Below are 69,209 nucleotides of genomic sequence, written 5' to 3'. Positions count from 1 at the left end.
AAAGAGTGTTTCCCCCTAGCTATGTTTGTCTTTCAGCTATTGGGAACGAAAGGCTTTTAAATCATACTTTAAATCATACTTACTGTTGTTGGTGCTATTGCTGTTCACTACAGAAAGAAGACACTGATCTGTGCAGAAAAAAAACTATTATTATTTTCAGTGTTAACCATGGGAGATTCATCTTTGAAAGAAAGTAACATCCCAAACTAGCATATTAGCAGCTCACCATATTCCGGACTGCATGGCTCGGAGATGGTCTGGCACAGGAGTCACTTCCCCATCACGAACCAGCGCAGGCTGCAGATACAGCATGGTAATGATTCATCCCACACGAATTCTCCCAGCTAAGTGGCTGCATGCTTGGTCTGACTGGTTTACAGCCTGCTGAGAAAATCTCATCAACAGGATGACGTAAATCTTAAATATCCAGAAAAGATAAGCACGTAATAAATCTATTCTGACACAAGCCACCAGCACATGCAAAGATGAATCCACTTGAAGTAAGCTAAAGCCAGGCTTCTTTCATGAAAAGAAGCATGCAAAGTGAAGGAAATGTTTATTATGGTCGAGGTACAGATGGAGGAAATAGCACTGAACTGTTTTTAAGATTGCCAGATATCTCACTGACTCCTTTCAGTTTTATTTAACATTGACAAGCTTTAACACTTTCAGTTATCTTTAAAAATTTGATTTTCGTATCCCATACGGGATATTTTCCAAAAACTCTAAGCACAACACTTTGACAGTGTCTGAGAACAAGACTGAATAAAAGATATTGTTTCTTTCTAATGAAAAACTTCTCTAGCCATTTATTTATGACGCTCAGGTGTTTATGTGTTTATATGATATGCTTTTTAGCAGGGACTTAAGAGCTGTTGGTTTCCTGTTTATATACTTCTACCATACCAGATAACTAAATCTGCAGGTCATTGACAGCATCCGCCATCTCCAAACAATAAGAGTTTTAGTATTGCTGTGGAACTCAAGCAGGTGCATCCTTCCAGAGAAAAAATAATACCAGAGAGAACTGACACAGTTTGGGTCAGTTTGTGTGAGTCAGTTTGTGGGTTGCATTGGTGGAGAGCCAGTGCTTTCAGCTCCTGGTCCCCAGAGGTTTCTCTGAGCCTGTCATGGGACCTGTGAAGCTCAGGGTGCAACTTCTCCCTGGGTATGTGGGTTTGGGATGAGCTTGGGAGTTAGGAAAGTATGGCACTGGCAAGGTGGAAGAAGGGGACATATGGCTGAACAAGAAGGAGAACTCCTGGTGAAATGGAAGTCTTGAAATGTCACATTCTGGTCTGGAAGTGGGACTAGTCAACTGGAAGCCACTGAAACATAAAATTCTTAATAAAGACTTATATGTCAAAAAGCAGCATCCTGTAGCTTCCATTCTCATTATCTGTTCTCTGTTGCCTTTTACAAATGCTGGATTTGACTACAATAGACACATGCTATTTTCCCAGAAATATTGAGTCTGATTGTTTCTAATAGTCCATTTGCAAGCCCAACAGGCTGCATATGCCACTCCTACTGCAGTGTGGGCCATTTTTAAGGGAGCAACCTGACAGTGCCATCTTTTGCTTCCACAGCTGTTTCTTGCTGCAGGACGCAGCAATGCTGTGCATGAACATCAGTGGTGTTGTGGCACTGCAGAAACAGCAACACAACTGGTGCAGACATTACCAGTGTCAGAGGCTGTGCCCTTTCTTGCCAGCCCTCTGCTGTCAGTCTCAGGAAGGCATGACTGGGCAGCCCATTTTTTCGCTAGAAAAGCTTCATTTATTTTCTCAGCAGGTGCTGTATATCAATTGAATATTACGTCATGGAAGAAGAGGTTAGGGTGCTCTGAAGTTGATTTGAATTTGATTTATTAATTGTTATCAAATTCTCACTAGCTGTCTAGCTCCTGTCCGATACCCATGACACTGAAAGGGAACATATGGCAACAACAGGAGGTTTAGCTGTTTAAATGTGCCTTTACCAGGTTGCATAACTATTCCTTCATGTGAAGAGAAAACAAGTATCTCTTTCTTCTTGCCCCCAGTCCCCCTTTTTTTCACTCCCTGTAATCCATTTTGTTCTTATCTGCAATTGTTACCACTTCTCCCTTCCACTTGCAAATATTTGTAAGTCATCAAGGTCTAATGATGAGCCTTGGCAAATCATGGAGGAATATAGGTCACATCCTTGGTGACCAAAGGAACAATGATCTGTAAGAAAAGGCTCAGCAGAAAACAACTGACATTGTAAGATTCCCTTGGCAAAACACAGGAGTGGTTACATTAAGTGTTACACAACACTCAAGTACAAGAGGTTTCTGGTTTTGATTAGTCTAATGCTGAATTTGGAAGAACTCCTGCAAGCAGAGGTTAATGTTAACAGGAATAAACAACTAAAAGGCCTGGTGTAACAAAGATAGTCTCAGAAACTCTTCAACAAAATAAATGTTTAAGCCTGTTGCTAGGTAATGATAATTGATCAAACTTAAGCTTTTATATATACACGGTCCTTTTACATACAGCCATCTGATACTCTTGAAGTACAGCTCATTGACATCAGTTATGAAAAGACCACACTTCTTTTTTTACCCACACCTGCCAAAAGCTTTCTGTCTTTCAGCTTAGCTACCAGGAAGCACCTCATTATCCATTAATGGCCATGTTTTCACAGTTTGCTCTTCCCTCCTGTATTTCAGTGTCAGATATATTTGATTTCTTCTTAAGGAAGAATAATTCTCTTTTAAAACATGTTCCCATGAATGAATTACAATGTGTTTTCACCATTTGTTTATGGTAGCTATTGCAGACAACTTGGCATAAGAACATCTCAGAGAAAACTGGAGAAGACAACTACTAACCAAGAAGTTGATGGGAAGAAACTAAAGGTTTGTGCATTTTTTGATCCATTTTTGTACACTTCGTCAGCTGGGTGATAAACTCAGGTACTGAGAATTTTACAGGATCAGTGCACCTAAATTTTTCCAGGGTGCAAGCTGTATCAGTCACTGTCTCTGAACTCTTCTGGACGGAGTTGATAACTTCCAGCTACAACCAAACCCAGCCAAGTGGTGTGAGACCCTCCATGCAGGGCAACTGAAAAAATCCCACAGATTATGACTGTTTGAGTTCACAGCTAAATGCAGAACAGCTCTGTCTCTGCAGATGCACAATCAGTAGATGCAAACTGATGCAACCACCACTGATTTTAGTGATAGTATAGCAAATTCGCTGCCCTTGTTTGACTTCATTAGACCTCAACGAAAAGAGAATTTGGTCAAGATTTCTAGCTCCTAGTAGAGACAAAATGAAGGAAAGGGAGATGGTTTTGGTATTATATAGCAGCACCTAGCCAGAACAAGAATAAATGCTATACGGAAAACTTAGAAAGATCTCTAAAAGTATGGGAGAGGGAACCCTAAAGAGTCTGTAAGTAACACAGCAATGGCACAGGCCTAGAGTTCGCAGTACTCTGCTCAACTCAATGGAAAGTGCTTGTCAGTAATACATTTTGTCTAAGAATTTCATAAATGTTGCCAAATAAAGTTTAGATTTTTCCAAACTCATCCATAAGTTTGATAAGAAAGTCTTGCCTGAACCACAACCCCCTCCCCCACAAATGCATTTTCCTTGGAGAACCCCAAAGCTAGAACTGAATAGTCCTTTTTCAGTGTACAAAACTCAATCTCAGATGGCTGGAAAACACAGCAGGATGAATTGCAGAATAGAAAAATAACCATCTTATAAAAACTGACCTTAATGTTTTCATGTTTTTGACTTTGAGAAATCCAAATGTGTCTCATACTCCTAACACTCTTTTAGAAGTAAATGTTAAAAATTGCTGTTACAAAAGTCATCACTTGATCTCAAAGACTATCTTGAAGGTATTTAATTTTTTTAATGTTATAGTGTTTTACAGTACATAAACTGGGCAGCCAACTGTATGCAAATATTTATTCCCCCTTTTTCTGGAAAGGGATTTCCTGAAAATTGACTATATGTTTGACATTAAAATCTATCCCTGCTTTGTATATTCCTCGCTGCTCTTGCATCCTGACACTATCGCAACTCCCAGGCTATGAGTTCTTCAAATATACTTAAACACTTGAAGCAGCAAGTGAAGATGGATAGACAAAGTTAAAACCACGCAGTTACAATGTATTTCTTATATTGTAGATATTTGTAGTAAAAATTCTCTGCTGCCCTGAGAATATCTGAACAGACAATGGAGTACTTCTCCCTTACAGCAATGAGTGGCTACAAGAAATATTTTAATACTGTCACAGCTGGAGGCTACAAGCATTTCTGATAATTCTTAATTTTTTTCCAGACTGAAAGAGAAAATAACATAGTGTTTTCAGTATGCAAGGTTTCTGTTTCACCAATCAGCTGTGTCTGACTCACAGATAGATTTGGTAAGGTTGTCATGCTCATCTGTGGCTTCAGTAGGAGGTGGTGTTTGTCTACATGTAAAAAGGTTAATTTTTAGAAGGTATGCTAGAATTACTTCCCTGTTGGGCTCCATGACATCTCATGGTCCATAACAAGCCACTGAGAAGCAGTGGCAAGCCTTATAACAACTGCTGCTGTCTTTATTGACCTATGCAAGTTATTTCTCTTTTTCAACTCTGCTGCCCTGATAGTGGACAGTGACATTGAAAATACTGTCTGGATGAAGTGGGGTTATAATTCAATTGTTGGTTAATTAGAAATTCTGTAATTCAAACTCAGGTCATTGACATTCTGTCTGTCACTCACCATACCTGCACTGATTCAGTGTACCTAGGAATGATGTCTCATATTCTCAGTAATTCACCCACACTGACACGAGTTGTTCATAAACATTTAGCTTTGAATTACTTGGTCTAAAAGTCACACAATCTCTGATTGTACCTCACTGTACCACATTATTTAATGCGTAACTTGAGGTCATGATGACTTAAATATATGTGCAAAGACACAGCTGAAGAGCCCTTCTCTCTTTAAAAATCCCAGATTATTAAGATTTTTTTCTCAAGGCCTCCTTCCTTTAATTCAATATATAAAATAAAGTACATTAGATTTTAGTCAAAGTTTCCCTAAAATTGCTACCAGTTTTACTTAAGGTAGCTGCAAGTTTTGGATCATATTTGTTTAAATGAAGTATTTTCCTACCTTCATCTGAAGTCTTGCATCAGTAAAATCTATGAAGGACTTGTTTTTCTTTCTATGTGGTCAGAAACACTGTGGACAGGTGGATCTTGTTTGCTTTGGACAGCATCCATGTATAAGGAAGAAATATTGATGAATGAAAAGCAGGCTTTTCCAGCTCAGAGAAGGATGGGGCTCATTAAGATACCATCTGTAGTAGCTTTTGGTGTGGGGTCATTGACATGAACTACTTATAAATGCATTTGACTTTTTTACTCTGGCACAACTGTCCCAGAGTCAGTAAATACTGCTGTTACAGATAAATGCAATTTGTTGCATCAGTCATTCATTATCTCTCTGCTTTTGTATTCTGAATGTTTCTGTAATTTGTATCATTTGAAATTTGCCTTTACTACAAAACCTTGCATTTCCAAAAACTGAATTTCATCTAGTCACTTGTGACCATGAGTCACTGAGGTGAAGATCTGGTTGGTTTTTGCAATCCCTTCAGGGAATCCTCCCCCAAAAGCAGGGTTCGTGGTTCTTGTGAATTAAAATGATGGAGCTATTCTGAGGCTGCTGCTACAGTCCATGCAGCTTCATCCTCTGCTTGTCTAAATTCTTGCTTTGCCATCAGAAATGGGAAAGGGTTTAATAAACTCCTCAGCAGTCCATTGTATGGCACTCTTGGAACCCTTTCAGGGAGAGGAAAGCTGCGCAGCACATCTGAAAACTGCAGGTCAGACATTCTTCAGATTTGGTTTTAGGGCAATTTTCAAAGAATCCTGGACTTCTGCACCCCTAATGCATGAGACGTGAGAGTCCTTTCCTGATATCCTTTAAGCTATTTAACTAGTAATATTAATTTTATCCCACATGTGTCCAGCTTTGACAAACCAAGACTGTCAGCTCTGAGCATAGCTGGGAAGTAACCAGAACTTCAGAAATGCCAGCAAGCAATATGTTCAGTTGTGAGGTGCTGAACAAGGCACCAGCAAGCATGACTTAGAACCCCTGCCTTTTGAGTTTTGAGTTTGAGTGACTGCTCCCAGCTGGTACAGTTCCTCCCCTAAGTGCAAGATCAGCCGTTTCATTTCCAGGATTAAACAATTCCCAGAAAGAGCCCCCAAAGCTGTGTGCTGAGAAGCTGCAGAACAGGGGAAAACAGAAATCATGTGATTTCAACAGCTTCTGGATAACATATGTAGGTGTGCATGGAGTGGGAAGCCAGAGAGTATTCCTCAAATGCTGCATTTAGCACAGCTCAGTGCTAAGCATGGTGCAGGCTATAAGCCAGCAATAGGAGTGGCAGTAGATGCAAAATGCTATGGGATAAGAATGGAGGCAGGGACCACTGCAAGGAATATTTGATGCAAACAAGACTCGTTTACTCCATAACATGATAGACAGAAATCAGGCCCAGGGCTGCCAAGTTCCACACATTATTGCTAGAAATCCAAAATAATGCCTCTTTCTCACATTACAGGGTAAAATGTGCATCCGGTACTAAAAGATTGCCTATTTCATATATCTTAACAGTTTTGAAGAAATTATCCAAATACCCAGGAGAAGATATTGGAGTACTGTGTTTATATGGTAAGTCTGATCAGAAGTGCATTGTATCCAACACCCATCTGCCACACACAAAGAGGTGCAAGATCAGAGGGACTGCAGAACTCGACATGCTTTATGACCTTAGCCAGACCCAGCACTTGTGTGGGTTGTGGAGGACCACTTTCTCTCTCTACGACTGCACCTAAGATAATTTCAAATCTATTTTTGTTGCACAGTGCCTTGGTCAGAATGGGGTCAAGGCTCATTGAGTACTAGGGAGGCCCTGTTGATTGGGGTGTAAGGCTGAAAAATGCAGACACTTAGTGATTATAAAGTCAGAAAAACAGGAGGGGGCAAAAGGGACAGACAGGCTTCCTTGGAGAGAATTTATTCTGCAATAAAATGACAAGCCATATTTCATAAATTTTGGTATCAGTTTCTTTTTATTGCTATCCTTGCAATCTATATGATATCTTGGGGGAAACAAAATTTCTAGATAAAAGCTTCATGTGACAGAGCATGCATACTAAAAAATAATTGCACTGGCTCAAGCACTGTTAAAAAGGCATGCACAAAAGAGTGAACACACCACTTTCTCCCAAATAAGCCCAACTGCCACGGCTGCTGAGCAGAACGGGAATCATACAGGGAAGTTGCTACAGCTCAAGAAGAAATTCCCCTCCTGTCTGTGATGACTATGTAACTCCTAAGCAGTTACATTATGGGAAGTTCGCAGAGGATGTGGCAGGTCCTTCTCATAAAGCCTCCCAAAAAGTGTTGCTGTTATGAGTGGTTTTGATGTTCTATGCTTGCTTTTCAAACACCCATCACGTAACACCTGGTGGAAAAGAGAAAGAATGACACAAACATTCCACTATCAGAGTAACAATATGGCAGAGTACAGAAAGAATAGACCTTAGATGCTGAATATTTTGATGCAACACTCCTAAAAACAGTCATGAGAGTGAAAGAAAACAGATCTATCTCAGGCTCTGCCATAGCCTCCCCATTATAGCCTTCCCACATTTCCTTGGACCCTGAAGTCTTTAAACCTTCCTCCATCTTTGGAAAAAAAGATTATTTTCTCCACCTCACAAGAAGGTGAGAGTGGGAATAACTAATTTGTTAGGTTCTCATTAGTTACTCACACAAGGCAATGAAGGTTATATACACATCTAGGAAATATTTGAAATATTTTTTGATTTGTAGACCCCAAAACGATTTTCAGATGGGAGTAGAGAATTTCAAGCTACTGGCCATATGCAGCTTTTTTTAGATACTTTTTACATATCAATTTGAAATCACTGTTGTTCATTGATTGTGAACAACTGTAACAACTTTTTTTGCCTCTGTAACAAAAGATAAGCATGTATTTGTTGAGAAAAATACAACATGTATTTTTTAAATTTGACCATGATCATATTTTTAGCATACCAATAAATTCTTTGACGTGCATATTTTTACAGAAGGCCCATTCAAAAGCAAGTATGCAGGGTGAACGATGCTTTTCAATTTCCTACTTTGTAAAAAAATTCACCCTTGTTTACCCTAAAAGTTTTCAGGCCCTTTTCACTGTCTTCATTGTCACTTGTAAGCTATTGAACACTTCCAAATTAATTAGGATTTCACCTAGAGTACTACATAAATATAATCTAAAGTTTATGAATAAAAGCATGTTTTGGCAAAAATAAAAGATGAAGCTGAAAATCAAAAAAAAAAAAAAAACCCTACAAACTCCTCAAAAATCACTTTTAACATTCTTAACTGCATAGAATCTCTGTTCTTACTCCTAAGTAATTTTTCTCATTTGGACAATTTCTCAGAGTATTTGATTTCTTTTTCTCCTAAAATGCCCCTCATCAGAAACCTGTAGAAAATAGCTCCTTGAACACTGTGGTTTATTGATTTGTGACCTGACGTGGGAAGGCAGATTGCTAAAGAATGCACTGAAGAGATTTTCAGCTCTGGGTCTGCCGTGTTCTTATCAGTAAGGACTGATTCAACCTGTCCCCTTGGGTTACAGTTTGCAGAACCAAAGAAAGCGATTCTTGGGTGGGACTTTGATGCCAGATCATTTTCAGCCCCCCAGCCTGGAAAACCTTACCACAAACAGCTCCAGGATGTCCCATTACCTCGAACTCCCCAGGGGCCAGCTGCACCCCGCTGTACAACACTTCTGGGAAGACATAGCTGGTGCCAAACGTGCCACTGAGGGAGAACATCTCAAACTTGGTCTGAGCCATCTCCACAGGCTGCCCACATGTGCTCAGGTTGGTGCTCAGGCATTTGAGCAGCGTGCAGATCTGTGGGGAGCAGGAGACAGAAAGGCAGAACACCACTAAGCTGTCAGCAACCAAGAGCTGGATTTGACAGCAAGAAAAGTTCTCAGGATGCAGTAATGGACAAATGTTTTGGGGTGGTTGGGATGTAGCCACACTCACCCTTGAAAAAGCAATTACCTGCCAATGGTATTTTATGAGAGAACCGTGAAGCCCATCAAATGCACCCAGGACATAAACTTCATCTTCCCTCTTGTCTGACATCTGATAGACCAGGTGACAGCAAAGGTCTCCTTGGCAAACAGTGTAATTTCCAGCCTTGTGCCTGAGTTCACTGAAAGTGAATATATCCTTCCGGACAGCTCCCGAGAAAGTGTCGTTTTCTCCTGGAAATTTCTCGATGCTTGTGGCATACAGACTCCAGTTGATGGCAGGAGGGTAGGTGGGGGAAAGACGAGGGCGTGCACTCAACTCTGCCAGCAGGAGCTGTCCCTCCTCAGTGCCACTGTCGTAGTGGTAGGCGGCAGGTCCCTCTGGTGTGAACAGCCCACTGCCTGCCAAGCACAGCACCAGCCCTCTGTCAGCCAGTATCACAGAGCACAGCTTGGCAGGGGCAACAATGCCCCCTGTGCCACACTGATATTGTTTGCCAGTGATAGTCTTTTCATTCAATACCTTACAGAGAGTTTTGAAAGAATTTTAAAGCACAGAACTGCTAAGATACCCACCCTAGTGATAAAACTTAGGTTCATTTAAAAATAAATCAGAGCCCTCAGAGTGGCATATTTGACAAAGAAGGAAATTATGGGGGTAGTTATGTTTCACTGAAGGAAACACAGGGCTGAGCCTAAACTCATCTCAATCTATTGGGGGCAAGCAAAAATGTTCCTTTGTGGTTTTCACTTTACCTTCAGGGGAGAGTAATATATGCAGCTACGACATTTTCTCAGTTAAGAGAGAAAAGAAAAAAAGTAAATATCTATTCAGAGTAAAGAAAAACATAATATCTCTAATTCTTCAGCAGCCACAAAGAAAAGAAAATGTTTTATTCAGTATACAAGAGGAATCCTCCTTTTGGTTTTACATTAGTAGGCTCTGATTAAAACATTTCTTCTCCATTTAACTGTTGGTTGAATTTTAAACAGAAAATGATTCCTCTAAATGAGAGACTGAAAATTTAAGTGAAACCTTTTGCTCTTTTTGAAATAAAAATTCACTTTTAAGTTATCAAACTTTAATGTCATGGGCTTTCTAATTTTACCTTTTTCAGAACATTCAACATTTTCTTGCCTGAATTTGTTTGTTACGTTCAGCACCACATCACAAAGATCTTTAGTCCAATTGAAACACTGTTTTCCAGAGACCTCAGTATGTCTAAAACATTTCTACCTGCTTCTGAATCTGGGAATGATTTCCCTGTTCCTGAATGTAACTCACCTGTCATTGCCATGGTGGTATTGTGAGTATTTGCTGAAAGTAAATTAACACCCATGCCCATAGCCCAGGCAGAGTGAAACTCAACTGCAGTCAGAAAGGGCAGGACATTCATCCAAGCTGTTGGGAAGAGCACGGTGTCCACCTGCATCTTGCTCACTAGGACCACAGCAGGCTCATAGAAAAGGATGTCGAAGCAAGTGATAATGCCAAACTTCCCAAAAGGAGTCTCAAAGGTGACAACTTCTGGCTCTTTTGGGTAATTAAACTGAGTTTCACCTCTAAAGAGATTGTACTGCAGGTGAAGAAAATGGCTTATTAGAAACTGAAAATAAGGCAAGATTATAAACATCTCTTATGTCTGAGATAGGCTTTCATGCAAAACTGGGAGTTGAGGTACCTGAGCTGGCTGGCACAGTTGGTTTGTGTCCATCCACTGACCCTTCCCCCCCAATAATGGGGTGCCTTTGCCCCATCTACCTCCTGGAAGCAATGCTCAGCCAATATTAGCTGCTAAAGCCCAAGACCAAGGGCCAAGATGTCCCCTGCACAAGCACAGTCTAACTTGGCTAAGAATGTATCAAGGAAAAGCTGACATTTGCTGAGTATGAAAAACTCTGTCTCCGCTTCTTTACCATTTACTTTCATAAATGTAGCCCTCATGTGTTTGGCTGCTGGCCTGCACTCTGCACCTTCGGTGTTCCTGGGAATAACTGGTCTGACTGGTCAAGAAATTGCTTGGTTTTCCTTCTGGCCATAAGATTTTTGCATCAAATCATCCTGGATTGGTTGTCACTTTAAAATAATGTAAAATTATTGTATAAACCATCTGAAACTCATGCCAGAAATCTGAAAAATATATTGATAATAAATTAGAGGTCGATTCTTACCTTGTGGTAACGAGCCACCAGTTTCCCCTCTGGGTCAAAGACGACATCTGTATTGTACTGGTAGCGACCGTCACTGGGGCAGTCGGGGTCACTGGAGTCACACAGCTTCTTGTCCCCAATATTTGCAACCACATAGATGGAGTTATTTTTGGCCATGCAGCTGAGTCGTTCCTGCACTGGTGCTGGACCAAATCTAATGCATTTTTAGTGAAAGAAGAAAAAAACTTTAGGAAGTTTAAGTACACATGTAGAAGAAGTGAATTCAAAATTATTATTCCATTAACTGCACATCTGCACTTGCAGAAGAAGTAATAGATCAAATCATAGTTTCTGTTCATTTTCTTCTCTGTTCATAGCAGCATTTTATATTGGTGGTTTCTTTTATTTGAAAAAGGTGGTTTCCCTGTGTTCTTCTTTCCTGTACCACTTACAATGTTATTTTCTGTGTGGATGGAATTCTCAGCTAACATGCATACAAAAATGTGGAGAGCTTCATAAAACAAAGAGGAGAATAAATCAGTACAGAGACATAAATCTAAAAAAACTTAAATTATCAAGCAGCTCTAAGCCCTGATTCAGAAGACAATTTTAGCTTATTTTAATAATCTTTGCTGTGTTTTAGGCAGCTGCCTGTAAGTCTTTAGTAAAAAGTGGCCACAGAGCTGAGGGCTCATGAAATCTAGCTTCATAAGGCCTTAGAAGAGAACATAAAAGCTTTACTAAGACATAAACTCAGTCTTTTTGGTATCCTCAGCTGACACACACTGGGAGCACCTCTGTGTGTAACACAGCAGACAGTGCAAGTGGCCGGATTTCCAAAAGACATTTCTTTCAGATCTAGATAAATGTTTGGCACAATTTGGTTTAGAAATCACTCAGCCACATGAACTGAGAACTCAACCAGCTTGAATGATCTATGCATCTAACATGACAATAAATTAGCTTATACCTACAGAAGATTTTCAGAAATGATCTAAATTGATAGAGTTGTGCATGTTTATAAAGTAATTATTTTTCTTAAAACGTCTTCATTTCTGTCCTTTTACAAGTAAGGCTGTCTCAATGCTTTATACCTGACATATTCCCATTGCCATTTAATTAAAAGCTCTTTTTGATGCATCTCATTTCTACAGTAGTTGTGATTTTTAGCAAATTAAAGAACTAGCAGTTCTTAATCATTTAGTGTGAGCTGCTCATGACTCCATGAGACAATAGGCTGAAATCACATAAACCATTGCAGAAGGAATCACCTTGAGGGGTCTGTGCAGGGAATCCAATTCACTGCTGGATCAGGGATATCCTCCAGGTAGGGGTAGATGGATTCTCTTGTGAATCTCCAGCCATAGATGCCATCTTCAGGAGTCACAATGATGTGGGCACCCTGTCACAACAGGCTCTGGTTAAAGGTCACCCATCAACATACAACCACGAGGGTCAGCAGGAGCAGAAAACACTGATGGACAACTATAACAATGCCTCTCATACCTGCTGGGCAGCTTCCTTGATGGCTCCTTCCAAGACATCCATGTTTTTGTTCATCAGGGCCAAAGCATCTCTGGGAGAAGGAGGCTCCTCAGTGGGAGGTGGCAGGATGACAGAATGCTCGTAGACAGCTGCGATGAAGGTGTCAGAGGCTTGAAGGGCCTGAAGGGCTGTGAGTACAAACACTGCAGCAGGCAGGAGAGCCTGGGAAGGAAGCATGGCTGGAGCCTCCCAGCTCCTGGATCAGCATGGGGAGTATAAACCAGATAGAAAGAGGAGAAGCAAAGATTAAAAAGTTTGCTTTGGAAATAACCTTCTGTTGAGTAATCTGAGAAAGTACAGTGTATTTCTGCCAAAAATCAAATAAACTTTTCTAGGAATTTGATCTTGATTCCAGTGTGAAATGCTTTAAATGAAAGGAGAACAAAAGGCTAAGAGAGCTTGTCTGAAGCCATGCCAGTCTACAGGGGGCTCCACTGGAGGAAGCACTTCCACACTCCATTTGCATGTCCCTCTCCAGGCTTTTAAACCCACCTCTGGGCAAGCCCAGACTCCCCTGGTTAGGACACATGACTCAATATCACCTTACTGCACATGGCTACCATCAGTGAAAACTTCAGCCAGTGCTGAAGGCATATCACCTATGTGAGGTGCAGCCCTCATGCTTCAGAGTGTAGATAATTCAGCAATGTTTATGAGACATGTGGTCCTGCCACACCTCTTGCTTTTGGCCAATAGCTTATAGTTGGAGCAGGTGCCTTGAGAGTGTCCTCCCCACTGGGCTCACACTGCAATATAAACTATCCCTTGAACTGTGCCGACCTCTCTGCCTAGAGCTAACATACTTGCTTGTTTTGTGAGAAAGAATTTGAGAACACAGATTTTTTTTTTTACAGTAGTCCTTTCAAAAGGACGTTTTTGTACAATAAACAACTTGAAATTACTCAGAGAAAGCAGTTTTTTCCTCCTGGAAAGGAATTTTTAGCATAGTACTTTGTAAATAGAATATTATTACTATCATTTCAGACAATCCTTAGAAAAACCTTAGTTAGAACCAGTGGTATATCTGTGGGAGTAAAGGAACATAACTGGACTCATCATTTACCACTTAGCAAGGAATAAAAAAAACCCATTCCTCATCCTGGCAAAATCTTCCTCTTCTCTATGTAGCATCACCTAAAACACTGATTTTTCTCCATCAGCACCAAGGCCTCCTCAGGAGAAGCCAACATTTCATCAATTCTATGATTTTAAAATTTCAGTGTGCTCAAAGATGGCTGCAGAGTAAGTGTCCAGGGCACAGGCCCCCCGAGCAGACAGCACCAAAAGCAGAGCAGAGGCACAAGCTTTAGGAAGCCCCATCTCTGGAGCCTGGAAGTCACCCAAGAGGAGGCAGCAGGCAGGCAAAGGCAGGGGGCTTTAAAAAGAGGAAGTCTTACACAAAACCTGGGAATTTCCGAGGGTGGCTGAAAGCTGACATGCATGTAATCAGCCTTTCCGGAAAGACTCAATATCAAAGGCAAGAGAGCAGCCAGCGTTGAGCAATTCTGCCTTACAGCACCAGCAAGGAAGTCACTGAGAAGTCACTGCTGTGCTGTAGCTGAAGAAACATGTTGCTTACCAGATAGACAAAAAAATCAGGCAAATAGCATTGCTGTCGTAACACTCAAGGCAACCCTGGGTCCCAGCAGGAAAACAACTTTGGGAAATCTCAGCAGAGACCAGCACAGACACATTCCTGCCCAAACTAAAGAGCATGAGGTGCAGGCATGGCTGGGGAAGGCAAGTGGCCAGCACGTATAATACCTGTGCCATCCCAGCTCAGCACAGCACAACTCAGAGTTGCAGGGACTTTGGTGGCTGCTGCACAACCTGGAGGAGCTGCTGGGCAGGCCGGTTATCTGATCAAGACCATCAGCACACCCACCACTCAAAAAATAAGCTCTGAAGATCACTGGTCCCCAGAGGTCTCTCTTAGAAGACCATCATGAACAGGAGCCACAATTTCTAGATTTTGCCTATTGCAATGTGCTTTCTTATGTCCACAGATCACTCCAGTAGAAATCCTGAAGCTAAAGCTGCACGTGCACAAAAGTCACTTGTATCTGGTTGCCCAAGTTTCTTACCTTCTGTGGTTCTGACTCAGCTGTCAGGTAACAAGAGGGCTTTTGCTGCACTGCCCTCAAAGAAGTGCTTATTGTTATCTGTGGTTACATGCAGCTTTGTCTTTATACAGAGTGAGTTGGTATGTGGGCAATGGGTGGACAGGCACAGGATTACTTTCTGTATGCTTCATTCACTACTCACAATAACACATTTCACAATGAGCAGTGTTATGCAATCTCTGTAGCAAAAAGAGTTTAGTGTCATTATGGCTTCTGCCAGTCTTCTGTAGGAAAATACTCAACATACAAACATACCATAACCAAACCACAGTGGCCTTGAACCAAATCCCAGATTCAAGATACTCACCAGATTCAGGATTGGGATCCTACACTACTTGCACACACATTCACTTTTCCAGAGGACCAGAATCAGCAGTGAACAATCCTGAAGAAGCCACATCTCAGCTCTGAGACTGGACACACACTCCTGCTGAATTGTTCCTCCAAGATGAGACCTTCTTAGGTGCCATAACTTCCCTCATATCCAGATCCTTTCCCTGGGAGAGAGTTGTGGTATCACCCACCAGGTTCCCTGGGGACAAGTACAGTGTCTGTACTGAGGTTGTACCCATGGGAAGAGGACCACACTGGATAATCTGTTGCTGGACTGAGACCAGTCTGTGGTCAGACAGTAACTGACTCCAACAGTGAACAAGGTTTTAAGACAGTGTGGCTTTAGCAGCAACAATGCTGAGCTTCCATGAGTCAGAGCACATCATCTGGGGCTTTTGATAAACATGTCATTATGTGAGACACGACACTATTATGTCACATGTGAGTATCTATTTACATTTGTAAAAAAATGGTCATATGGCACACAGCAGTGGTAATCAGTGCTGGAGTTTGGAGAGTATTTTCACTCCCAGTGTTTCACTGGCTCCAGAACAGAAGTACATGGGATTGGAGACCTTGAGAGCATCACGGTAAAAAACTTTGATGGGCAAACAAATGGCTAGATGACACTAAGTTAAGTGGGAGTGTTGATCTGCTTGTGGGTAGCAAGGCTCTACAGAGAGACCTGGACTGACTTGACCAATGGTCTAAGGACAACTGCAGAATGTTCAAGAAGGTGAAATTCTGGGTCCTGCACTTGGGTCACAGCAACCCCAGGCAGTGCAACAGGCTGGGGGAGGAGTGGCTGGAGAGCTGTTTGGCAGAAAGGGACTTGGCAGTGCTGGCTGACAGCTGGCTCAGTATGAGCCAGCAGTGTGCCCAAGTGGCCAAGAAGGCCAATGGTACCTGGGCTTGTAGCAAGAACAGTAGTCAGCAGGACCACGGAGGTGATTATCCACTCTACTCAGCACTGGTGAGGCTGCACCTTGAGTACTGGGTTCAGTTCTGGGACCCTCACTTTAAAAAGGGCATCAAGGTGCTTGAGCCTGTCCAGAGAAGGGCAACATGGCTCGTGAAAGGTCTAGAAAATATGTATTATGAGGATCAGCTGAGGGAGCTGGGCTTGTTTAGTCTGAAGAAGAGGAAGCTCAGGGGAGACCTCATCACTCTCTACAATTTGCTGAAAGGAGGTTGCAGTGAGGTGGGGGCTGGTCTCCTGCTGTGCCTGCAGTGCAGAGGGAATGGCCTTAATCTGAGACAGGGGAGATTTAGAATAGATATTAAAAAAAAAAATCACTGTTCAGGTGGTCAGGCATTGGAGTAAGTTGTGCAGGGAGGTGGTGGAACCCCAGAGATGTTTAAGAGGGGTCTGGCTCTGGCACTGCATGATGGTTTAGAGGTTACAGTGGTGATGCCAAGTTTACAGTCATTACACGGATTACAAGACAATCCAATGACTGGATGATCTCAAAGGCCTCTTCCAACCCTGATAATTCTATGATTCTATGGTGAGACCAGGAATAGGACCAGTGTGGGAAAAAGGAAGGAGAAATTAGACTAACAGAGATCTCTGACCACTCTTAAGCACACAGCCACAGAACATGTGCATCTTTATACACTGATGTGCTGAAAGAAAGTCACTATGGTCCAGCAGCAGCAAAAAACCACAGGTCAATGAGAAGATGAAGCAAAAACATGAACAGTGCCATCTCACTAGGACTAGCCCATCTGAAATAGAATTCTAAATCCCCTAATCCCTACAGCAAATTCACCTGCAGGGTAGCACTACCCGGCACTAACAGGAAGGAGCAAAGGGCAAGGCTTATTTCACATATATTGGTGTTACATGACTAGAAAGAAACAGAGAAGATGGGAGGGAGGAGCTGCTATGAGACACCAGGTCACTCAGTGTCTTGTTTACTGCTTGCAGTTACAGCTCCATCACTGAATAGCATCCAGCGTAGTCAGGAGGTGTCATCAGGCTGTTTTTCAGAACTGACAACCACAATAATTTGAGGTTGCAATCCGAATTTTTTTTTCAACAGAGGTTTCAAATGAATAGTGATTCAAATAATGTTCTGAGCAGAAAGTGGTGGCAGGTTTTGTTACAGGAAGGGTTTTTTGACTGGAGTCCTTGTTCAGCTTCCATATTGCACTGTGTTGCCACTTCCTACATGGCATACACCAGTGACATAAAGGATATAAAACCAAAGCAACACAAATAGGGAGAAAAGGGTCTAACTGGGGTAAAAGAGCAGACTGGCAGAGGTCAGCATAAGTTGTATTCCAGAGACAAAGAAATATTGAGCATGTGTATAGAGCTGCCACAAATCACATCTTTCACTGTTTTATTGACTGGTCCCATAATAGTCCGCAATGAAAAAACATGCAATGCTCTTTTAATAAGAATGTACACTCTGGACTACAATTCAGGTTTTCTGAGGGTTAGAAGAATAAAAATCCAGCAAACAGAGACAAACAACTGCTGTTTTGCACTAATAAAATATTAGTAATCTTATGATATAGAAATAGATTCTTCTCAATTAACAGTAGTAACAATATTGCTGCAGTATTACTAAACCAAACACGTTGATGAGAAGTTTGTGCAACTGGAAATAAGACATATAATTGAGATTGTTATAGTAGACGGTGCTGTATCTCATTTGGACATCAGATTAACAGTGCAGAGCTTCAGTTATGGAAATATGGGGAGGCATGTTGGTTGTGGGTCTTGTTTCAGATGATCCCTTTCATACCACCGTCCAAAAAGTGTCACAGTAATGATTGGTTTTGTTGGTTTTGTCTTACTTATCAAGCGCCCATCATTCAGGACCTGATTGAAAAAGGTGAAACAAAGAGTTCGTTAGAGGAGTACCCATATGAACACACTAAGAGCTCAGAAAAATATGACCAAACAGGAAGAAGGTACGTCAGACCACATCTCTTATTGAAACTAGTGATTTCATTGAAAGGTATTTAATAGGTCTGATTAATCACTATGAGCAAATTCACTTTGGCTGCTTTAAGACAGTTCATTACGTTGTTATCCTGCAGAGGAGCTAGCATGACACAGCTCCAGGGTGTCCCATTACCTCAAACTCCCCAGGGGCCAGCTGCACCCCGCTGTACAACACTTCTGGGAAGACATAGCTGGTGCCAAACGTGCCACTGAGGGAGAACATCTCAAACTTGGTCTGAGCCATCTCCACAGGCTGCCCACATGTGCTCAGGTTGGTGCTCAGGCATTTGAGCAGCGTGCAGATCTGTGGGGAGCAGGAGACAACAATGTATTTAGAAAGACAGAAGCACTGGTAGGAAACCCTTGTGTCATCAAAGCTAACGTGTATCAGAGCAGGTGAGAGTCACAAGATCTTTTTCATAATCCTTGGGCAACTCCTTTTTAGTTGTAGCTTATTTTTTCACCCCGTGATCTGATTTGTAGTATTCCAGACTTGCATTGCCTGTGATCTCCAGATGCTCTTTTCAACCCTAACTATTCTGTGATTCTGTGACACAGAGGAGATTCAGAACACTAACTGCAGATATTCACAGAACAGAGCAAAAATTTAGCCAATATTGCACACACAAAAAAATAGTGAGTGCACTCCGGACATTTAGAACAGGTTTAGAGACCTCTCCACTGCTTTTGTTGGATTTGAAGGTGGATAGGCTTGGAAGTTTTAGCAACTCCTTTCCATTGCTAACAAGTAGGACACGAGGACTCCAGCACAGAATAGTCATTGTCTTCTCTTTTTCCACCAAAGACCTGAAGATTTCTCCCTGTAAACAAGCTTCCTAAGGCAAGCAACCTCCTTCAAAGAATTACCTGCAGATAGTACTGTCCTTCAATAACATGAAGGTCATCAAAAACACCCAGCACATAAACTTCATCATCTCTTTTCTCTGCCATCTCATAGCTCAAGTGACAGCAGAGGCCTTTTTGGCAGAGAGTGAGATTCCCTGCCGGCTCAGTGAGCTCAGTGAAAGTAAAGTTGTCTTGAAAGATGATTCCCGTGAATTCATGGTCATTCTGTGAGAATCTTTCAACACTCAAAGCATATGAGTTCCAGCTGACAGCACGTGGGGAGGCAGGAGAAAGACGAGGGTGTGCATCTAGTTCAGCAATGAGGAGGTGACCATCTTCAGTTTTCATGTTGTAGGAGTATGTTCTGGCTCCAGCTGGTGCATAAATGCCGCTCCCTGAGGAGAGCACAATAGTCAGTCCAAGAAAAATTTAAAAAATCATATTGTCCTTCTAAGTGTCTCTACTGATAGCTTATCCACTCTTCTTATCCACTATTCTACACAGCTTACAATATTAGTCTCACCAAAGGCAACCATTAGCAACTCAGTACACAGAGCTCATGCTTTGGCAAAGAATAGCATTTATTCCCTTAGATGAGGTCTGCTCAGTGTAGCCAAAGGCAGAGGATGTTTGTTATGTTATGACTGTATTTATGGACTCTTCAGCTGTCTTTTCTCCTGTAGGCAATAGAGCTGGTAATTCCTTTATTCTCGGCTGACTGATGTGAAAGGACCATCTACTGATCGAGACAATCCAAAACACAACACAGGCAAGTTTCACAGGCCTGTCCTAGTGAACAGAAGGAGAGAGCAGCTGCCCAGCCCCATTTACACTGTCTGAGAACTCCTCCCATGTGGGGAATTTACATCTGACCAGTATCAAGCAACAGAGGGAAGTCAAAGGCTTGTCATACCCATCACTGCAGAAGCCTGTCATTTCAAATGAGAAGTCCCAAGACAATACTGTGGTTTCACAGATCAGTGAAGATACTGGTCTAACTGAAATATACTATTCCATAAGCTGAGCTCTTAAAAATCAGTGTTACATTCTAAAATGAAGATGTAGACTTCTTAGCAGCATTACTTCAACAGGTCCGAAAGTTTGTTTTCAATGGTTTTCTATAACAGTGTTAAATACAGCTACAATAAGTTTTTCTTTTGGCCAGAAGCAATGTAGCCATGTATATGGTTTACGAGTATATTTACAGTTTGGCATTCAACCACAGAAGTGTAGAGAAAAAGAGCCTAAAAGCCTCAAAAATTTCTATTCAGGTATAAGAGCAGTAACCTACTACTTGTTTTATGCCATTAAAAGAAAGAAAGAAAGGATAATCCTTAGAAGTTAGGGCAAAGAAAACACTAAAAGTTTTGCTGTGTCTTGCATGAAACCAATAGGAACAAGATCCATTAAGGTTTAGCATTTGGTGACTAGACTCTTCACCTTCCAGATAAATACATTATATCCCTCTGCAAAATCACCTTGTAGAACAGGGAATAAGAGATTCATGGCTATAAAGATTTTCAGACAGAGTGAGAATTAAATTACCTGTCATTGCCATGCTGGTGTTGTGTGTATTGGCAGCTAAGACATTGACACGCATGCCCATAGCCCAGGCAGAGTGAAACTCAACTGCAGTCAGAAAGGGCAGGACATTCATCCAAGCTGTTGGGAAGAGCACGGTGTCCACCTGCATCTTGCTCACTAGGACCACAGCAGGCTCATAGAAAAGGATGTCGAAGCAAGTGATAATGCCAAACTTCCCAAAAGGAGTCTCAAAGGTGACAGCTTCTGGCTCTTTTGGGTAATTAAACTGACTTTCTGTTAAAAAGAGATTATACTGTATGGGAAGGAAAACAGAGAAACCAGTTACAGGCTTTAATGCAATACCCTGGAGTCATTCCCTAAAGCTGTTCAGAATGACTAGAGAAAATTTTTTACCTGTGTTGGAAGGCCCTCCCAGGTAGGAAATCAGGCTAAATTTGTATGATCATAGTACCCAAAAGGTGGAACACGTACTACATATTTCCCTGGCATCTAGCTAGGAAAGTAGCCAGCTGTCTTCAGGTCTGTTGGTGTCATCTGCATAAGAATAATCTCTACACTCCCTCCACCTAGTTTTTATTTCTGGTGACCCAAATGCAACGAGAAGAGAATTAGTAAAGCAAGAGAAGCATGGAGGATCTTGTGCCAAGAGACAGAGCTGGTGGCCTTGGTGTAGAGATGCCCAGAAGCACTGGAAGTACAGAGCACCAGCATGAAACACAAGACAGTATTGGCAACACTGTGGAGTAGAGAAGAAAACAACGGCTGTGCTGATGGGGGAAAGGCAGATGATCTCAGCCAACAGAAAAACAGAAGATTGTGACATTCTCATCTTTCCAACATTTTCGTTCTTCCTTCACATACATGCTTATTAAGAGTCCTTTATTAATGCCCAGGTGGTCTGGAAGCAAACGCGGACACCAAGCCAGAAAAGAGGTTCAAGTTCATTTAACTTGTAATTCAGCACCTGGGCCATGCCTGGCTGGCACGTGGGGGACAAATTTGCTTTATCAGTGTTTCACTCACCCAGTTTGCTCACAAATAGATATCCTGGCTTTGTCTCTGAACAACCAGATGAAATATTGGGTCCAAAGTGCATTAAATAAAATGACTTCACTCTAGCCATATTGGCATGATATCTGGCACATGATTCATAAACAGCTTTGATGGAACTTGCAGGTAGGCACATGATACTGAAAGAAGAACTTTCATTGGGTGCAAATGTTTCAATGTCCTTATCTCCTTCTATACCCATTTTTTGTCCAAATAATTCCCATTGTGCAAAAACTGTGACAAAACAGCATAAGAAAAAAGTCCTGCCTCTCAGAAATCAGATTACTCATCCATGATGAAATACAGATGAACATTTTCAAATCCTAGAACATGAAGGGGTAGTCTGGTGAAAAGTTGGCACTGAAAGCTGAAACTGCTCAAGCAGGAGAATTTCCAGTAGTAGTGAGTTAATGAACTGAGGAAGTAAACCACTACCATATGCCACTAAATTGCACCACAGCAATCATTTTTCATTTCAGTCTGTTTTGAGAAACATGACAGCAAACACAAATTTGATATCAATGCTTCATAGCAAGAGAGACATTACTTTAAATTATGAAGAGAAGCAAAACTCCGCCAGGGGACAAGGACTGACATCTAATTCTTTTCCCAAACTGAGGCATTTTGGAAGGGTGGAAAATTAGTTCCTGCCTCTCCAAGGCCACTTTACCTTGTGGTAACGAGCCACCAGTTTCCCCTCTGGGTCAAAGACGACATCTGTATTGTACTGGTAGCGACCGTCACTGGGGCAGTCGGGGTCACTGGAGTCACACAGCTTCTTGTCCCCAATATTTGCAACCACATAGATGGAGTTATTTTTGGCCATGCAGCTGAGTCGTTCCTGCACTGGTGCTGGACCAAATCTAATGTATTTCAGGGAAGGAGAAAAGAAAATTAACAAAAGCTGTGCTGTCAGTGGTGTCCATCTCCACAGTGCTTGAGGTCACACCAGCAGCACCTCCAAACCTGCAGCCATGGCAGGGTAGGCAGAGAGCTGCACAGAGCTGCTGCAGTGCTTCCTCAGATTGCTTCCCGCACCTTGGGGTAGGTCCTGGAGACCTTGCATTGCTCTCTGCAGGCACATGCCTGCCAGTCCCCTTCAGCACCTGGAACTTGCTCTGCTGTAAACAGATAATCCTCGGACTGGGAAAGAGCAGGAGAGCAATCTCTGGGCAGAGGAAGATGCTAGTTTGGTGTCACGAGAGCAAGTATTTTAGCATCAGGCATACTGACACCTGAGGATGCAGCTCTAGGTCTTAATAAGCAGAGTTGAGCTACGGAATAGTGCAGATGATTTGATCAATGAAAGACTGTATATTTCAGCTACTTATATCTCAGCAAATATTGCACATACTGCACTAGTCCCCTTTATGACTCTTCTTGGAAACATTGAGTTATTATATCCTCACAGATATAATAACATACTCTAAGCTCCTTCTTGTCCAGCAGGTGCAGAAATCTGTGGTGAAAATGGCAGACCATGGTTGTAATTCCATGGATGAACACTTTATTGCCTGCTGTAAGAGTCTAAAGTCCAGTGCTCAGCTATAGGTTATTTTGTCAGTGCTGAGATACGCTGCTTGAATGATAGATCATGTTCTACAGCACACAGACTCTAGCAATTCTGACTTTATCTTACCTTAACTGTGGAAAACCAAGATTAAAAGTTTCTGGGTTTTTATAATTTAGAAGTTTGGACTTTAACTACTGACCTCATCACCTCTTGGTAGCTGTTGAGAAACTAGCTCTTGGCTCTCCACAAAAATAGTATGTGTGCTTGTGTTTCAACGGCATTTGTAAAAGACAAACATCCCAAAACAACAAAGAAATACTAGTGTTAATAATTTACAGTCATTTCTATCCAAAATAGTGTGAGAAATTGAAAGCAGAAATAGAATCAGGATATTCTGGCCTTGCAATTTTTCTAAGTGGAAAAATAGACATTTCCTCAACTTTCAGTTACCCAAATTCTGTATGTTGTTTGAATTTGTCCTTAAAGTGTCTAATAAAAAAAATTTCTTTATGTCTCCCTCATCGATTAGTCATGGACATATTATATATTTAACCATGTAATTACCTTCATACTCAATTTTAATTAAAACTTATGTCAGAGGCATTAGCAGATCTTAGTCATTTAGTGTGAGCTGCTCATGACTCCATGAGACAATAGGCTGAAATCACATAAACCACTGCAGAAGCAATCACCTTGAGGGGTCTGTGCAGGGAATCCAATTCACTGCTGGATCAGGGATATCCTCCAGGTAGGGGTAGATGGATTCTCTTGTGAATCTCCAGCCATAGATGCCATCTTCAGGAGTCACAATGATGTGGGCACCCTGTCACAACAGGCTCTGGTTAAAGGTCACCCATCAACATACAACCACGAGGGTCAGCAGGAGCAGAAAACACTGATGGACAACTATAACAATGCCTCTCATACCTGCTGGGCAGCTTCCTTGATGGCTCCTTCCAAGACATCCATGTTTTTGTTCATCAGGGCCAAAGCATCTCTGGGAGAAGCAGGCTCCTCAGTGGGAGGTGGCAGGATGACAGAATGCTCGTAGACAGCTGCGATGAAGGTGTCAGAGGCTTGAAGGGCCTGAAGGGCTGTGAGTACAAACACTGCAGCAGGCAGGAGAGCCTGGGAAGGGAGCATGGCTGGAGCCTCCCAGCTCCTGGATCAGCATGGGGAGTATAAACCAGATAGAAAGAGGAGAAGCAAAGATTAATAAGTTTGCTTTAGAAATAACCTTCTGTTGAGTAATCTGAGAAAGTACAGAAAAGAGAAATGGGACAAAGTTTAACTTTGAAAGAGGGAGGAATGAACTGCAGGTCTGTTAAAACATTATCTTGGAACCAAGTGTGACATGTGGGAAAGTGTAACAGTACGCAGTTAGGATGTCACAACTGAACAAAAATAAAAGGCTGGGCAATGCCAAGAATAATTGTGCCAATTAAAAAAAAAAGCCATTAAAAACATGTCTAAAAAGAACAATCCAATTTTTGCTTTTATACTTTTCTCTGTCACTGATTACAACAGACTTTTTGTATTTCTGTGGGCTCAACTCTGATACCCAGGTGCATATGTCACCTGTGGAGCTAGTCTTCTATGAATTTTGAGTGGCAAAACTCAGCATCTGAAAAACTTCTTTATTCTAGTATCTTCATATTCCTCAGTTTCTGTGCTATGTGTCAGTATGTGCAGCTTGCTTCTGAGTCTCTTTAGACCAAGGAAATTGCATTAGCATCTCACAGTACTTAGATGTCATAAACTTAACATGCCAGCAACAGAAGTTGAGTTAATCCCAGTGTCTCTCCCAGCCACTTCTCTTGTGCTGTGCATGACTTTCCAACAGCCTTCTGCCAGAAAATGTGAATCTGGACAGAATTTTTCCTCTGAAATCAGGCATGTAAGCACTTCATTGCCTGGCTCTCACTAGCCTGAAGCAGGCTATTTCACCAGGTGCAGTAGCAAGCCTGCTCCTCTGCACACCCTTCCTGTCCCCAGCAACATGCTGTGTATTGAGAGGCCTTCAGTTTTAATCAACAACTCATTTCAAATCCAGTTGTTCCTATGACATTTTCTTTTTTTTTTTTATTTTTTAGTATTTGCAGCATTCTCATTTGAGAAAGGCTATCTGAACATTGGGAAGAAGAACAGGTTGTCTGCTTTCATCTACAGCAGACTGTCACCATAGAGCAGGTTCAGAAAAGACAGACCTATGGATGAATGCAGACACCACAGAGTTCTCTGCAAGAGTAGCGCTGACTGAGGGTTTCAACCATTAGGAACATTGATTTTTATCTGGGGATGTGCATCCCTAAGTCCTTCTGTACACACATTACTAGATAGAGCATGCTCATTCAATGGCCTTAAATACAAGCCTTTTAAAGGCTGCAGTAGAGATTTCAGTGGTACATGAACTACTGTGGCTTGGAAGCCTTCCTCCCTCTCCACCCCAATTTTTTTACCGAATGAAATATAGGTTGAGTCACATTAACCACAATCAGGTATCAGTTTGAAGGTGGAAGCAGCAAATACTCCCTTGTTTAGCAATAACGAGGACATTAGCCAGAAAGGTGACTGACCGGGCAGAGCTGAACAGAAAAATTTACAAGTGCAGTGCTAGAGGAATGCCCCGCAAAGTTCGAGTCCCACTGCAGGGACCAGCCGGGGTGGAGTTATTCCTGTTTGCCTCTATACCAGCAGGCAGCGCTGCCTACTTCCTGCAGAGCTGGGAGCTCGCCCAGGAACAAGGAACTAACACCAGTTACACAAACTAGTCCACTGAATAAACAACAAAATTGCAGTGGTCCTGGCTACCCGTGGCTGCGGACAATGTCAGGGGAAACGTATCTAGAGGTCCGCCTACTTTCAACACTTCTCCCAATCCACCCTTTCCAGCCCTGTGCTGCACCCGCCCCCATCTCTGCTACTGCCTGACAGTGAGGGTTACCTGAGAACTTACTTTGTGAAACAAGATGCAATTTGGTGCTAAATCAGCTTCGCTGTAGAGGGAGTCTGGGAGACTGTGGTCCTGCTTCTCCTCTTGTGCTTAGGGAGAGCGTGTGGAAGATTAGTGTGCATTCCAAGGGTTAACCTTGCCCTGGAGAAGGCTGTGTGAAAGGTCGCTCGGCAGCCACGCAATCCCTGCCGAGCACTGAGTCCATGTGAGCACGAGTGAGGAAGTCAGAAGCCGCTCACTTCTGGCAACAGCACATAGTTCTGTTGCTTATGCCGTAACAGGACACCTTTTCCTAGGGTGCAGATATAAATTTAAAGATACAATGCTTTTCCTCCACAAACAGTAGAATGTTTCCCATTATGCATACTGTGTGAATTGTAGAGGGTTTCTGTTTGATACTTTCACTGACTACAATCTTGTTTTTAAAACATTCCCTTTTTTAAAAAAAAACCACCAATATATTTTGCCTCCTACAAGTCTATTTTTTCATTATGTTGGTCAGATTAAATATAAACAACATTTTTTATTCAAAACAAACCTGCAGAACAAACAAGAGAATTAGCCACACATAGAAATCTTAGCTGTGACACACAAAGTAATCCAGTCCACTTGCCTAAGAAATACAGTCTGCAGGGCCCACATCCACACATGTGCCAGTGTGTCCCTCCTGTTCCAGCTGTTCACTTGCTTTACCCAACACCTCCTGGCACACTCTCGACTCTCCCTCACACTGCTGTGAGCAACCATTCCATGGGAAGACAGACGTGCTCCTGAAAAATTGCTTGTTTTGAGCATTTTTGATACAAACAGTAATCAACAGCTCCATAGTAGGGAAATTTTCCGCACCCTAAAAATGTGTCCAGAAAGATTAAAGTAGCTTCCTCCAACCGCGAGTTAGGGCATGGCATGATAACACATTACAGTGTGCTGAGCTGAATAACTGTTTTTTTAAGGAACAGAGTTTTGAGGCTTCTTTTCTTTTTCAAAGGAAATAAGAATCTTCAAAGGTTCTGTTAATCTCTAGTTTAGAAAAGTATGTGTACTTTTAGAAAAGTATGTGTTAGAAAAGTATGGGGTGGGAACACTGCTGTGGAAATGGTTTCTAATACTCCACCAAAAATTTCAAATAATTAAAAACTGTTTTTTATTGGGGTACAACCCACTGCTATTTTCCTGAATCCTACACCAATAAAGACAGAGGAATTCATTTTCTATTGTTCCCAGTGTTCAGGCCAAGCCTATGCCAACCAAAGCTATCATATAAAAACACATATACAACAGTCCAGCAGAGTATTTATTTTTGCTGCAAAATCAAGTCAATAAATCAATGTGCAGTGACCATGCTGTTAGATATGGCAACTTGAGAAACAGAATGCCATTATAATTATGAATATTAGTATTAATTACCATTATTAACATTACAATTATTTGTGATTAATTAGTATTACAGAAACAAGTAGATGAAATCTTAAAGGATCTGCAGTGAAATCATGGTGAAGTTTGATTTGTGTGTGGAGGGTCCTTTTCATACCACCGTCCAAAGAGTGTTACACTCAAAACTGGTTTTGATGTAGTAGTCCGACTTATCAGACGTCCATCAGTTAGCACCTGGTTATGAAAAAGTAAAATAAGCAGGAGCATCATCAAAGCAGTACTATTGTATGGAAAAGACAAAATAATATATTCATTACTGTTGATCTAGTTGATTCATTACTAGTTGAGAGAGCTGTTGATTCATTACTAGTTGAGAGAGCTCCACTCTCAACTGGAGCTACCAGGAAGTCTGAGAAAAACTACATTTCTGTCTGGAAAGGAAATCTTGTTCCAGAGGATTTGGGGGAACAGAGAAGAAGAGCATGGGCAAGATGGACTTGCTGTGTGAATACAACCAGGAGAATCAGGCAGAAATAAAGCTCAAGGCGGAGGACAGAGGAGACTGATAACAGCTAAGTTGCTCCTGTGTCTTGTAGTAGCTTTTTGACCATTTAGGTCTGACAAATCACGAGGGTGTCTCATTACCTCGAACTCCCCAGGGGCCAGCTGCACCCCGCTGTACAACACTTCCGGGAAGACGTAGCTGGTGCCAAACGTGCCACTGAGGGAGAACATCTGAAACTTGGTCTGAGCCATCTCCACAGGCTGCCCACATGTGCTCAGGTTTGTGCTCAGGCATTTGAGCAGAGTGCAGATCTGTGGGGAGCAGGAGACAGAAAGGCAAAACACCACTAAGCTGTCAGCAACCAAGAGCTGGATTTGATAGTAAGAAAAACTGCCATGATGAAAAAATGCTCCAACACATCTATGCACTTATTTATTTATTTATGCATTTATTTATAATACACTTTATATAGTTCTCTATCTATTTCAATGTGTATAGAAAAGATTTATAGCATGCTAAAAAAAAGCTTAGCAGCTACAGTTTGAAGAATCAATACACTGAAAAGACAAGTGAATACAAATGGTATTTCCATATTTGCGTTCTTAATTTTGTTAAATAACCACATGGTCAATAATCACATCAGCACAATGGTACAAACCACTGAGCTGAAAACAGCTCTCTTGTGACAAGGGCATACCTATGAAGACAGGGAGAGCCATATGTTCTTCTCTCTTTTTTGTACACATATACAGTAACCTCCTTAGAATGATAAAATCATTTAGGTTAGAAAAGACCTTTGAGATCATCAAGTCAAACCATTGCCCAGCACTGCCAAACCAACAACTAAACCACGTCCCTAAGCACCACATCCACACATTCTTTAAATACTTCAGGGATGGTAACTCAACCACTTCCCTGGGCAGTCTGTTCCAATGCTTGACAATCCTTTCAGTGAAGATATTTTTACCAGTAACCAATCTAAATCTCCCCTGCCACAACTTGAGGCCGCTTCCTCATGTCCTGTCACTTGGGAGAAGGGACCGGCCCGACCTCCACCTCAGCACTACCTCCTTTCAGGTAGTTACAGGGAGCGATAAGGTCTCCCCTCAGCAATAAATCCTGCCAAATCTACAACCTGCCAAACCTGAAGAGCAGCTTCTGTGTTGCAGAAATTACAATCAGCACAGAGAAGCATACATACCTATCTTGTCCTTGCCAAAACTGCTGGGTGACCTTGATGCCTTAAATTGCTAGAAAAAATTTTTAGACGCAGACACACAGTATGGGATAGGGGTTTTACCTTGGTTTAATAGGATCCCAGATGCGCACCGACGAACAAGCAAGCCCCAAAGGCCAGCTCAAAAGCCCCAAAAGCCAAAAAGCCAAAAAGCCCAAAAAGCCCCGACGATATCTCCCGTATACAATTTATAGACAGCCTAGATTAGAATACCTATCTAAAAGTCTCCAATAAGAAGTTTAACAAATGAAGTAACTGCCCCCTTATTAAAATTGCCCCCCCCAAAAAAAGATTGCTACTTAGTTTACAAAAAACATGTCTCAGTGATGGGGGCTCTGTTCAAGGTTGTGCGTCATGCTTTTGAGATTGTGGGTATGTTTCGTCTTCCCAAAGGATTCTGAGCAGGGCAAGGGGTACTAGGGTGATAGAATGTAGGGTTAAGATACAGGGAAAAGTACAGGAACGGGGAAGGGTAAAAGGTTATATATATAAAGGATTTAAAGAGAGTATAAAAGTAAAATAAAAAATACAAAAAACCCATCAGCCATCAACCTCACCTTCAAGAGCGTTACATCATAGGGTCAACCCAGGGTGTACACTTCCATTATTTATATCACAGAAAAGCAGATTAACACCCCAAATGAAATCAACATCCATCATGAAGAAAACAAATTTTTTTTTGGGGGGGGGGGCTAAAAAATGCCTTGCCTTAAATGCCCCCAACAAAAAAATTAAGCAAATGCAAACAGACTGCAAAGAGAATATTGCAGCCTTCCCACTGTTCAAGTAAGAGCAAAAACCTCTTACCTGCAAATAGTACTCCCCTTCAACAACATGTAGCCCATCAAAGGCACCCAGGACGTAAATTTCATCTTGCCTTTTCTCTACCATCTTATAACTCAGATGGCAGCAGAGGTTCTGCTGGCAAATGGCACAATTTCCTTCGGATTCAATGAGTTCCGTGAAGGAGAAGAGATCATGGTAAACGACCCCACTGAAAGAGTGTTTGTTTGATGGAAGCTGTTTGATCTGGCTGGCATACAACGTCCAGTTAACAGCAGCAGGATAGTCAGGAGAGAGACGTGGGTGTGAACTCAGTTCTGTCACCAGAAGGTGACCATTGTCCATTTCTGTATTGTAGTAATATGCTCTTGGACCATCCGGGGCATAAATACCACTCCCTGCAAACACATAATACCAGAAAGTTTCTAATCTGAAAGCAAATAAATTGGACAGGTAAGCAGTAGTCATTAATTATATATGTGGAAAATTTAATTCTAACAGTTACCAAAATGTGTAGAAACTGAGCCTTCATAGACTACAATCTTAATAACCCAATAATTTTTCCATCAATGGAAAGTAGGCCAAAGTCTGATGTTTCCTATATTGCAAGTGAGAAGATTAGTGTCTTGATTATATATGATTTAAGTGGCTGAAGTTTTGCATTCTTCCTTGAGTTTAATGGCATTAGAAATATGATTAATCATAGAAATATGATTAAAATGGCTGGTAACACTGTCAAACCAAGAAGCTCTGTAAGGGAAAGATATTACCAAAATTCACATCTTTATGCCAATGCGTTACAGAAACAGAGGAATCTTTAAGACCCAGGGTAAAGCCTATTCATAAAGAATATGAGTTGTATGAGAACTAAAGGAACGGCTGTATCTGCTTTTGTTTGGACAGCAAAGTTCAGAGCTACATTTCAGCAGTAAGCTTTTCTCAATTCTGCAAACACATGCACACAAAATTTGTGCTTGACTTCTAGCATCTGCTCAGGAAAAATATACAGTGAAAGCAAAGCCTGCAAAGGAAACGTGACACGAGGTCTGCAGCCCAGAAGTACTATTTGCAGACCTCACAGGAACATTTCTCAGCGTTAGGGCTCCATCTAGTGGAAAAAACGAAGTTTGGGTCTTCACATGGCCAAAACATCAATAAAGACCACGGTCAGAAGATGATGAATAGCACTCATAAACTCCCAGAACTGATTTTTAACAAATGACTAGAGGTAGCATAGTCAGCTTAAGCATTTCCAAGTACTTACATAGCACATTTTTATTTCCTTTATATCAAGAACTTTACAAGTTCTCTTGTCCTAATCCTGTTGATGTGAGTATGCATGCTTAAAGCTGATGGGAATTTCTGCTCAGGTCAACTGCTCTACACTGATACATATGTTGCCCATGAGAACCAGAATCAGTTAGAACACTGTCATGTTACCTGTCATATTTGAAGTGGAGTTGTGTGTATTTGCTGAAAGGAAGTTGACGCCCATTCCCATGGCCCAGGCTGAGTGAAACTGGACTGCTGACAACAGCGGAAGGGTGTTCACCCAAGCAGTTGGGAACAGAATGGTGTCAACCTGAAATCTTCTTGCCAAGACCACAGCTGGATCATGGTAGAGTATGTCTGCGCAAGTGCAAATGCCAAAGTAGCCAAAGGATGTATTGAAAGTCGCAAATTCTGGATCCTTGGGGTAATTAAACTGTTTCTCTGTCACAAAAAGGTTGTACTGCTCAAGGAAAAGATAAAAAAGAATGAAGAAAATAGAATATTAGAAAATAAATCAACCCATTCAAGTTAAATTAACATTTAATCATTCACATAAATACAAGTAATGGAGAATATGTTTTTTGAGTGTGCTACATGTTAATTTCAAATACGAAAACTCATACCACTGCATGAGAAGTCAACCACAAATACTTGGTGCTTCTGATTTATACCAGTAAAGGGGATTTGTATTTAGTTAGGAGGAGTTTATTTAGGATGTTAATGTTTAAATATCTTATGTATCACTTCCTACGGAGATGCAGTAAAAACAGAGGGTTTATTGACCTTTACTTCTCATTTAATTACTTGCTTTTAAATTCAGTATAGTGGCAGTGGCTTCCACCTATCCTCTGACACTTGGTCTATTATGACTCTGTGTAGAAATACATTTAAGCCCAGGAAGCAGCTTCTGTTTCACATCTAATCTCCAGAGAATTGTGCACTTACTGAACATTGTAAAGTTCTCTCACCTTGTGATAACGAGCCACCAGTTTCCCTTCTGAGTCAAAGACTACGTTGGTATTGTACTGATAGTGGCCATCACTTGGGCACCTCGGATCACTGGAATTACATGGTTTCTTGTCTCCCATGTTTGCAACCACATAAATGGAGTTATTCCTTGCCAGACAGCTCAATCTTTCAAGCACAGGTGAGGGAGAAAATCTAACCAGCAGGGAAGAAAGAAAGAAGTAAAACATCAAAACCATTCAATAAAAAAAAAATCCAGCATTAAGACTAAAGATCACCAGACTGATAGATCTAAGTTAGTCATATCTAAAAGGAGACTGCTGTTTTCTGCTACTTGACAGAAGACAGCAGATTTGTGTTTCAGAGCTTAGCAGCTGAAATGCTCCCATCACCTCGCATTAACTGAGGAACTCAGGGGGTTTCTTGCAGAGAAATCAGATCTTTTCACCTTCAAGTCTCTGTTCTGCTGCTGCCATGTGGCACAGCACCAAAGTTACACCCACACATGGGCTAATCTCAGCCACTCTGCTCCAGCTCTCCATGTAGCTGATGTGCTGAGGTAGCTTACGATTTGTTTCTTCTATGGTGTGCTTTGTTACCTGTACACTGCAGCTTCAAAAAATGGTGCAATTTATTAAGGAAAATAATAGAATAAAAAGGCTACTATATCACAATTTAAAAATGTAATTTTTTTAATTGTGCAGTATATTACATTCTTTCAGGAGTACCTGTTATTTTATTCACAAATATTCCTAATAATTCTGTATCTTAAACATTTTCTACAACATGCATATGATACCTTACAGAGATGTCGATTCTGTGTATTTGTTTTTATATTAAATAAATCTCAACCTTTCCAGTATATTAACTAAAATAGAAAGAATTATAGTGAGAAAAAAAATGGCAGAGAAAAATTATGAAGAAAGTTGTCTGAAGCTATTTATGGCAACTGCATGATGCCTTAACTTGGCTTCATTTCACAGAACTTGCTCCAAGACATTTAAAACTATCAACAACCACTCCTAGCTGTCTTTCCCTTCAGACTGCTCCCCATGTATAACAGGGATGATACCTTCCAGGATCAGCACACGGAATCCAGTCCACCTGTGGGTCTGGGATATCCTCAAGATAAGGGTATATTGTTTCCCTTGTGAAGACCCATCCATAAATACCATCTTCAGGAGTCACAATGATATGGGCACCCTGGTACAAGCACACAAACACCATTGATACAATAAAAAATGGTCAGTGCTTACTCAAACAAATGTCTCTAATGAGCTCATAATACCTGTCGGGCTGCTTCCTTGATGGCTGCTTCCAAAATTGCAATATTTTTCTCCATCAGAATCAAGGCCTCCTCAGGAGAAACTGGCACTTCAGTGTCCTCTGACAAGACCACGTTGAGCTCATAGACAGCTGCAACATAGGTATCCAGGGCACAGGCCCCCAGAGCAGACAGCACCAAAAGCAGAGCAGAGGCACAAGCTCTAGGAAACCCCATCTCTGGAGCCTGGAAGTCACCCAAGAGGAGGCCACAGGCAGCCAAAGGCAGGGGGCTTTTAAAAGAGGAAAGCAGGTCTTTTACAAAACCTGGGAATTCCCCAGGGTGGCAGGAAGCTGACACCTGGAGATGCAATCACCCTGCCTGGAAAGTTTCACAATATCAAAGGCAAGAGAGCAGCCAGCATTGAGCAATTCTGCTTTACACTGCGGCAGGGAAGTCACGACTGTGCTGCAGCCAGAGAAATGCATCACCTGCCAGACCTGCAAACGAGCCAGGTGTGGCATTGCTGTAGTAACACAGCTCAAGGCAAGCCTGGGTCACAGCAGGAGAACAAGTTTGGAAAATCGCAGCAGAAACCAGCACTGCCCAAACATAAGGGTGCAGGCATGGCTGTGGGAGGCAGGCAGGCAGATGATCCCGAGCTCAGTGCTACCAACACAGGCTCCTGCTCAGGGCTGCCCTGGTCCAGCCAGTTGTTTGGCTATACCTGGCACAGTCTCTGCTTGTCACAGCTTCTACAGCTGTGTCAGTAGTGGCAGGTGGATATTTAGACTTGCCACTGCATGAGACAAGCCCAGCATGAGCCAGGGTGTGGATTAGCTTCCCACAGAAGACCCCACTGCTCTGTTAGTTAGAGGGGTTTGTTAAGCCTGACTGCTCTCTACTGGTGGTCTGGCAAAGTTCACACATTGCAGGACAGCTCATTAATTCCAAGGACATTTGTGCTCTTTCTGGTAATCCTGGTCCCTCTCAAATCCTAACAGCACACATCAGGTAAGTGAACAAGTTATTGCTCAAAATCAGCTAATTAAGTCTCATATCTACAGATTTGTATCTTGTGCACCTTGCATCCAGCTCTAGTCCTCTCAGCTCCTTCTCACCTCTCAGCTCCTTCTCACCTTCAATGCTCATCATCAGCATTGGCATGGTCAGCATTTCCTAATTAGCTGAAGTGTACATTTCTGCTTGCAGTAAAGTATAACACCTGATACAAAAAGGAAAGGACACTTAACAACATGTTCCATGGGGAAGTCTGCCCTTTGGTACCCAGAAGTTTCACAGCTCAGTTGGCTACCAGAGCAGCTGTTCTTGCTAGTCCAAAAGAGCTCTGGCAGAGAAAGAAGTATTTCTTATGTAAAATGCAGGAACTATTCACAAGAGAAACTGATTGGAAACTGCTGGGACAGACCACCTTTCTTATTTATGGGAAAAAAGGTACCACAGAGAACCCCTTCTAGAAGGCAGTTATGGGCTCAAGGACAAATAAGGACTTTTGCCACAACCACGGTCAAAAAGTCTGGTGTGAGTTTGTCAGGAGTGTCCTTATCTCAGTTCTTCCTTAGTTGAATATCTGGAAGAGGTGAGAAAATGTTGGGTTTTTTTCCCATAGTAGCCCTAGACTCTTGATAGATTTGCTGTTGCAGAAGCAATTAGTGCAAACATTCCAGCTAGCATTTATTAGCAAAAGAAATCTCACAACCACCAAGCTGAATCTTTATATGTAACACAAACATACATTTATCTGTGTGTGTATGTATACCAGTGTATACACAAGATGCCAAGTCTCCTCCAAGAGTGAATATCAGTTTTTTCTGTGTAGACATGGAAACTTTTCATTACTTTTGCATCTCACTTTCAGGCACTCTCAAGGTAACACAAGTGCTGGTAGACAAGAAGTATTTTAAACTCCTTTTATCTAAAAAAAAATTATAAAATTTAGGAAAAAAGTTGCTTTATTGAAAACAATATTGTGCTTAGTCCTTTGTAATTTCAAATTCTGTTTCAAAATTTTATATCATCAATTGAAGTATTCCAAGATAATGAACTTCCTTTAAAAAAGTACAGAAAATCATGGTAGCAAAATAGTAGCTTTACCCAAGAATAATGCACAGCACACACAAGTATAGAAACCAGACATTTGAAAACATGTCTTTTAACATACAGTGTTGCACTGTACATGGAACACAATTAAACAGGCTGACAGCTGAGGGTTACTCATCACTTAGGAGAACTTCCAAAAGAAAGGCAGCCAGTGTTCAGTGTTACAAAACAGTAATGCCTCTACAACTAAACCACAACTGGTTCTTCACTAAGGGATCATGTCCCAGCTCCAGAATAATGAAGCACTGTTCAGTCCAGTCACCTCAATACTAGGTTAAACCACAACAGCAAATAGAGAATTTAAAGTATGCCTGGCTATGTTTCATTGTCCATGAGATGAGTCCTTTCTTCATTATCACCAGGAGGATTTTGCAGGCTGGAACTGGAACTGTTTGCATAAGGAAAAGAGCAGGAGAGAAGACAAAGGTTTGATATTCTCTATATACTTCTATGTGATACCAACAATATAAGGAAAAAAAGCACATTACATGCAAAGAGCTAGCTACTTGGATCACTGGATTTGGTACTGCACAGAACCATGTACTGTTCATTCCCATGATCATACAATGGTTCAGATTGAAAGGGATCTTAAAGGCCAGCTAGTCCAACTACCCTGCCTTGGATAGGAACATCTTAAACTAGACCAAGTTGCTCAGAGTCATGTCCGACCTGGGCCTGAATGTTTCCAGGATTGAGGCATCCACGACGTCTCTGGGCAGCCTGGTACAGTGTTTCACAATCCTCATAGTGAAAATTCTTTTCCTCATATCTAGTCTGAATCTACCTTCTTTTAGTCTAAAACAATTACGTCTTGTCACATCTCTACAGGCCCTATTAAAAACTTTGCCCTCATTTTTCTTGTACGCCTCCTTTAAGTATGGAAAAAATTCAACAAATTCTCCCCAGAGCCTTCTGTTTTGCAAGCTGAATAACTTCAACTCTCTCAGCCCTTCCTCACAGAAGAGATGTTCCATCCCTTTAATAATTTTTGTGGTTCTCCTCTGGACCTGCTCCAAGAAGTCAGTATCCTTCCTGTGCTGAGGGATGAGAGCTGGATGCAGTACTCCAGATGGGGTCTCACAAAAATGGAGTAGAGCAGAAAAATCACCCATGTGATTGCCCAAGTCTTTCTGAATGACATCCCATCCTTCAGGTATGTCAGCCACACCGCTCAGCTTGGAGCTATCTGAAAATTCACTGAGGTGCTCTCAATCTACTATCTGTGTTGTTGGTGAGGATACAGAACAGTATGGGTCCCAGGGCAGACCACTGAGGGACACCACTCATCACTGGTCTGCATCTGGACGTTGAATCATTGATCACTACTCTCTGCATGCAACTATTCAACCAATTGCAGCTCACACACACCCTCCTGGAGGAACCATCAATAGGGCTTGCTCATTTATGCCACAATCCTGCTGCTTGTATAGAATAGGATTTTCCTGGTTTAGATATCCATTTAGGTCAGTAGGGATTTAGGAAACCATATAGACAAATTATTTACGCAATATTTTTATTGCTCATCTTATCATTCATTATTAGGTTGGTAGTGAGGAAAAAATGCAAGCACAGATTTCAAAAGATTGTTTTTTATGATTGCAAGCAAAATAAAGAATAAATATCTCAGCATACCTTTTCCTTGTTGCCTCAATGATAAAAAATATTCCACTTGCAAGACCCTTTGAGGAAACAGCCAGTTACAATTGTAGTAATTATAACAACCTTATGCAATAGCTTATAACTGCAATAGATATTAAAAAAAAAAAGTGTAGTTACTTACACTTAACAGTGGCCATCCTCCTTGGATGGCTGCAGCCCATTCAAATCCCAGCTTTTCATTTAGAAATCCTCCCAGAATTGGACCTACAAATGCCCTGCATCAAATCAAAATCAGGTATTGGCATATCAAACAAAAAGGATAACATATTCTCAGGAAACCTTTATTGGGTTTTGTGGCCTTCATAGACTCTCACCTTTAAAAACAAAGAGATTTTCTTCCACAGACCTAACTTTCCTAAAATGCATAATAAGTATGGACTTGTTCTTTGCCAAGGCCCTGATAAATCTGTCTAATTACCTCCTCATCTGGAGACAGGTTCCACATCAGAAAGCTGAATGCAGCCTTTTTCAGTAGTGTGACCACTTTAAGGACCATGCCCTAAGAAAACATCTACGTGATCAGTTCTATCATTAAGAGGAATTCAAAGTCTCATCCTTCCAAACACAAAGTTTCCAAACTTCAAGACAAAGGATTGATGAATATAGGCAGATGGGGAGGCACACTGTGACAGACACAGTCACTGCAAGGTTGAGCTGTGTGTAACTGCCCTGCACGTTTATGCTTGTCTAAAAATACACGTTACAAAGGTTATGCAGCTGCTGTCTCTTCATGAAGGGTCTTACATGATACAGTCTCTCATAACAGAAAGGGACAAAACTGTGTAAAACCAGAGAGACTTCCTGGAAGCAAGTTACTTTATAAAACCAGGTTTGACAGCACCATAAACCTGGGGTTTGCTGGCTTTATACTACCTATGTCTGTACTGAACCCTATACCAAATAAACAGGACAGCTAGACAGCTGGAGCTTGGGAAAAAAAATGGTGCAAATTTGTGCCACTGAAACATACCTGCAGCCACAGAGGACTACAAGGACAGATAAAAATATCCTGTAAGTGGTTGTCAATAGGGGCATTTTGTCACTTTCCACTGAGTGACAGCTCTGGAGGGTCACTCAGCCAGTAGCACCTTTTACTTATTTCTGTGATGATGATCCTGAGTAATAAACAGACACACTCTGCCAAGCTATGCAAACATAGACCTTAAATAATTGCTGTGTCTGAAAAAGAAGAGAAGATTCTACCCTAAGCTATCCCAGACAAAAGGAGGAAATGTGGAAAATGGAAAAAGAGAAACAGAATTAGTCAGGAGTAGACACCTAGCTCACTCCATGAGGGTGGACTTAGCTTTGTAAAAAACTTAGGTCCACATCTCTCTATTGAGCATTAGATATATTGGTGACAAGACAAATGACCACCCAGAAGTGCAAGCAAACGTCCACTTAGTCACTACAGTTTTTTGATATGCAGAACAACATGTTTCAAGGAAGACAAGTTCAGAGCATTGTTAAAACAAAAGTTTTATCTTTTGTTGGGTAAAAAGCTCTTTTTTAACATGTCTACTGGGCACCTGTCAAGCAAGAAACTTCTGAATCAAGGTCAACACAGTGACTGCAATGCAAGACTTCTGGTTGTAGTGTAGCCAGGTTTCCATGTGGCAATTGTGTGGAACAGCTGAACTCTGATAGCTTACAAAAAGGGGTACACCTACCCAAGGGACCACATGGCATTGAAGAGCCCAGACACCAGTCCCAGCAGACTCAGACCTTCTTCAAATCCATTCTCACTGCAGAAAGACAGACCAGTTAGAGTAATGCAATACATACTGTGCCTCACTCTCCCTATGGACTTTTCCCCCTCCTTTTAATTTGCACACCACATAAATAGTTAAAATGCACAGTGGAATGTTTACCCAGTGCTTTCTTCTCTGCTGCCTCTCTGGAGGATTGCAGTGCTACTCCTCATCTCTGATTTCTCCCAAGTAAGATCACACCATTGCACTAATTCCCTATGTTTCATATGGCAAGTGTGAAACCATGACAGGTGGCTTTTCAGAAAAGAAGACCTTGTTCCAAAAGGAACATACTAGTAAATCAAGGCCCTTCTAGATCATTACACATTTACAAAGTTATACTTGGAGGATAATGACTGGGTTTCTCAGTCAGAAAAAACTAAGACCACAGAGTAGTGGAAGAATTTAAATGTTACTATCTGCCTTTGCCTCAAAAAGGGGCAAAAAGATCATATTTAACATTCACCCCTGAAAAACAGTTGCAATTTCCTACTGTCAGTAACATGAAAGAAGGTTTGGACTGAGTTACTTACTATGCACATTGGAGGATCTCTGGAAACACTGGAATAGCACTCATGCCAAGGGAAAAGCCGATCAAAACTAACATCAGCACAAACATCCACAGCTGACTGAAAGAGAGGCATTTAGAAGAAGTTAGCTGCTGAAGGCTCTTTCCAAGTAAGGACTCCATGTGACTGAAAGCTGTTATATCAGCTCTCCCTGACTGATCAGCAAACTATGTGTCTTGAAGCCAATACTAAGACTTGAAAAATACAGTTCTATGCTTAAAAAAAAGACTTTTGTAAAGTCATGTGAAAACCCTGTGCTCAAATTATATGTTTTCTTATCAAATGCAGTTCATTTTATGAGGCAAATATAGGGAAGGGGTAGACAGATGAGGTTAACTTAGCAATGCCTGTGTCCAAGAATCAGACTTGGTTTGTTGCAGAAGTGAAGGATTTTGAAGTTAAAATTTTGTAGCCTAATATATTTCAACCAAATAGACTTAACTAAAGCATTTTGAGGACTTTACTGGATTCTTTTTCTCCCCAGCTCAAATGTGTCACTGCATCAGTTTCAAATCTATGATCTTTAAAAATCAGCAACCTTGGAGGAATTCTATGCATTAACAAGCCTGTTATCATCTTTAACAGAGTATTTAACCTAGGCCAAAAGGATTGTACAGTTGTTTTGTAAATGGAACAGAGTGTTTTGCTGTGAATTAACTTGAGAAATACAGCATTACAGCATTCAGGTACAACAGATATTGTCTTTACTTTGCTAGTGAAAACTAAGATATAATCTGTCACTTTTCTTGGTAAAATAAATACAGAGAAAAGTAAAATCAGCACTGCTGCACAGCCATGCAAATAAACCCCATGGTTTAAAAACACTGATGAAATAGAAAACTTTGAAAAATAAAAAAAATTGAGAACTTTGTTTTGCTGAACTGGAAATGCCATACAATTGGGAGGAAAGGAAAATAAAAAGCAACATTGTTCCTACCACACATATTAACATGAACACAGGAACAGCAAAAAACAAAGGAAAAGGATCTATTTTATAAAGCTGTAAAGTCTCCATCTTTAGATGCTTTCACTGCTTTACATTCAAAGTCTCATGCTAGACACTAAAAAACCACTGTGTTTCATGGTCAGAGGTAGAAGTAAAAAAAAAAAAGTTTTGTGGTCAGAGGTGCTAATTACACACTTATGGACATACATGACTGTGGTTGAAAACACCATGTAAGGGGACAGACTCAAGAAGAGGCAGTACCTTTCAATGTGCAGTACAGGAGCAGGTCCTAGCATGAAAAAGCACACTGCTGTCATTAAGTCTCCAGATATCAGCAGCCACTTCCTGATGTACTGTGTAAACAAAGGAAAAGGGAACTGGGAATTTGTCATGTACATCAGGAAACAATAAATTCATGTTTCCTCACCCCAGATACAATCACTGGCGGCAGTGGCTTAATATAAAGATTTCAGGACACTGAGCAATGGTCCTTCTCTGTTAGCAAAGTATTTTAGGTCTTACTCTTCTTTAATATAAGAAATACAATGTAGCATTGCATGATTATCTTTAAATTCCTTCCAACCCAGGCCACTCTATAATTCTGTGCAATTCTCATGTACAAAGGGCATTACTAGTTTGTGTCAGGAAAAAAGTGTCAGAAAATTGTCACTGTCCTTCAGGCACGGCATTCAAAGTATAAGTTTCCTTGGTCAGTTAGTGGTGGCTGTCAAACAGGCAGTTTAGCTGCACCACTGTCAAAGTCTATTTCTATGGTGCTGTTAAGAGCTTAAGGACCAGGCTAAAGGATCAGCAGCCAGTGTGCTGATCTAATTTGGATATTACACTTTTTAAGAGATAAAGTCAATACAGTTAACCAGAACATCTTTACTTCTTTTCTCAAAAGCTAATAAAATTAAATGTGGTGAAAAGCATGGATAAGTGGGACATATTTTCCCACTCTCTATTCCACATTGCCTGGAAAAAGATTGTGCTTAGTCCACTAGAAAAGCTCAGCACACTTCATTGCTTGTCCAATGTCCTTTATTGACTTGGACGTTCTTAAATTATCCTGGACTGTGCAAAAGAGACCTCCCACGTGGCAGCAATGGGTGCATGTGCAAGGTCTGGAAAGGCAGATCCCTTAATGGAACCAGGCCTACATCTATCACTTCAGTATGGGATATCCTCCACCTTTAAGTAAATGCACAGAGTGCTGTAGTAACCCTGCAGACACAGCAGGGCAGGACTCACCGGCAGTTTGTCGCTTATGAGTCCAAGGAGGGGAGAAGACAGGGAGTACGAGAGTGCCAAACCAAGGAACACCAAGCCCACATAACCAGCTGGGAGTTTGAACTATGGAAAGGAAGACAAATAAAACAAAAAACCAACACAAACCATTTACACTACATTCATTGAAGGACAATCCAAGAATTATATTTTAAGTCAAAATACTGAAATGCACGACTTAAAGTATTTTATTGGTGCCATACAGAGGTTTTTCAAGTATTTGAAATTATCACAAAGCTTCAGTTTCATTGCTTCCAGTAACACATTTAAACATGGAGTGGTGGAAACACCTGACCCAACTGTACTTACATAAAGCCTAAATATTGTCAGGAGGAAACACTATGCTATGTCCCCTATACCAGTACGCTGGATTCTAACATTAAAATCTGATGCACTCGAAACAGACACTTCAGACACTGAAATTTTGATGGATTTAGTCTTTACCTCTCCAATCTTTAGTTTTATTTGCATTAGAAAAGGCTAAGTACTGTATTCATGCATTGTTAATCAGCACACCTTAAAAGTAAGTAGTGCTATAAAACTCTACTCCAACTTTTCAACCAAAGGATGATTTTTATGAGAATGAGTAAGAGTTTTTTTGCAAACACCCTGAGGCCCACATTTTCCTAATGCAGAGACACATTTCTGTATTGAAACGAAATGTGTAATGAATGAAAAGCATATTAGTTTCTGAAAGGAGTGCCTTAACTAAGAAGGTATTCTAAGATGTTTAATGTGGCATAGACTACATAAATATTCCCTAATTCCTTACCATATGCAAGTACATGATAACAACTCTAATTAACTGGTCAGAACACCTGCCAAGAGGGCTACAGCCCTTTCACAGCAAGTGTCTGCTAGCAGAAAGCAGAGGGAAAGCAGAAGAGCCACAGAAGCACACATATTCTACAGTGGGAAAATTTCAGATCCCTCCTGGGAGATGGAAGATGTTACATTCACATCTCCACAGATCAAAGAGGTCATCATCACATCAAGTCCCCTTCACCCTGGACAACTGCTCTAAGTACAGGACTAGGCAGACAAAAAATAGGAGTACAAACCACCTATGAAACAGTATCCCTTGGAAAAACAATTCATAAATAAAGTACTCAAAGAGCATTGCTTAATTTCACACAGGAACAAAATCTTACATTGCTTTCTTCAAATCCATTACCTCAAACCATAATGGGAAAATAAATAAATAAATAAATACTTTTAAAAAATAAATAAATAAAATTGGATTTGCCTTTTTAACAAGTGAATGAAAAAGTCAGCTGGCAGGCTCCATAATTGCAATTATTTTAATTTTAGCATTGCTGTAAGAGAACACAGAGCTGTGACATCACTTCATGGAAAACAATTGTTCACATCAAGAGATGCTCACTCTCAGTGACTGTGGCAGATTTCAAAAATTTGATTTCAGGAAGAAAGAAAAAGTCCCTTGTTTACAAAAGCAGTTTCTATGCCCTTTTCAGAGACAGTACTTTGCAGCTGAAAGACATTTAAGTGGAAAAAGCGTATTTTTAAAAGGCTTATATTTCTTCATTCTCAAAGTTATCAAGACCCAGCAGGAAGAGAAGGTGCAATGGATATTGACTTGTCAGTACTGTGAAAGTCAAGTTATTTGGAAATCATAGAACTAACAGTTAACTAAAGTAGTATAAATTGGACAAAGCTCAATTTTGATTAGGATATTTAAACTACATTTATAACCAGTTACTTAGTATTGATTAAGTCAAGACTTCACTGCATATTAGCAGGACTTACCTTCTTTAGGATAAATAGAGACATTGTGGGATCCAAAAAACCCAAGCATGCACTCAGAGAAAATATAGTGAGACAGAGCATTAAGACTTTTGGCAGAAGAATGAGTTTCCAAAAGGATTCCTTGCTAGGAGTTGAATCTGTTTCAATAGAAAAGGGGGAGGGGAAATTGCATTATTTTCAGCAGCATAAGCTCATGATTGATATTCTTGCTTTGGAAAAGAGACAGTATTTCCCTGTTTCTAAGTCCTCTTACTCGTGTTACATAACAAATGAAAGACAAGAGTAGATTATTATGTGCTATACTATTTTTATAGTAAAAACCAAAATTTGATAGGTGAAAAAGAAATGTACACAATTTAGATTCCAACACTGCAAATCCCCAACCTGAAAAGAACTAAAGCATGTACTACTCCACTTATGTGAAAAAACAGTTACTTCTCTGCTAGCACTCCTCCAACGAAATTTTCATAAATATGTCTCAACTTGCACACATAAATGAACAATTCATATCCAATCAAAGCAACATGTTTTGAGAGTAAGATAAAAAGATTAATATTTATCAAATGAAATCTGTCCAATTTTTTAAGCTACTAATTGAACTCCTACATGTTAAATTTGTACTCCAGGAAACTTCTTTCAGGTGTCATGGTTACAAGGCATTTCTAAGTCTGGCTCCCTTCCTGACACTGTTTCTCCTTTAATACTTGAATGTGGTCTTAAAGTATACGTAGAACTAAAAGTTCAAGCATTAGCATCCACCAGCTCAGAGCTAATATTGATTTAACATAGTTTCAAATTGGCAGCAGTATCATGACAATTTCAGCGCTTGGAGAGGTCGGGGTGGGGGGGGAAGCCAGCAGTAGCAGTACATGGTTAATCATGGTAAGTTTCTTCTAAAAGCCAATATACTTGAAGTTATTCTCCATGGTTTTCATATTAAAGGGTAAAAATAATTTTTTTAAAGAAGCATTTTAAAGTTATTAGTTTTTTCCTTTTCTCTATAAAAGAATAACAGAACTGTAACCTTGCAATTACAGTCTTGTGTGAGGACTTATCTTTAAGCTAGCTTTTTGTCCAAGAAGGACCATCTAAAATTTAATAAATTTCTATGACCTCCAGCACTTCATTATACCCCTCATTTGTTAGCTTTAACATTCTTTCATGTTAATCAGATCCTGCATTGTTCAGTACAAATAAATACATTTTTTTTCTCCCTGTAATTAGTGTTCCCCTCCACTGTTAACTCCTCAAACATGTTCAGTTCTCCTGCTTTAGGCAAAATCTGTCTCCAGCTTTTTTTTAACTTGCTGCAATGACAAACCTATATAAAGCAGACACAACTGTGTTTTACAAAGCCCTGAAGCTAGGAAGAAAAAAGAAAACAAAAATACATCTTAGTTCACTTCCATAGAGAGTACATAGTGTCTGCAGAAATCGGCATGAGGAGCTGCATTCATTCCAGGCCATCTGCCCTCATGAATTTAGGTTAGCATTAAAACATGGGCTTGATCAAGATGACCAGCTAATTCAACTGGAGTTTTGCCCTCTGACTTGGATCAGACTCCAGAAGCTGACACTTTTTAGAAGACACTTAAATACATGAGAAGTTAAGGTGAGTGAAGGATGCAGGTTGAAGGACACTTACCATATTTTGGCAATATGCACATATTCACAGGCACCAAAGCCAACACTATGCATCCCAGTGTAATGAAAGGCACCTCATAACCAAATGATTGATACAAAAAGCCACCCAAAGGTGGGCCCAGCACCAGTCCGAGTCCGGTAAAAATTTCAAGGCTGCCCTAAAGGATAAAAATCAAGCAGAAAGGAAGTCAGTATGATGAGAAAATACAATGTGACAATAAAAAGCAAGTCGTGTCTGAGGAGCTGCACAACATAGCCAGGGTAGTGAAAAGCAAGACACTGCATTGCTAGGACAAGAGCCAGCAGTGATCTTCACAAGGTGGGATAGCAAGAGGAATTCCACAGTTATCTGTGTGACAGCCATGACCTCTTTTGCTTCACTACAGGGAACCACCTGTACTGCAGTGTTCACCAGTCTGCTGTCACCTAACAGATCCCAGTCTTGAGGCAAGGCAAATGCTCCAGTGGCAGAAAGCATCCACAGGACAACTCAGGCTGAAGGGATCACCTCTCCTATCTGCCATTATGCTCCAGCCTGAGGGAAAGGATCTAAACAAACCTACTCAGATGCATCATTATCTCATGGGATGAAGTACACGTGCCAAGTTAAAGCTTTGTCTTCATAACCAACTGTCTGGATTCACTCCCTAGGGGTAGGAAATATTAATGAAATTGCAATAGGGATAACTCAGACTGTTTTGGACACAATTTAATAATCTGGTATCTTTTATAAGATACTAATTTGTAAAAGAACAGTAATACAGTTACCTCTTGTGCTACAACATCATAGTCAACGCTGTCAACATCTACTTCAACACTTGATTGCTCAACACTTAGACCACCAGTAAGAGCTGGTGGTAATACCTGCTTACAGATAAAGTTTTAAAAACTTCTGGAACCCAGAAAGATACTATAGGGACTCATACTCTTCTTTAATTTTACTGATACAAGTCAGAGTGGTCAATTGACCTGAAAACAGGCAGAGTCAGCAATAGCCAAGTTCTTTACCCTAGGTCAGCCTACAGTTGCAACCTTTTTCTTTCCTAGCAAAGAAAGTAACTAGTAACAACACATGACTAGTAAGTTTCAAAATTTTCACATAGATTTGAGACATCATGATAAACTATGACTATGTGGAATGGCCATTAACATCTCTGCATCCAAATAATGCTTTCACTTTTGCTGGTCACCAACCAGGAAAAACATTTGATTTGTGAGACTTTGGTTCAAATAATTTACATGATCTGAGGCTGTACATCATTTAGGCCTTCTAAGTTAATGAAATGGGGAGGGCATGGGGGGAAGCTGAGATATTGCTGTAGTAGATATCAGAGGATAAGATAAACCTGATACTGTAAGAGAAGTGAGATTGCTTATGTTCTGAAGTCCTTACCTCCTCCCACAGAGGGATCATATTGAGAGATGCTCAATTTCCCACTTCAACAAGGATGATGTGCCTATATTTAATAACTTCCCCATACACTCTCTAGGGTATGCAACAGGTAAAAGGAAGGCTGAAAACTGGTACCAAAATGGTAAGGAGAGGAAAGGTGCTTTTCAGCATCTAGCACTATCAAGAGCGGCAATGCAGAGCAAGGCTAAAAAAGCCTCCACCACTCCTCCAGGCTTTAGAATTTTAATCTAGGAAGCACCTTGCTCAAACAATCAGCTCTGTCTTCTGCCTCCTGCCTCAGAGCTCACAGTAACAAGAACTCTCCATCACATCCATTCAAGGACACTAATTCTACATGAATAAATCTGAGAGGTTTTATTCTCATGCAGAACAAGACACTAAAGTACGCAATATGGTAAAAAGACAAACATTTAGAAGTGATCTGTCTTTTTATAGCAGCCTTTCTAGATTTTGAACAAGGGTAGTTGCCAAGCCACAGTGGTGTAGCATTTCTGATTGTGATCTTGAGATGACCTTCAGTACCACACAATTTTCAGTTATGAATTGTGGTTACTGTGCTGTTAAATTAAACAGAATTTAATTTCTTTTTAATTCTAATTCTAAAATTGACAAGTAAGTCCCTTTAAGTCAACATTATATTACTTACCTATTTAAATTACATTTTAAAATTTGCAAACAGGAAACCTTAACCTTATTGACTGAATAAGTCCAAAACATGATTGCAATATATAAACTGCTCTCCTAAGAAAATGCCAGCTAATCACTGCTCACATAATTTAGTAGTTTTTTTCCTAGTTACGAGGACATATTCGTATCTATATTTGTTTATAGAAGCAATTAGATGGTTTAACAACAGAATTAATAAAAGCACCAGCTTTTCCCATTTTATTTAAAATTCTTAAATAATTTCTTAAAATTTTTTCACTCATTAACTCATTAAAATTTCTGCCAGTCTAATTTGAACTGAAACCAGAATTTATTGAAAAATAGAAAGAGAAAGCAGCATTTTATTAAATACAAAACTTTTCTTCCTAACACCATAAACCCCCAACTAAATAATGGGAATATCTCTGGTTGAAATGAATTATTGATGATCCAAAATACTGCCCTCCAGATTTCAAGACATTCTAGCTGTCATCTTCTCATACATAACTTTTATAAATAGATTACAAAAATTAACCCAAAATTGTTTCCAGTTTCTGAAAACATCTCTCAGTCATTTAAATCAACACTATTTGAATTAACTTACCGATTTTTTAATCAATTCACATAGATCCTTACTTTCCATGTAGAAATAGTCACTAAAAGCTGTATAAGTATTTTAATAGTCTGATTTCCACTGAAGAGATAACTACTGCCATTAATCGTCAGCTATCTTCAAAGCACAAGCAACTAATATTTACTGCTTAATTTGTATGTAACTGGAGTAAATGCTAAGGTCTAAACTCATTCTAGGATTGTGATTCTATATTACAAAGTATTACATGATGATTTCAAATAACCTGCATATGAGACAACAGATTTTCTCCTCCTGGTTTTAGGCTGCCCACTGGCAATTTATCATATTGCTGATACTCAGCTGTAACTCTGCTTTTTGAACTTACCAGGACAGTAGCTATATTAGTGGGAAATGCCTTTGCAAGGATTGAAAATGATGCTGTAATTGCTGCTGCAAAACTTATTGCATCCATTGCTCTTACTAAAAAGCATAAACCGATGAACACTGGTCCACTTGGCACCTTGTCCAGCATTCTGGAAAAGAAAATCCAGGCAGTAAACTGGACCTCTCAGGACGGAAGAAGCCATCTACTAAAGGCTCTAAGCATAATTTCATACTCATTAAAGGACACAGTTACTCAATGCTTTCTATTACCACATATCTTTGAACCACATCAGTGAAATAATTCAAACTCTACCAGACTATTTCTGGCAGATTTCTCCTTTTCCTTGTTGTTTGGCAGTGAAAAGAGCATGAAAATCCTAACCTGTGAGAAACTCCAATGCCACCTTTGTTATATTTCATAGCTTTTCCAAGCACCAGTGAAAGGAGTCTGATGCAATATGTTACAATAACTAATATGAGATTCCTTCATTGTTAATAAAACATTTACTTTGTTCAAATGAGTGACTTAGCCTCTTCACCTGCCAGAAAAAGCTTCCCATTTAAAGCAAATATTTTTAAGAAAAGAATAATTAAAACATTATACAGAAATAGTTCCCTTATTGCTGCACTTTGACAGGCTTCTCACTGTTTGTGAATTGTAATAGTAATTTAAATACACAGAACTTTCCTCCTCGGCTTTCGAAATAGTAAACAGACTGAAACCTAGTGAAAGGGAGAAGTTTTCCTTCTGCTCTACAAGGGGTAGATAAAAAGTAAAGATGCAAAATGTTAGATGACCTAACTGACACACAGAAGATGCCCAAGGGTTTTTACTTTTGTTTTGTCTCTATCTTTTCATATGGATAAAGATGATCAGAAGACAAATGCAACAAAACTAAGCAACAGAAATTACCTACCCAAACAGAATGGTCACACATCCTGAAGCAAACATCCCTGCCACAAACATGAATTTTGCTCCAATTTGCGAAAGCTGTAAATTAAATACCATTTTTACATGTCATTATTTCAAGGAAAGATCAAAAGTTTTCAATGTAAGTTACTGTTAAGAAATCAAAACATTATGGGAACTTTATAGCACCTGTAACTAAAAGACCTGGAAACACTGCTCCTGCTGGTATGTCTTCATTCAGTAATGAACCTAAAAATACTCTGAACAGTTAAGTGACTTAACCCAGTTTTCAGAATGGTAAGACAGTACAGCAGTTAACTATTTCACAGCAGCATGCTGCAGCTTCTCCAGAGCAGCAAGTTACAGCAGCATTCCTCATTATAAATAAGTAGAATGTTTGTTTCCAAACTTCCCCCTCCAGCACCATCACTAAAGCATCACCAGCAATAGCTGTCTAGGTATCTGGCTAAAGAGAGAAAATGGAAGCTGATTTTTAAGCAAAATCACAAAGCTTAGGTATGGGAAGCATGGAATTTTCAGGCTTTCCCATTAATTACCCAGCAAAGGACCCCACTTTTCTTCATTTCAGGCTCTCTCACCAGAGTGAGAGGCATGCCATAAAGTAGACTCAATCCCATAACCAAGTAAAATCAAGCTTCTAATTCTGTGCTGCACCTTCCCCTAAGGACAGTAGGTATTCCAGGCTCCTTTTTTTGTTCAGGCCTGGACAAAGTCCTTGCCTTTCAGCCATTATTACTAAAGTCTGTATTTTGCTGAGTTTCACTGAAACCCTCAGGATCTCTGATTGCTGCACTGCCCATTCCTATGATGCTCACTTTAGCAGTCTGCAGTGAAGAAGGTACATTCACTCTCTCCCCTATAAAGTACTTGGTGAGGGTTGTGCCACAGCTGAATGCCATTACAGGCACCAAGACTTGGACTTAATAATGGCACTTGTGTGACACTTTATGAGCCACCTCAGCACAAGAGAAAAGCACTCACCACAGGGTCAGCAAAGAGGCTGCCCAGCCAAAGACAGATGCTGCATCAGCCCCAGCTTAGGGAATGACCATGAGCAGCCCTAGCCAATAATGCGTAGAAAGCAGTGCTCCAGCAGATAACCAAATAGTTATAAAATTTATTTGAGACTTCTCCAACATGAGAAAAATCCTGAATCTGCAGGAAAACTCAAATTGCAAGAACTGGAGACATTTATCTCACATTACTATATAACAAAGTTGAAGGAGAAACTGAGTCAAGCAGCAGAGAATCATAAAGGAGGAAATGTTAAAAAAAAAAAAAAAGACAACATACCAGAAAAGAAGTAGAGGTGCAGCTAACAAAAGAAAAAACAAAACAAAACAAAAATAAAACACCTTAAGAATGTCGCCAAAGCTAAACAGAATATGTAATTAAATGCAACAAATAAAATGGGAGTTAGGAGAAAGGAGGTCATAGAAAGCAAAATTGATCAGCAGATTACTCCAAAGCAAACAGAACAGTTAACCAGAGAAACAAAAAGTTACATGTCCATTGCCCTGTGGTACCCTCAGGAACTCCAGAGGAGTACTGACAAGACTTAGATCACATTCAGACTGACTGGTCAGGCTCATCATTGCAGACACAAACTTGCAGAAGCACTACTGAAGGGACATCTTTTTCCTCAGCCCTACAGAACTGTCTTCACGTACCAATCTGTGTCATCACAGAAATAAGTTACAACTTCAATAATACTTACATAATTTCCCAGTATTAAAGAAGCCAAGAAATTGAACAAAGCAAAACATCCAAAAATCAGGCCAACAATGGTGTTACTGGCACCTTTTTTTTCTGCCTGCAAAAAAAGATCACAACCATGTTAAGACATAGTCAAATTCTTGAGGTGAATAACATTCATGCCTTGAACATTTAAATCTTTTTAACGATTAATGCAGTTAGAAAGCAACTTCCTTTCCCAAAGGCAGTAAAGGCTCATAAGGTAGCAAGACAATTCAAAGACATGTTGCATTATAATAGGTAATCAAGGGAAAAGAAATGCTTATTTGTCAGTGAATTGAAACATTGTGGTGGCTTCAATTAGTGTGCAAGGGCACTAGCTACAAAACTTTGATCTCCTGCATGGTGATAGGGCAGTACACAGAGATATCTGTTATCTTCACTGTAACATGCCTCCCCATAACAAGCACCAGACAATTTTTTACTTATTTAGGTGGCCAAATACACTTTCTTGGGGACAAGCAGTATACAGGAATATTTTGACAAAAAAATATTTCTTTGTAAATACTTGGTAACAATTTGGTCATGAGAGAAATGGATGTCTGCTGAAAAGGCACCAAGACCATCTTTTTCATCCAATATTTAAACATTGTATTTGTTCAACATAAGCAGAGATTTTACTCTGTTTTCCCTAGTGTTCCTAGGTCAGGAAGTTAGCACAGTTAATGATGGCCCAGAATGAGTTAACAGAGGTAGCTATAAATAAATAGTCATTGAGTGGCTAGGGCACAGAAATGCAAGTCAGGACACTGGCAGAGTTTAATGTCAGCTGCACGAAACTACTGTGCAACACTGAGCAAAAAATTATTTCACTTCTCCAAGATTCCACTTTGACTTCTATCTCATCTCATTAGTTTGCTGCCTCCTCTGCAGTCACAGGGAAGCTCAGTCAATGGACAAGATCCAAGTCACCATTTTATGCACTCTATCTACACCAGCATCACGCTATCACTGAATTGCCCCAGCTGAAAAGTCTCACCCCGGAGCTTACAGCCAGCTATAAATGTCCCATGGAGTTCAAGATTCTAGAAGTTTCAACATGCAAAAAAGTAATGTAGAGAGTAGCTGACTAAGTTGCTCGTTTACCTCTGAAGGGAAAAAAGGTCCCAGGATTGAGTAGCACAACATTGAACTGAAGTTGATAGAAGCTGCCGCAACCAGTGTAAAAAGCTGTTCTCTGGTAAGCCGTCTTGATTGCCCACCAATTGCTTCTGACACACCATCATCTAAAAACACAAAATAGAAACAATAGCAACGTATTATAAGCTGAACAATTTACAAATCAGGTTGGAAAACTGAAACCCACATAGAACCCGTACCCTCCGGGCTCTGAGAACCGAGTCAAGCCGTGCCGCATGTTCGCCATGCCGCATTTCCCCCGTGCCGGAGCGCAGCCTTACCCGTGCAGGTGCGGCAGCCGCCCCTCAGCCCACCCCGGAGCGCTAGGGCTGCGGCCGGAGCTGCCGGCCCGTTCCCCAGCTCAGCGGGACAGCCCCGCCGAGGGACCCTTCCCGCTCCCTGCTCTCCCGTCCCCGCTCCGTGCCGGCCGCAGCCCGCGGAGCAGCAGCTGCCCCAGGCCCGGGCCGTGCCGGCGGAGGAACGCGGGGAGCCCCCGCTCGCACCTGAGGGCTGCTCGCCGCCCGCCGCCCGGCTGCCCATGGGGACCAGCGGCGCCTCCCGGCGCCCGTGTGGCAGCGGCCGCGGGCTCCCCGAGCAGCGGGGCGAGCACCGGGGCCAGCGCCAGCCCCGCCGCCGGCACTGAGCATGCCCGGCCTGCCGCGCCCCGGGCCCGGAGCCGCCGGCGGCACTGCGCGGGGCTGAGAGCGCCGGGCTGGGGACAGGCCGGTGACAGCCTGCTGGCTGCCGGGCGACGCTGCACACCTGGCCCAGGGATGCACACCTGGCTCAGGGCATTCACCACACGCTGCTAAGACTGGTAGACCGAGCAAGATCGCCGATTATTACACAGCCTCCACCAAGCTGCAGGATTCGTGAAACAGAGACACAAGAGCTTAACGGCAATGTTGTCACAAGAGTTGATAGCTATGAGCCGGCCAGGAGAAACTCAACCTGGAGATGAGGAAGAGGGGGTATAATCAGTGCATTTGGCACAAGTTCCTATCCACGGGGCAGGAAAGTGAGGAAGGAGATGAAGTGTGGGCTGAGGATTGCTTCCAAACGTAATAAGAGACAGACCACTTGTTGCTTGAAGAGAAAAACGAGTGATTACTTCTTAAAAGTGCTATTTCAACTAGGCTATCAGTATTTCATCTGTGTCCGGTTATAATTTTTAAGATGCATAAAAAGGGCATTTCAGAACAAATGTTGCCATGTACCTAACTTTAGAACCACACACTCTTTGTGACAGGAAAAAGCAGAACTACTTTCTAATCACAAGATTAGGAAACTTAAAAGCTATTTAGCAGCCACAAACAACACCAGCAACATGTTCCTTTGCTGAAGCCCATTTTGACAGTATATTTTGTGTGGCTTACATTATGGCTGTGAAGTTGGAAAGTCCCTAAGCACCACCTTGATCCTTTCCTATCTGCCACCAGAAAAAGACATAAACATAAATCCTTTCCATAGATATTGCCTCTTGAGCAGCCTTACCCCTCCACAAAAAAAAAGAAAGAAAAAAAAAAAAGAGGAAGAGCTCTTGCAAGTCATCATGAGTTTACAAAGAATAATAACAAAAGCATGATACATGCAAAGTACAACACACAAGTAGAATGTATAAGAGAAACTTCTAGAGAAAGATTAAAACTGTGGCAAGAGAATAAAGCATTCATTTTGGTGGCTAGACATGCAGTCAATTATGTTCAGAAGATGAGTTGAGTTCTCAACTCCAACTATTTGCTCTTTCCAGTCTAGACTCTTAACTCTACAGCTTCCAACTACTTTCAAACCCCAATCCTCCTCTCATTAATAATTACATATGAGTAATCTAGCAAAGCCTATGGAGTCAGAGTTCCACAAAGTCAGTGTGCACAGAAGGCTGAAGTGTGGGAAGTAGCAGTGATGCATTGCTCCAATAATGAAACACACCTATGAACTTCCTTGCTTATGCACTGCTTATTATTACCAGAAGAAACTTGCTGATGGAACATGTTTGTTAATTTTTCACATATTCTTAGTAAGGTATCATTGTTATTTAATACCAGCCAGCAACTCAGCCACACACATCCTCTCATTCACTTCCTCCCAGTGGGATTGGTCAAAGAATCAGAAAAGTTAGAAAACCCGTGGGTTGAGATAAAGACAGTTTAACTCGTGAAGCAAGAGCTATGCATGCAAGCAAAGCAGAACAAGGAATTTCTTCACCAGTTCACATGGGCAGGCAGGTGTTCAGCAATCTCCAGGAAGGCTGGGATCCATCACATGTAACCATTACTTGGGAAGACAAATGCCATCACTACAAATGTCCTCCGCTTTCTTCTTCTTCCCCCAGCTCTACATACGGTGAGCATAACACCATCCTGTACGGGATATCCCTGTGGTCAGTTGGGGCCAGCCATCCTGGCTGAATCCCCTGCCAGCTCCTTGTGCACCCCCAGTCTCCTCACTGTTGCAGTGGGCTGAGAAGCAGAAAAGGCCTTGGCTCTGTACAAGCCCTGCTCAGCAGTAACTAAAACATCCCTGTGTTATCAACACTGTTTACAACACAAATCCAAAACACAGACCCATACCAGCTACTGTGAAGACAAATAACTCTACCCCAGCCAAAACCAGTACAGCTGCAAGTACTTGCTAACCTTTGAACCAGTGCTTGTTACCAGCCTGTTACAACAGTTTATCAAGTCTAACAAAAATATATATATTTTAAAAGTATATAAACCTTTCTTGCTTATGTCACTTCTGCAACTATAATAAAATAGATCCTTTCTTTCAGATCCCAAATGGTATGTAGAATTCAAGGCTTAGAGCACTAGCCCTCTATAAATACTACACAGAGTCAAATTCATTGCTTACATCCACAAGGTAAAAACATATTAAGGACAATTACTTTAAGAGTAGCTTCCTTCATGAATATCCAGGACTTTATGAAATGCTCAGCACATACGGGAGTACATATTCCTTATGTTTTAGAGATCTTAGAAAGACTTCTGCATTGCAATCAAGAAATCCTTAGTGCATATTTGCATCATGCTAATATTTCTTTTGCCAGCAGCTGCACAATACTATTGGGAAATAGTTTAAAATTACTCTAATGCAACCACATGATAACCACATCCTTTGAGTGTCTCATGCAAAACCTGTGGAAGGCAACAGAAATGAGCAAACTGTTTTGTTCAGGTATCATGAATCAAGGTATTACTTCATTTCAAATTGGTTATTGAAATGCCATAGCTTGTCCTCTCTCTGAGACCCCAGAACAGTCTCTCCATAATTTCTCCAAACTCATAAAACTTGACACAGACATCTCTTGCATGTGGGTGGCTGTTCTTTTCCACATCTGGAGGCACTTGGAAATTAACATCTCTCCCTTCTGGGCTAGTGAGCAGGACTTCTGTGGATATAGAACAAGAAGGCTTCCAGCTTGATGTTTCACATGACTGGGAAATCATGTCTGTTTTGCAAGAAAAATGAGGTAATGCTATCCTATGACATTTAATTATTGTACATGTCTGTGCTTTTTATTTCTAGAGACGGATGTCAGATGAAAGTTAAGTTTTTGCAAGGATTGTTGAGAACTGAAATTCAGACCTGATTGTTCAGAGTTTAGCAGTGTCATGGGCCTCTCTTGAGAGTTTCCAATACCTGATACTTTCATCTGCCTACATAGCTGCCACACCACATGGTGCCACTGTCTGAACTGCTTGTTACTCAGTTACTGAGTCTCCACAGTTTGCAATATGGCACTTAAACCTCTGAAGTCTGACATTTTGAAGAAAATATGGGCTGTGGTTGCCAGGGTGAGCACAAGGGGAAGGTAAAGGTTACCAGAGCAAGAGACAAGGAGAGAAATAGACAATGAGAAAAAGGAGCAGGAAGAGGATGGCTGAGACAAGAGTGAACCATTATAGCCTCACTCCAGTACTGCTTGTGTGAAAAAGTCCCCAAGTTCAGTTTCCATTTTGATCACAGTGGAAAAAAAGAGGAAGGCTGCCAGCCTGGAAAGGGGAGACAGTCAGTGAGAGTCAAAGAACTGAATGGTGAACAAAAAGGGTAGTAGCTACAAGCAAAGGATTTTTAAATATATGCAGCAAGATGGTGAGTCCAAACAGATAATTCACAACAGTAGGCTGGAAGGAATAGAAATTCTTGAATGTCTTGCGACAGCAGCTTGTCTTCCTCTCCCCAAGCCCAAGTATATAAGTAGCATGTTATGCTGTTTATACTATAAACAAATTTTGAGAGGACCAAGTTCCTCTGTTGGGGCTGGCTGCTCAGTGAAGCTGCATGTCAGTGTCTGCACTGACACCACGTCAGCCCTTTGGAACCCAGGTAGGCTCTTGACCTGTATCTGGCAGCTCCTCATTTTCTAGCACTCTGTTGGTTACTCCACTTGCCCAAACTCAAGTGCATTAGAAGTACTTTTAGCACAGGACTTCAATCCTTGACTTGAACATGTCATTCCCCATGGCTGTATGCCAGCATATGAGCTGCAGGGTGCTCAGTAAACATAACTTCAAGGGAAAATGCAGAGCTTAAGAAACTAGCTACTGCTCTAGGAATATGGACAGAAAGGTGGAGCAGGTGCAGTAGTGCCAACAGCATGCAGAACACCCACATGAACACTAAGCTCACACTGTGTAGTGGAGTGGACCTTCCAACAGGATCACACACTTCCGTTATTTATTACACACAAATAAGAGACTCCTACTAGGCTGTACTAACATTTCCACACAGAGTTCAGTGCCAATGAAAACCTCCTCTCTACACATATATAACTTATATCTCAGCAGAGTTTTGTTTTCTTGCAACTGTGCTAGTAAAACTGCTTTTGACCGTTCTGCTGCTAGACTATTAGATAATACTTTGACTGTTATTATAATTTTTGCTGTAATACAAAGCTTTCAAATGTGCATACTTCCATCTCCTGGACTGAATGTACATTGCATTTCTTGGAGATACTGGTGTGTTTTACGGCTGCTAACAGAGTTCTTATCCTTTCAAGACATTTATGGGACATAATGGTATATTGTTCCACTAAGTACAAAAACTGCTGTATAGGTTAGGTGCCTTTGGGGCTTTCCAAGGGCATACAAAAACAGCTCTATAGATTAGATGCCTCTGGGGCTTTCCAAGGGCACAAGAAAATTCAGTGATAGGTGGATATAGGGAAAAACACTCTCCCTTGAAGAGATAGAAAAAAGTGGGCAGGATAATTTGCGTGTGCTTGCATGCTTTCTGGGGTCTGAGCAGTATAAAGGAAATTACATGTTCCCACTTTTTGTGGAGGAAGGAGGGAAGAAGCCAGGATAACATATCTCACAGGAGCTGCTAAATTAGAATATCTGTGTTGGGACTGCAGTGGTTGCAACCCACTGGGGTATTGCAACAGGAGTTGCAGATCAGAGTTTCAAGCAATACACAGCAGCACTGAATGTGCCAAAAGCACCTCAGAGGCTGCCACCGTTAGCAATGGGCAGTGTCTCTCCTACCCACTCTGTCCTTGGTAGCTCAGCTTGCAGGGAGAGCAGTACCCCCATATTGTGCTTCTCTATCCATGACTTTCTCAATGGTTGGCTTCTGCCCATTCTAGATATCTATAGCGTAAAGGCTATGTATGTGACTGCCTCAGAGTTGACATGAGCTGTGTCAGTGCTGCAGCCCCCAGCCAGGCCTTTTGCCCAGCACAGGCTCAAAAGACTGTGCTGCCTGTGCTGGGGGCATGCAGGGTGGCTCTGAAACAGCCAAACAGGTTCCACTTTCCTTCGCTGTCCTCCCCTGCCCTGCCCGGCTCCGGTGAGTTGCTTGTACACAGTGTCTCCTCCCTGCCTGGATTTGGCCTACATCCTGATGCTTGGTAACATGAGGAAGAGCAAGGAAGAACATATTGTGGAAAAGCTGGCTGACAACGCCGGTGACAAATGTGTTTGATTGCATTAGCCACAAGCCATGGCTATGGATATTTGTTAGCTATTTCTCTTATATTTTGTCACTATGTATTTTTGACAAAGACAGCGACACGTAGAGTACCCAGCAGTCACATCATCCAGTCTGAAGCAGCTGGGATGGACAAAGCTCTGTGTCAGACTGACAGCACCCGAGCAAGGAACACATCTCACTGCAGTGGCCATGCTGACCTCTCCATCAGCTGAATCCCCCGTGTGTGTGCGAGCCCCTGGCAGGAACAGGGTGTGCAGTCACCCCTGTGAGGTTTCCGAGCTACAGCTCGGTGCTGTGACCCGCTGGCAGACAGCGGAGCGAAGGGAAGGTGTGTTCCCCATGCTCCCCACCTCTTGGCCACCAGCGACAGAGGGAGGGTGACAGGAGAGGCCACAGCGCTGTGGCAGCAGCAGCTGCACTTCCCGTCCTAGGCAAGCAGCCCAGGTGACCCTTGGCCTGTCACCCACCCCCAGGTGACCCCTGTCCAGCTGTCACAGTTGGTTTTCCCCCCACAGGCTGCTCTCCCAAATCAAACAGATACTTTAAGCACTTAAAAGTGGTTTTTCCATTAAAAGTACAATGCTCCTTTTTAAGGGACTTTTGGGTGACAGTTTTCCTTCAGAGACTTAATTTGCACCATTCTTTCCCTGGTCAATAGCAAACCGACTTTCCTGCGAAGCTCTATTTAATCCTCATTAAAAAGAGCCTCTGCTGTAGCTGCAGGCTGGGGTCAGTTATTTGATCACAGTAGAGGTGTAAATACAGCATTTGTTTAAAAAAGCCAGTTTGCAGTTATTTCTTCTCGCTATTCGCGTTTATCCTTTAATTTCTGATTCAAACCACTTTCCACTTCTCGGTTTCAAACCTCCACACAATCCCCCTCTCCAATCGGCACGGGTAGCGCACGCTGAGGAGCAGGCACCGCAGCGGGCAGCCCCAGCACGCGAGCGCACGCGCGCGGGCCGGGGTCCTGCGGCGCTATAAGAGCGCGCGGCGGCGGGCACGCCCCCTCTCTGTGCAGCGGCGCGCGGCGGTGCCGGGTGAGTGTGCGGGATGGCGCCGGGGCCCGGCCGGGCGGGATCCCCCCGGCCCTCGGGGCATCGCGGCGGGAGCGGGCCGGGCGGGGGCCCCGGGGCTCTCGGCGCCGCTCACCGGGGCGGCCTGTGTCTGTATTTGCAGCAGGAACCCGGGCGGGGACCGCACCCACCGAGAGCGCCATGGCCGAGGAAGGGTGAGCAGGGCCGGGGCCGTCGGGGGCGGCGGGCGGACGGGCCGGGTCGCTCCGTTGCGCGGCGGGCTTGGCCGCTCCGGGTGTGCTGAGTGCGCAGGCCTTGGCGCGGTGCTGCTGCGTGCTTCCTGCAGGCCGGCAGACGGGCGCGGGGTCAGCCTGGCAGGGCCGCTGTGCACATGGCGTCCACTCCTCCCCAAAGGAGCATGGAGGCAGCACGGCCCGGTGGCGCGCCAGGAGCCTTAGCTTCTTTCAGCCTCATCCTTTCTCAGTTCTTCCTTTGGCCTAGTTCTTAAACTTGCTTTGCTTCTGTATTTTTTAATGGCCGGATGCTTGCAGGTGAACAGGAAGCTTTTGCTTATAAATGTAGGATGTTGGCACGATCAGAACATTATCTGTTTTCTCTTTAGCATTACTGCTGGAGGTGTAATGGATGTTAACACCGCTCTGCAAGAAGTGCTGAAGACCGCACTTATCCACGATGGCCTTGCTCGCGGTATCCGTGAAGCAGCCAAAGCCTTGGACAAGTAAGTGTGGTGTCACCAGTTGGTTCCATGGTGAACAGTAAAGCTGGGTGAGACCTTGTGATGAGGTATGTTGAACACCTGCAGTGGCCATTTTGTCCAGGTGTTCAGTTTGAAACTTACGCAAGACTCTTAAGTTTTCTGACAGTGATTTTTGTCTTTTGTAACCTCTGTTTTGGGGTCTTTTAAGTGGAATATTAAGATACAGAAGCTAAACTCGATGATCTAAGAACAACAGCATCTGGTGTATTAGGTTCTATCATTTTGTGGCTGCAGTATTATCAAGAGTTCATGTGGCTGTATGGGTTTTGTGAAGAAAATAAATAGGTACTTGCTGTATGTAGCTTTGAAAATCTGGAGCTCAAGAACCTTTTTAAATAATGATAGAGTCTTCTCAAAACTTTATAAGATTTTAATCAGCTAAATACGTATTTCAGACTTAACCTGGAAGACTTGATTTTGTTTTTATGAAAAAGTCTTAAATTCATATCTGTCTTACGCTTTTTTTGCCATTCTAAGATTTTTCTTGTTTGTTTAATTTTTGGGGCTTTTTTTTGTATGTTGCAACACTAAATAATTATTTAGGTGCAATATCAAAACAATATTGAACAACTTCTGTCAGTCTTGGGGTAACCAGATATGGCCTTTTGTAGGGCAAGGTATATCTGTATATATATATATATATATGCATTCATACACAGCTGTGTGTGTTTATATGCAAATCCATACTTTTCCTTGCAAGAAAAATGTGCTTAAACATGAAGCTACAGTGTTTGGGTGATGACTTCAAATTAGTCGGATACCCCTTCACTCGTCCTGTGAGTGATAACTGCTGTCTGACAAACCTGTATGCGGAAACGTCTGGGGCAAGGCACTAAACAAGGGCAGAGAAATACAGTTTGGGTGGCTGACAACTAGCTTGTGTGAGTTCTTCTGAGTTCAGCTGCAGCTTCAGAAGCTGTATGTTCAAAGAATGATGTATGTGTGAGGTTTGTACACATTGTGTGTGATGGTTTTTGCTTGGAAACTTTCTGACATTCTGGTGACACTCCTGATTAAAAAGGTCACAGGAAAAACTGACTTTATAGAGGTCATATTGCATTAGGTTAAGCATAGAAGACCTACTCAGCTCTCTCTGTTGTCAGGTATCCCTTTGGTATCTTAACATTGTACCACAGTATACAAAGATCCTAATTAGAATTGGGGCCCTGTCATAACAGCTTCTCTGAACGTAAGTAGAAAAGATTGTTCTGAAGAACTTAAAACACCTTGACATGGAAATTCAAGCTTTTAGTAGTTACAGTTCTAATGTTAAACTACTGTGATCTGTGGTAAATAAGAAAAAGCAACTTGTAACTTCATTGCTTTGTAACAGTGACACCAGTTCTGTATGGGACCTGGTGTTTATCCAGTCATTAGACCTTTTTCCAGTGGCTGAGAATTTATTTAGTGGGATTTGTAGAAGCTCTCAAAATGGGAATAGAATCTGAGAATAAAGCTAACAATGTATGAATAGCCTGTTACGTATGTATGAAAAACCTAAAAAGTGACAACTCACATCAAAAGTATATTTAGTATCTCAAAAGCTTATGGTGTCTCATAAAGAAAAACTAATATTTAAAAAGTTGTTCTCTAGAAATGCATGTGGTAAATTCAATTATTTGTGGTTTTGATTAGTAGTGCTAGAAGTAACGTCAATGCTCTTTTTTTTTTTAGACGCCAAGCCCACCTCTGTGTTCTTGCTTCAAATTGTGATGAGCCCACCTATGTAAAATTGGTTGAAGCGCTTTGTGCAGAACATCAGATCAACTTAATAAAGGTGAGCGTCAAGATACAAGTTTCGAACAGTTATGCTACTTGTTTCAGCTCATAGAAAGCAGAACACTGCTGTTATTCTGTGTATGGCTTATCTAGGCAGAATTTCCCTTAGCAACAGATTTAGTTCTGTGTGATTGCCATTTTGTCACAGTACAAAACCTGTGGATGTAAATGGCAAAGGGTGTGGATTGGTTATTTTGCACCATTGAAGTGAATTCTGGTGTCCTGGATAATAAGAAATACAATTATTGGTGGGAGTGTGGTAGGAATGTCCCTGTGACTCCAGTGAGGCTCAAGCTGTACGATGATGATACTTTGGCTCCCTCTACTGATGCCTGTGAGGAAAGCAGCCATCCGTTACCCAATCCTTCTGACAGTACAGCAGCTTCTGGGCTGCACCCAGGTATGCCAGACTTGGCAAGTTCTAATGTGGCGTGTGATGCTCTGCACAGGTTGATGACAACAAGAAGCTGGGCGAATGGGTGGGTCTCTGCAAGATCGACAGAGAAGGAAAACCTCGCAAAGTGGTGGGCTGCAGTTGTGTAGTTGTCAAGGTAAGACTATTTATGACTTATTTCTTGACTTCTGAAAATAAGTAGTAAATCAAAGGTTGTTTCAGATAAGGAACCCTTACATACAGCTCTTAATTTTTTTTTGTAAACAGTTGCTTTATATCGTTGATAGTGAACATAAGCTGCTTTCCTGTTTCATATTCTCTATGATGTTTATTTCAAATACTCATCTACATTTTGTGAGTTAATGGTTGTGTCCTCAAAGTATCTATACCTACCTGCCAGTAATCATTAAAAAGAAAGGCCTACCTAGAAGATAGGAAGCTTTGCTTCAGGAAAAAAATGCCAGTTCAATGTGTCTGCTCAACTTGAAAATGTTTTGCAGAACATATCTCACAATAACACTGGCAAAGTAAAGCCACAGTACGAGCCTTGAAGACTTTGTGGTCTCTGAGGTCCCAAGAGATGGCTACATCTTTGCAAGCAAGACTAATGCCTTCTGCATGTGTTGTATTTATGTGACTTTTTCATGTGCTTTGCTTGAGTTTCTTTAAACAGGAAAGATTTTGTTTGAATCCCTCTCAATGAGTGTTACATTTGAATGAAACAGAACAATATTTTATTAGAATAGTCTTAGTAAAGAACGAAGAAAGAACTGGCAGATTACTTGTGTGGCATTTTGGGAATTCCTTGTGAAAATGCGTCAGAATGCCATTTGTCCTTGTAAAAATAGTTTTTAAAATTTAGGATTTGTCTGTGTTAACAATAGTTTATTTTATATTACAGGACTATGGCAAGGAATCTCAGGCCAAAGATGTCATCGAAGAGTACTTCAAATGCAAGAAATAAGTAACAAATAAATTTTGAACCAGTCCAGTGTATGTGTGATTCATGATTGGGTGTCTGTGGAACATTATTTTGAGTTGCAAAGAAGATGCAAGAACTTTGCAAGTGCTGGTGTGGTTTATTAGTATTTTAACTCTTGTCAGTTTGCTAAAAAGATTAGGGGGATCCTTGCCATTCCAATTTTAGGGTGCATCTGTTTCCTGTCCTGCCCCAGAGGTTACCAGCTAGAACATGGCACAGATTCAAGTTGCAAAAATGCAGACAGTTGATTACTATCCTTGCTTGGTAGTGCTTTGGTCTGTATTTCTAGGATGCTGAGTGACTTGTCTAAAGGATTGCTACATCTGTGATAAAAATTTGATTCCCACTGATTAAACAAATGAAGAGAACAGCCTTTACCAATGGCTATCAGTGAGATGTGGGATTTTTATAAAAGCTTTCTTAATTTATTCGGGGAACTTAATGGACACAAGATGTGTTTTACTTGTTCCCCCACTTCAACTTGTGGGTGTTAACATCTTCTAACAAGTATTGCCATGCACTTGTAGATCTGATTCTGTAGTTCTTGGTAGGTAGGGTAGCCATGTGGTAGAGTTCTCACTTGCGGTGTTGAACTCCCGACTTGCCCACTGTCTTAGTTTCTGTAGTAGTTAATTGATGTTCAGAACTTGTGTTTTTTGTCAGTTTCTTTGAAAACAAAGGGATTCAGGCTGGAAGGTATGATTTTCTGTTTCTCCTGCAAGTTGTTTTATATGTCTTAAATTTTCTGCAGAGCAGCTCCAAGTGGAGTGAGTCATGAGGAATTTCTTCATTATGCTGATGTGTGAGATAGGAACATGAATATGTGGGGCTGAGCATCTGTGGTTGAGATAAGAATGTTTATCTATTTCCAGGCTCTTCAACTTGAATTTTTATTGTAGTTTGTAACCTCTCTTGATAACCCTAGTCATAGAGTGGAGGCAGGCATCTTCTCCACCTGGGCTCAGATGCACTCTCTTACAGTTGTTCTTTAAGCTCTTAAAGGATCTCCTACTTTTGGCCCTGTCCCAGCTTTATAGTAGCTAGATCTGGGTGACTTGGGTTGTTCAGCAGGCTCCTGTAGTAATATTTTCAAGTGTACTCGATAAAGTCACCTCTTCAAGTCTGCAAGGTCTCTGTCGTTTTGCTAAACTTATGTATGTTCAGGTTTGACTCTGAAATTCTCCATTATGGAGTTCAGGCAGTTTTTAACAGCATCAAGATACTATTGCAAATTAAACAGTTAACATAGATGTACAGATGTTTCTTGGATGCTGAATATATAGTTGGTTGAATGTATAGTTGGATTTATAGCAGTAATCTCTAAAGAGGAGCCTCAGTTGGATCCAGTTTCCTTAAATTACTGGAGGTTTCTGAATACTGAGAAGAGGGATAATTTGAAGAGTATTTCTTGAATAGAGCTTAAGGACAAATACTAGAAGAACATTTTTAGTTGAGTTTGGCTAATACTTTTGAATATGTGACTTGTATACAGAAGCACACCAAAGCATGCTTCATCTTTTGTCCTGTTAAAAAGCTACATCTTCCAAGAATTTTATATAAAAGTTACACAGTTCTTCATGTTTGTATAATGCTTGTGGCTAAATTCAAGAATTGTCTGAAGTTATGATAGCAGTCTAATGGATTTATGGTTTGCTTTTCTTTGGCTGGGTGTTATATCAGTTAAAATCACAAAGGGAATTGAAATCCAAAAGTAGGGCTCAGTATTTAGGTTTAATGGCCTGTGTGTTGCTGAGGTTGGAGTTTACCTGAAAATGCCTCTACTAGAGCAGTTTTTTACCTCTTAAGGGTAGTCTTAATTCCTTGCATCTCTGGATGCAGTGTAATGCCTAATTCAATAAGCCTTTCCCAAGTAGTGGGTGAAAGTGTGCAAGCAGCAGCTTTTCAAAATGCTTGGCTTTTTGGCAGAAGTGCAGCTTTTCATTGTTCTTTTTGACACAAAATGACATAAGAGAATGGAGAGCACACATCTCCTTACATCTACTATTGATGTCTTGTGATGTGAAGCACTTAAAACTAACACATACTGAAATTTCATAGGAGACTAGTTATGATTTGCTATTGGAAAAATAATATTGATGGAAGGAGTGTATATGTTCTGGTGAATTGTAATTCTGAGATTATAATCTTGGAGAGGGAACTACCACTGAAATGGGTGAGTAAACAGCTGATAACCTTTAGTAAAAGTTCTGAAGGAAGATGTCTGGCTGTTAGTATTTTCCATTAGAGCTTGTGGAAGGCTCTACATCTACTCTATTTAATACCTGAAGTAGTTCCCTTTTTCATGTCCCCAGTATTTGTGGAGAAAGCTGATTCAAAATACGCAGCTTGGTATCTTCACTAGATTTCCTGTCCACCTCTACCTTACTCTAGAGGAGTAGGATATGCTGGGTAAACAAAAAATGTTCTGTGAACATTACCGTGAAGTTCAGTTTTGGGGCTCTCACAGAAAAGGCCTTAAGGTACTGAAGTGTGTCCAAAGGAGGATGGCAAACCTTGTGAAGGGTCTGGAGCCACTGAGGAAGCTGGGGTTTAGCCTGAGGAGGCTCTGGGGAGACCTTGCCACTCTACAACCATCTGGAAGGAGGTTGTAATGAGGTGGGGGTCTTTTTATGGGTTAAGAGAAAATGGCTGGGGAAGTTTGGATTGGTTATCTGAAATATGTCAGATATTGGAAGGCAGGGGAAGTGGAATCACCAGTCCTGGAGTCAGTTAAAAGACTTGCAGAAGTGATACTTAAGGCCATGGTTTGGTGGGCTTGGCCGTGTTTGGTTTGCAGTTGGACTCCATGATCTTTTCCAACCTAATTTATTCCATGATATAATTCATACATGTTAAGCCTGCAAGCAAGTTGAGAAGAGTCCAGCTCATGAAAACTACTAGGTTTACAAAATAACCCTCTAACACATTATAACTTGGTGTGAGAAAAATAACAATCAAAATAGTTTTTGTGCTTGATTTACTACTGGCAACATTAGCAGTGGATGGGTTATATGTTTCCTCTGAATTAATATGAATTATGACCAGTTAGCTCCTAGGAATTTAAATTCAAGTCAGGAGAGCTGGAGTTTACAAGCAAGTTTTTTAGGCAGTGTTTCTTTTCCTGTAGTGGAATGATACTTCAGTAAACCTTCAGGAATGTTTGGGTTTTTTTTAATGTCACCTTACCGTTTTACAAAGCAATGAATATTCATACTATGGAATGACGTCTTCTCGTGCAAAGTTTTTTTTTTTTTTCACTGGAATGGAATCAACACTTCCTAAATATTTTTTGCCAGAAGGAACTGGGTTGAAATCTAAATTTTCCTACCAAAATGCTTAGGTATCAAGTTAGGGCTATTCCAGGAAACGAAACATTACAGGAAGTGACCTTGGAACCAATGCAAGGTAAGCTTTGGAGAACTGATTAAGACTCAGTTTGCTTTATGCTTTTTACTTAGGAATATCCCTAGTGTTGGATTTATTTTCAGAAGTTTCCTCAGAACTAAATTCCACTCCTAAGCTTTTTGATTCACCTTGATATTTAGCAAAAGTTTTAAATCGGCTGAGGCAAGGAAGTGATTGCTAGTCCATGCTTCATGAGGTAGCATGTCCTTCTCTGAAGCCCCATTTTTAGCCTTCAGGAAAGCAGCAGTAATGGCAATTTATTTTTTCAATGGTTTTAGACATTTAAATACGTAGAAATGTTTTCAGATCAGCAAGCAAATGTTTTGAGATTCTCTAATAAATTGAGCAGGTGGAGTGGTTAGTATGTGTTGTATATAATGATCCCACAAGCATTTGTAAGTTTTTGGTACTTGGCATTATTTTTGTATGAAAGTCCACTACAAAAAGCCCTAAGTGCACACAACTGCTTCATGTACCCGATCTGCTCTAAATTGTGATAAATCTTTTACAGAAATAAATCACTATACAAATATCTGAACTTTCAGCCATTGGTTACCATGCTTCCTTCTTTCCATTCTGAAAGTATCCAAGTCATGTTATATTACATGAACTAATGGAAACTTACCTGAAAATCACTTTGTTTTAACAAGCTTTTTCCCCTCCTCTTCCAGTTCAAAATTGATTGGGGTACTTTTTATAGTATGTAAGCAAATGTATTTAAAATATTTTCACTGAGACTCTGAACAACACGATATTACATGAAATGGGGTTACTTTGAGTAACAAGTATGCTTTTAAAAAATGTACAATTTGGATTGTACCCGATGGGTTTGTTTAAAAAAATTATTGATATTAGATATTTCATACCACTTCTGTTACCATGTTTTTGGGCACGAATCAGAGTTATATAAAAATGTATATCTACAAGGGGAAAAACGTTTCTGTACAAATCAATCTAGTTTGTCCTCTAGCTCAGTCAGTGTAAGGAATTTGTTCATCTTTGCTGTAGTCTGACTAAGGCTAGTGTCTAAGATAAGTTTTACTCTTTGAAGCAGAACAGTAGGGTTTGTATGGTGATGATCTAAAATATACTAATGTGTAAGCAGATAGATCTATTTTCCAAAAGTGATGAAATAGGCATTTATGTCAGTGCCTGGCATGTCAAGTTCCTACCCTGTAAAATTTTACAATCAAGCTGTGAAACTGAAAATATGTATTTTCCATTGATATGAAGAAAAATTTTTCTTAAATTACCTGTTTTCACACTAAAAAAAACCAAAACCCTACCAAAAAACAAAACGTAATTCCAATATGCTTTTTTTCCCTTCTCACCTGAGTGGTTATAAGATATTTTCTGCAATGAAAGAGTTCAAGTCCCTGTTAAAATAAGCTTTGTATTTTGAGGACAAAAAAAAAAGCCATGACCCCAAAGTAACCTTTTATATTGATTGTATTGTTAGCAGCCAGTGTGTTGGATAACATAATACAGATGCTTAGGACAGGTTTAGGAAGGCAAATGGGGGGGAAAAATTAAAAGGTTTCTAGTTTTAAGAGTATGTGTTTAAGGTAATTGAGGTCATTTTTTGTAGAACCTCCACAAAAAAATGAAACACCCTCAGATATCCATATATATAAAAGTGTTCATATGTCAATAGAGCTATGGTATATATTCTCTTTTTCATTCATTTATTTGAATGGACAATATTCAAGTAACACCCTTCAGCTTTGCTGTTTTCAGAGCAGCAAAGTAGAATGTTTGTCAGCATGTGTACAAGAAGTGCCTTTATGTGCATGGAACATAGCAAGCTACTGTACTTGAAAAAGACATGTAAATTCAAATCCTGTTTCTGCAGAGGCTGACTTTGACTGCTCCAAATAAAAATCTCACCTGGTTCTGACTCTTCTCTCCCTTGTCTACCCAGCTGTTTTTAACTCGACATGACCACTTTTAACCTTTTCTTTTAAAACCAGCATGTCTTGATCCTTTTTTGATCATTGTGAACATCATCATCATTCTGTCTGACCCTCAAGTCCATATACATGTCCTTTTCAGATGAAAGTTATTGGAAATATATGTGCCTCTTCTATTTAGAATTGTGTGAAAACACCCCTAAAGCTACTGTTTGGACATGAATTTTGAGTGATTTTATTTATATTAAGTAGAAAAACTTATAGCTAAACAGGCCTACATCCAAGAAACAGCACTGAAATTTCAGTACCCTCTGTTTATCTGTCGCCATTATGATGAAACCCATCATGCTATTATTGATTGAGCTAGCAGAGTTGTGAGTGTAGATACTGTTAGCCAGCCCTTCCCATAAGCTCCTAATTACATTGTTGAGAAGTTTGCTAAGCTTATTTTCCATGTCCTGAAATTTTTCATTCTAGAGTGTCCATCTGATTTTTTTTTAACTTTAGTTAAAGCAACATAATTATTTCTGAGACTCTTGTTGAGGTGTTTGGTGACTGTTTATTTACTACTTTTTTTTTTTTCTTGAAAAAAAGACTTTAGCTAATTTCTTATAATATTTTCCTTGGGAAGTTTGTGTGTTTTCATTCATGGACTTGTGATGCAATGGGAAAGTGGTGGCAGAGAAGGAGTACTTCCAGATGATGAGTGAAAGGACTGGATGTGTGGAAGAGGCAGACTGGTCAACATGGTTGATAGCAGGTGGAGGCAGAGCAACAGTCGCAAGAGGTTGAGTCCATGAGACAATCTGGTAGTGAGCCTCGAGATGACCCTCCCCATTGATTTCTTCCTAATAATAATCCATAAAATGTGTGGCAAAATATAGGGAGAACAACTGTCAGGGGACAGTAGAG

At 41.0% G+C, this 69,209-nt stretch overlaps 7 protein-coding genes and 3 non-coding genes across 14 annotated transcripts in view; 4 read left to right on the top strand and 6 right to left on the bottom strand.

Moving 5' to 3' along the window:
* Nucleotides 1–267, bottom strand: part of TAAR2 (trace amine associated receptor 2) — a 12,259-nt gene extending 11,992 nt beyond the window's left edge. Inside the window, exons 1-2 of one of the 2 annotated variants that reach the window (XM_085055929.1) lie at nt 227–267; nt 84–128 (exon numbers count right to left, since the gene is read on the bottom strand). The gene's annotated coding sequence lies outside the window, so the exon portion shown is untranslated. The remainder of the gene's footprint in view (nt 1–83; nt 129–226) is intronic. The other variant, XM_085055930.1, reaches the window with a different exon arrangement.
* The window catches only part of TAAR1 (trace amine associated receptor 1), a 7,156-nt gene extending 6,817 nt beyond the window's left edge, over nt 1–339 (bottom strand). Inside the window, exons 1-2 of one of the 2 annotated variants that reach the window (XM_085055932.1) lie at nt 227–267; nt 84–128 (exon numbers count right to left, since the gene is read on the bottom strand). The gene's annotated coding sequence lies outside the window, so the exon portion shown is untranslated. Of the gene's footprint in view, nt 1–83; nt 129–226 lie in introns of both variants that reach the window. The other variant, XM_085055933.1, reaches the window with a different exon arrangement.
* Nucleotides 340–7,104: 6,765 nt separating this feature from the next.
* LOC146439795 (pantetheinase-like) lies at nt 7,105–14,998 on the bottom strand. Its single transcript, XM_085055924.1, has 8 exons — nt 14,892–14,998; nt 12,769–13,003; nt 12,534–12,664; nt 11,284–11,476; nt 10,397–10,688; nt 9,140–9,513; nt 8,813–8,983; nt 7,105–7,518 (listed from the first exon to the last, which is right to left on the bottom strand). The coding sequence occupies exons 2-8, from the start codon at nt 12,982–12,984 to the stop codon at nt 7,387–7,389; spliced, it is 1,509 nt and encodes a 502-aa protein (XP_084912050.1). The 5' UTR covers nt 12,985–13,003; nt 14,892–14,998; the 3' UTR covers nt 7,105–7,386.
* A 2,581-nt stretch (nt 14,999–17,579) lies between these two features.
* On the bottom strand, nt 17,580–24,383 carry LOC146439794 (pantetheinase-like). The gene is made up of 7 exons (XM_085055922.1): nt 24,104–24,383; nt 23,869–23,999; nt 22,334–22,526; nt 20,614–20,905; nt 19,090–19,463; nt 18,356–18,526; nt 17,580–18,096 (listed from the first exon to the last, which is right to left on the bottom strand). The coding sequence occupies exons 1-7, from the start codon at nt 24,317–24,319 to the stop codon at nt 17,959–17,961; spliced, it is 1,515 nt and encodes a 504-aa protein (XP_084912048.1). The 5' UTR covers nt 24,320–24,383; the 3' UTR covers nt 17,580–17,958.
* A 3,022-nt stretch (nt 24,384–27,405) lies between these two features.
* LOC146439793 (pantetheinase-like) lies at nt 27,406–34,650 on the bottom strand. Its single transcript, XM_085055925.1, has 7 exons — nt 33,555–34,650; nt 33,339–33,469; nt 32,269–32,461; nt 31,469–31,760; nt 30,053–30,426; nt 28,149–28,319; nt 27,406–27,737 (listed from the first exon to the last, which is right to left on the bottom strand). Exons 1-7 carry the CDS (start codon nt 33,765–33,767, stop codon nt 27,618–27,620), a joined length of 1,494 nt encoding a protein of 497 aa, XP_084912051.1. The 5' UTR covers nt 33,768–34,650; the 3' UTR covers nt 27,406–27,617.
* An 835-nt stretch (nt 34,651–35,485) lies between these two features.
* On the bottom strand, nt 35,486–52,972 carry SLC18B1 (solute carrier family 18 member B1). Of its 3 annotated transcripts, none has more exons than XM_085055928.1 (14): nt 52,878–52,972; nt 52,064–52,203; nt 50,940–51,035; nt 49,209–49,282; nt 48,293–48,440; nt 45,276–45,432; nt 43,631–43,767; nt 41,828–41,929; nt 40,838–40,929; nt 39,595–39,690; nt 38,981–39,055; nt 37,432–37,525; nt 37,284–37,330; nt 35,486–36,039 (listed from the first exon to the last, which is right to left on the bottom strand). In XM_085055928.1, exons 2-14 carry the CDS (start codon nt 52,103–52,105, stop codon nt 35,967–35,969), a joined length of 1,233 nt encoding a protein of 410 aa, XP_084912054.1. In that variant the 5' UTR covers nt 52,106–52,203; nt 52,878–52,972; the 3' UTR covers nt 35,486–35,966. The 3 variants fall into 3 exon arrangements, with proteins under 3 accessions (XP_084912054.1, XP_084912052.1, XP_084912053.1); XM_085055926.1 differs by lacking the exon at nt 52,878–52,972 and adding an exon at nt 52,600–52,748; XM_085055927.1 differs by lacking the exons at nt 37,284–37,330; nt 52,878–52,972 and adding an exon at nt 52,600–52,749.
* A 6,007-nt stretch (nt 52,973–58,979) lies between these two features.
* RPS12 (ribosomal protein S12) lies at nt 58,980–62,996 on the top strand. The gene is made up of 6 exons (XM_085055921.1): nt 58,980–59,073; nt 59,213–59,264; nt 59,672–59,788; nt 61,502–61,604; nt 62,056–62,157; nt 62,902–62,996. The coding sequence occupies exons 2-6, from the start codon at nt 59,251–59,253 to the stop codon at nt 62,962–62,964; spliced, it is 399 nt and encodes a 132-aa protein (XP_084912047.1). The 5' UTR covers nt 58,980–59,073; nt 59,213–59,250; the 3' UTR covers nt 62,965–62,996.
* On the top strand, nt 60,557–60,630 carry LOC146439791 (small nucleolar RNA SNORD101). Its single transcript, XR_014851439.1, has one exon. It is a non-coding gene; the product is annotated as a small nucleolar RNA SNORD101 (small nucleolar RNA).
* On the top strand, nt 61,900–61,986 carry LOC146439790 (small nucleolar RNA SNORD100). Its single transcript, XR_014851448.1, has one exon. It is a non-coding gene; the product is annotated as a small nucleolar RNA SNORD100 (small nucleolar RNA).
* Nucleotides 62,458–62,592, top strand: LOC146439789 (small nucleolar RNA SNORA33). The gene has a single exon (XR_014851447.1). It is a non-coding gene; the product is annotated as a small nucleolar RNA SNORA33 (small nucleolar RNA).
* Nucleotides 62,997–69,209: the final 6,213 nt, after the last annotated feature.

Source organism: Lichenostomus cassidix, chromosome 3, assembly GCF_008360975.1.
Source record: "Lichenostomus cassidix isolate B80296 chromosome 3, HeHo_3.0, whole genome shotgun sequence".
NCBI classification, from domain to species: domain Eukaryota; kingdom Metazoa; phylum Chordata; class Aves; order Passeriformes; family Meliphagidae; genus Lichenostomus; species Lichenostomus cassidix.
The sequence above is the reverse complement of the archived record's forward strand: the minus strand, read 5'-3'. Positions and strand labels throughout refer to the sequence as shown.

Bases quoted from the DNA above. Each gene is read 5' to 3' on its own strand.
- LOC146439795 (XM_085055924.1), bottom strand. From the start codon at position 12,984: ATGCTTCCTTCCCAGGCTCTCCTGCCTGCTGCAGTGTTTGTACTCACA. The intron at 12,665-12,768 runs GTATGAGAGGCA...CTGTTGTGACAG, and splicing joins TCAAGGAAGCTGCCCAGCAG to GGTGCCCACATCATTGTGAC. The intron at 11,477-12,533 runs GTGATTCCTTCT...AAAATGCATTAG, and splicing joins CCCTGCACAGACCCCTCAAG to ATTTGGTCCAGCACCAGTGC.
- LOC146439794 (XM_085055922.1), bottom strand. From the start codon at position 24,319: ATGCTCCCTTCCCAGGCTCTCCTGCCTGCTGCAGTGTTTGTACTCACA. The intron at 20,906-22,333 runs GTAAAGTGGCCT...CTTCCCATACAG, and splicing joins TGGTGGCTCGTTACCACAAG to TATAATCTCTTTTTAACAGA. The intron at 18,097-18,355 runs GTAATGGGACAC...TTTTTCAATCAG, and splicing joins TGGCCCCTGGGGAGTTTGAG to GTCCTGAATGATGGGCGCTT.
- LOC146439793 (XM_085055925.1), bottom strand. From the start codon at position 33,767: ATGGGGTTTCCTAGAGCTTGTGCCTCTGCTCTGCTTTTGGTGCTGTCT. The intron at 32,462-33,338 runs GTATCATCCCTG...CCTGCTGGTTAG, and splicing joins CCGTGTGCTGATCCTGGAAG to ATTTTCTCCCTCACCTGTGC. The intron at 31,761-32,268 runs GTGAGAGAACTT...TTCCTTGAGCAG, and splicing joins TGGTGGCTCGTTATCACAAG to TACAACCTTTTTGTGACAGA.
- SLC18B1 (XM_085055926.1), bottom strand. From the start codon at position 52,636: ATGGGCAGCCGGGCGGCGGGCGGCGAGCAGCCCTCAG. The intron at 51,036-52,063 runs GTAAACGAGCAA...CTTTTTTTGCAG, and splicing joins GACCTTTTTTCCCTTCAGAG to GCAGAAAAAAAAGGTGCCAG. The intron at 36,040-37,283 runs GTATGCTGAGAT...TTATGCAAACAG, and splicing joins ATTGAGGCAACAAGGAAAAG to TTCCAGTTCCAGCCTGCAAA.
- RPS12 (XM_085055921.1), top strand. The intron at 59,789-61,501 runs GTAAGTGTGGTG...TTTTTTTTTTAG, and splicing joins GCAGCCAAAGCCTTGGACAA to ACGCCAAGCCCACCTCTGTG. The intron at 62,158-62,901 runs GTAAGACTATTT...TTTATATTACAG, and splicing joins GCAGTTGTGTAGTTGTCAAG to GACTATGGCAAGGAATCTCA.